The sequence below is a fragment of the Larimichthys crocea genome, chromosome XVII (genome assembly GCF_000972845.2).
Source record: "Larimichthys crocea isolate SSNF chromosome XVII, L_crocea_2.0, whole genome shotgun sequence".
NCBI lineage: Eukaryota > Metazoa > Chordata > Actinopteri > Sciaenidae > Larimichthys > Larimichthys crocea.
Window position 1 is genome coordinate 7,269,990 of NC_040027.1, and position 72,089 is coordinate 7,342,078.

General features: G+C 44.9%; 2 protein-coding genes across 7 annotated transcripts in view; one reads left to right on the top strand and one right to left on the bottom strand.

Moving 5' to 3' along the window:
• Window positions 1-22,447: 22,447 nt before the first annotated feature.
• On the top strand, window positions 22,448-57,913 carry frem1b (Fras1 related extracellular matrix 1b). 4 transcript variants are annotated; one of them, XM_027290530.1, is made up of 37 exons: window positions 22,448-23,031; window positions 24,089-24,228; window positions 26,895-27,196; window positions 27,283-27,377; window positions 27,491-27,750; window positions 27,858-28,057; window positions 28,588-28,911; window positions 29,037-29,145; window positions 29,225-29,356; window positions 32,109-32,453; window positions 32,640-32,782; window positions 32,863-33,059; window positions 33,135-33,225; window positions 33,702-33,869; window positions 34,003-34,211; window positions 35,444-35,537; window positions 35,689-35,941; window positions 36,024-36,218; window positions 38,241-38,429; window positions 38,496-38,692; window positions 38,782-39,007; window positions 39,291-39,435; window positions 40,975-41,116; window positions 41,197-41,401; window positions 42,588-42,852; window positions 45,683-46,103; window positions 47,446-47,647; window positions 47,727-47,871; window positions 48,060-48,189; window positions 48,277-48,349; window positions 48,457-48,606; window positions 48,733-49,058; window positions 49,139-49,183; window positions 49,277-49,438; window positions 49,778-49,896; window positions 57,008-57,093; window positions 57,505-57,913. In XM_027290530.1, the coding sequence occupies exons 3-37, from the start codon at window positions 26,978-26,980 to the stop codon at window positions 57,711-57,713; spliced, it is 6,471 nt and encodes a 2,156-aa protein (XP_027146331.1). In that variant the 5' UTR covers window positions 22,448-23,031; window positions 24,089-24,228; window positions 26,895-26,977; the 3' UTR covers window positions 57,714-57,913. The 4 variants fall into 4 exon arrangements, with proteins under 4 accessions (XP_027146331.1, XP_027146330.1, XP_027146334.1 ...); XM_027290529.1 differs by having other exon boundaries at window positions 24,092-24,228; XM_027290533.1 differs by having other exon boundaries at window positions 22,448-22,919.
• Window positions 57,914-61,884: 3,971 nt separating this feature from the next.
• LOC104938184 (sterile alpha motif domain-containing protein 9) overlaps window positions 61,885-72,089 on the bottom strand; it is a 10,384-nt gene continuing 179 nt past the window's right edge. The window contains exons 1-4 of one of the 3 annotated variants that reach the window (XM_019263924.2): window positions 71,955-72,089; window positions 67,702-68,410; window positions 67,263-67,551; window positions 61,885-66,674 (exon numbers count right to left, since the gene is read on the bottom strand). The exon at window positions 71,955-72,089 is cut by the window's right edge and continues 179 nt beyond it. In XM_019263924.2, the coding sequence (XP_019119469.2) occupies window positions 63,049-66,674; window positions 67,263-67,551; window positions 67,702-68,400 (4,614 nt within the window). In that variant the 5' untranslated portion in view covers window positions 68,401-68,410; window positions 71,955-72,089 and the 3' untranslated portion in view covers window positions 61,885-63,048. Of the gene's footprint in view, window positions 66,675-67,262; window positions 67,552-67,695; window positions 68,411-71,954 lie in introns of all 3 variants that reach the window. The other 2 variants (XM_010754543.3, XM_027290551.1) reach the window with 2 other exon arrangements.

Genomic DNA, 72,089 nt, shown 5'->3' on the forward strand with positions numbered 1-72,089 from the left:
AGTAACATAAAGAATCGATTTTATTTTGTCCACAAACCAACAGAGCATCACAGGAACAAACATCTGCAGCTTCTGGAGAACGTCATGACCTGCTCCTCAAACATGGTGCAAACAGGAAGTCTAAATATCTGTGAGCATGAGTAAGTGAGACCGTCAACCTAAGGCCAGCTGACCCGATGTGGTACAGTACCATGAAGCTTCTTTGTTTCCATGCCTCAGGAGTCCAAGAACTGCAGGCCAACCTTCTAACATCTCACACAGCATGAACTAACACCACCAGGACCTGCTAACCCTTAATGTGGATCACTGGACTCCATCCTTTCTTCCTCTTGGTGTCAGCTGATGTTAAATTTGGGACAAACTCCAGTATGGAAATGTTTATTTATATATTAATTGTGTAATTCTGTCATAGCTGCACCTAATGGGATTTTCCAGTAAACAGTCGACGCGTACGTTCATGACTAATCTTCTACATTAATTCAAGCAGGAAAACTCTTCTGTCAGCTCACCAGGTTTCCACCACAGTCACCCAATAAACATGAAGGATATTTATATTCAGAGGAATCACTGCAATCAAGTTTTACTGAGGTCAACTCAAAGATCTCTGAATTGTGGAAAAGCACGTGCGTCTCTGCTACGCCGCGGTCTTCCTTGATTGAATCGGCGTTATGCCGACCGCAGGACACGTTCGCCTGCAGTGAAACGTTCAGTTATCTGAGGAAAGGAATCTGCACAAGAATGTCTTCTTCACCGTCAGCTGTATCAAGTGCAAAAGACGGAGGCCGGCCACTTTCTATCTCCTGTAATGAGGAAGGCCAATAATTTGAAATGGTGGTTTTGGGATGTGTGTGTGTGAGTGTGTGTGTGTGTGTGTTGGGGGGGTTGGGTGAAAGCTGGATCTAAGATTTCCCCTTCTCCGCATAAAGCCTCCTTTGTTGTGACTGCAGATTAGAGACTGGAACTGAAGTTCACAAAATACCTGCTTTCCCCTGAGTGGGCTCCCTGAAAGCTCACTTTTATTCCTCCAACCTTTTGAAATGTTCCTCTCGAGGCAGCTTCGGCGGCCGGCCTGGGCCAGGTGGCTTTCATCTGCTGATTTTGGTGGAAGCCGGCTGCTCGCGCACCGCCACCTGAATTAGCCCGTCCATCTCGACGACAATGCTGCCGAATCTTCTTTGATATACGATCGGCTGCCTGACGTGATAGGAAATCTTCAGCTGTGATTCGTGTTTGCACACATGGTTGAATCTAGTCCACGATCCTGCACGCGGTAAATGTTACGTATGTGAAAGACAAAAGAGTTTTTATAAGATATCAGGAGGGTTTTAATTCAGGTATTATATTTACAAATAAATCTACAATACACGAGGCATTTGTAACAGTGTATACTGTCATCACATTCGTTTGCAAACTGTAGCTGCTTATTGTTATAAAAATGAGGTTTATACAGTTTCAGATGTCTTAAATCACATGACGTGTACGCCGGTTCCTCCTCCTCACAAGCTGTTTTCACTTCTCTAATATGACTTTGTTGCTGAAGCTGGCAGGCTGAGGTAAAGTTCAGGTGAATGTATAAATAGAAGAAGTCCAGAACAGAACGAGGGTCAGGGACGGGTCAGAGAAGCTACTTTTAAATTGGGGAAATGCAAACTATTAGAGGAAATAAAGAAGACTTACTGTATGATGCTATCTGTATCTATGGGGGGTGTATAAGAACCAACAGTTAGAGCTCCTCAGGGAGCCTTTTCTCTGTGACCCCTTCTGTGTGTTAAACACTCCTTCTTGTAAGAATAAATTCAACTTTGATACTTTAGTCCAGTCCTCCTTATTGAACAGTCATTTGAAAATTCTTATAACAGTTAGAAATGTTGCTCATGTGATACACCTCTGTAGTTTGTCCCACTAACTTTAGCCTTATATTATAGCTAGGGTGTTAGACAGTCTGCGGGGACGTCACAGAGACTACGTTCAGGTTTTAGACAGTCTGCGGGGACGTCACGGAGACTCTGTCCAGGTTTTAGACCTAACCTGCTGCCTCACACCTGCCGTCCTGATTCAAAGTGTTCCACGATGATCCGTCACCTGAGCATCAGTCAGATGTTGATCACACTTCATCTAAAGGAAGTCTCTCCTCTTCTGTGATAGTGATGAACTCTGACCTGAAACACTTTAAACGTCCTGATGGTTCTGATCCGTAAAGTTTGCTCTGGAAATAAAACATGCAGTAAATGAGGCCGTGAGCTTGCTCGCCTCCCGCTCGGAGGAGCCGGTCCTTCCAGAATTAGACTGCTCCCTGCTGATGAATGAAGACATTAATTGAAAATGGTCACTATAGGAGATCCCAACATGAGGCTGAGGCCGTGCCAGCCAGATAAAGTGCTGAAAGAAAAATGAGACGCTGGGAGGAAAAATCGAGGGAGGGAGGGAGGACGGGGACACAAAGGACAATGTGGGGGATTGAAGGTGATCTCTTTCCCTGGTAACTGTGTCTTTCTCTGAATATTACTGTTCAGCACAACAGCATTCATATAACCTCATATACAAGACTCCACTTGTTTTCATTAAATCTGTCGGAGAGATTCACGTCCACAGACTGGAAGCATCGACTCTGTGATTTACAGAGTTTCCTGATGGACAGTGAAGTAAACTGTAGCAGCTGTTAGCTGCTGTTAGCTCAGTTTGTTAGCTGCAGAGTTCGGACTGAGAGCTCAGATCACCGGGGAGTGTTAGTTAGTGTAATTAAGAGCATGGAGCCATCAGCTCCACCCACGCTCCATCTCTTTGTCCAGTTTTACATTAGCCAGGAGCCGATGGAGGCAAGACTGCTAAGATGGAGATGACCAGAGCCACCGTACTAGCTCTTCAGAAACCTGTGGGGGACGTCACGGAGACTACATCCAGGTTTTAGACAGTCTGCGGGGACGTCACGGAGACTACGTCCAGGTTTTAGACAGTCTCGGTTTTATTTCATGGAGACACGTCTCTGGTTACATTTTCCCGCCTAAATGAAGCGTTTGAATCCGTGAACCTGTCTCTCTCTCTCGTGGAAATCCTGTCTCACCTTCAGCAGCTTCTGGATGTGAATTGAACATGAACGTTGTTTTTGCTGTCTTCACGTAACAAGCTGGAACGTGTCTCAGCACTTGTCTTCTGTCCACAGGCCGTAATAATTCATGATGATGCTCGTGCCCTCCAACCCTCTCTTTGCCTCGTGCCGTCATGGCGCCGTCATGGCGGCCTCAGGCTGCATCTGAACACCACCCGCTCGTCCGTTTATTCCTCAGGAACCAGGCGGCTCGCTGCCCCTCCACCCTCCTGCTTTAACCACTGTTTAGCATAATTAATGTGATCGGCCCACAGCAGGCTCAGCGAGCTCCAGCCTGCTGCCACCGGGGATCACATCGCCGTGATAACCGGTTCACCGGCCGAGCGGCCGAGCTGCAGAGATGGATCCATCTGAACACGTGTTATTTAAATCCATTAATGTGCCGCTCACTGATCAGGTGACCGCTCCATGATCCAGGTCATCCCACAGCTGAACCGGCTCAGACTCGTTTCTGCGTGGTCCACTGGACCTTTACTGATGATGAGCCCGGCTAACTGTTTCCCTCTGCTTCCAGTCTTTATGCTAAGCTAGGCTAACCTTTAACTTTAAAGTAGATTTGTTTTTATATTTTCATGACCAAACTGTTAATGACGTTAACTCTCTATGATGTCATTTTCAATACTTCAGTAATAATACACAGTATATTTAGTATTGTTCAGTATATGATCCATACTACAATAATTCTATGACAACAAATCTACAGTATGAAGCTTTAACTAGTCGTTTAAAACAGATTATACCATAACATATATTAAACTATAATATTAAACATATTGTTAAATATATATTAAAATTTAAACCTACTAAAACATAATATTAAACATATTATTTTCAATATAATATTAAACATATTATTAAACATATTATTAAATATAATATTAAACATATTATTAAATATAATATTAAACATATTATTAAATATAATATTAAACATATTATTAAACATAATATTAAACATTAACAATGTTTCATTCAGGGCGAGTTACAGTGAGTCTGAATTCTTCCACAGCTGGAGGGATCTGATGTGTTATAAATATAGACGACCTCTGAGCTCGAGCCAAACCTCCTCCACCTCCTCTTCATCCTCCTCCTCCTCCTCCTCAGCACCTCCAACACATCCAAACAGCTCGACATCAGCTCTGTGGAAGTCGTGGTTTTATGTTTTTTTGTGTTATTTTAATTGGAGGACATCAGATTGTCGTCTTTGTGGAAACATATGTTGACCAACCCCCCCAGCAGATGTCCGACTCGAGGCTCCAACACGCCACTCCTGCTGCTGCTGCTCCTTCTGCTGGGTTCACGGCGCAGCACGGAGACTGCAGCAGTCTGAAGCTGAAGATCCTTTTCAGGATTTCTCTGAACACTGAGGCATGATCTTTAAATCCTCGACCTCCACAGAGCCTCCACTTCTTCTGAAAGAGGTTTAGAAAAGATGAAACGCAGCGTCTCAAGAAACAGTCACACACTTTGTGTTTTTAAAATAACTTGTCAGTAACACTGTATTCATCCTGACACACCCCAAACTCGACAGACGTTTATTGTTTAAATCACAAATTAAATTCAGATTTTTATCATCACCTGACAGGACGCTGCTGGAGAATAGTTGAAGGAGGTTTGATGGTTTCAGGGCAACCAGAGGACTTCACACAGGAGGAGTCTGAACTTTGAATTTACTGACGTTGTCCTCCGGCTGTGGTGTGACGGCCAGAAAACCTTTTTGACTCTCAGTGTAAACGTGGCAGGTTTGGACGGATCAGGGCTCTGTGAACTGAAACCATCAGTCTGATGTGTCATGGAGGCTCCGTCCACACTGATGAACGTAATAACATCAAACTACTTCCTGTTTGGTCCTGGAGAGACGTGAGCTTGAAGAGGACTGAGACACGTCTCAGGACGTTTGACCAAACATCTGTCGACACCACAGGATTCAAAAATAAGAATATGAATGATGTACATGAATAAATAACTGGAGTCATTTAGAGACTTTAAGTCTTAAACCGTCAGAGTTTGTTTAAAGAAAACAACATTTTCTTTGCGTTGGATGAAACGTTGACAGAACGTTGACAGAACGTTGTGACGTGTTGGAGCAGGACTGACGTGTGCTGGTGAAGTGTTGCCATCTGCAGCCTGCTGGCCCGCTCCTGGCATCGTGTCCGTCAGCCTTTCCCGTTCCCAGCGAGCGCAGATTAACAGACAAGCCGAGCTGTCTGGCATCCACGGACCCCCCCACCCCCGAGAGAGAATTATCTCACCCCTCTGCAGGCCCCGATACCACCGCCACTCCAACAAAACAGCTTTTCACACCCAAACACCCAGAGGAGGAAGCCATCGTCCTAATAATGCTGCAGCACAGAGGACGAGCATCTCCACCCGCTGCCAGAGAGCCGAGGACCAATCCGAGCCTCTGTTGCAGCTCTTCATCTTTATCTCTCCTCTCCTGCTGCTCACGAGCCTGTCACCTCTCCAGTGTTCAAACCCCAGCAGAGAGAAACCAACAAGGAGGTGGCTGCAGCTCAAAGCGAGACTCGGCCGAGGGTCAGTTCATTGAAGACAAAAGCTTGGCTCGGTCCGGGACGCCTGGCTCCGTCCTCGCGGCCTCCTTCCCTCAGGTCAGAGAGGCTGTGACGAGGAGGAGGTGGTCTCCATTACGGCCTGGCTCCACTTCTCCTCATCTGCCTCCGACATCAGCCAGGTTTGTTTCCCATGCCAGCCACGCTGCGATGAACAGTCAGGTGTGATCCTCCACTTACTGTGTCTGATGTCGGCTCTGGATGCAGAATCATTTAATATCCAGTCATTTTTAATTTCATTAATAAAAACTATGAGGATCATCGTAGCAGCACCATGAAGACTGATGGACTGAAGGATAAAAACAACCTTTAAATCCGTTACAAGCATTCATGTGTTCCTGTTTTATTTTGTAGTTCTTCTCTCTCTGTCATGTATTTCTACTTCCTGCCTTTGTTTTCCCGCCACGTTTTGATTCTGCTCCACTCTGATTGGTTACATCTGTCCCTCGTTGGTTTCACCTACGTCACGTCGTCCTGTCCTGTGTCTTTGTCTGATCGTGCTGTGTTCTGCCAGGTGAAGTGACTAAAGTTACTTTTCATGTTCCGAGCTTCTCGTCTGCTTTGTGTCACCTCCTTAAACTCACCTGTGACAATCAGAGTTTTGTTTTTACTTTGTTTCTGGTAGAGACAGCTGAAGACTGACAGGAATGTGGACAGAGAGACCGGGCCTCGAACCATCGGCCTCTGCGGCGAGGACTGAGCCTTCACACACGGGGCGGCTGCTCCACCAGCTGAGCTGAACACCGCCCCGGACAGTCAGAGTTGATTTATGGATTATAGATGTATTAATAATAAAGACAAGTATCATAAAATGGAAGTTCGAGGATCACATGCTGCAGAAATCATTTGAATGAAGCTGTGATAACACGAAGGTAAACCTTTGAATCATTAACCGTCGTCAGAGACAAAGATTAAAATATTCATGTGAACATATTTTCATAATCTGGTTATGTTGTGTTCATCATTCCAGTTCAGTGTTTGATCAAAGTGTGACGCCGCTCACGCTCTGCATCACAAAGCCGAGAGGAAACAGAGAATATGTGGAGTGTTAATGTTAAACAATTCGTGGCTGCAGGCCGTCGGGCTTTAAAATATTTAAATTGGATCTGGAGCGGAGCCACCGCTGCTTGTTTCAGATCCGGCCTGCAGGTCTGAGAGCGCCGACGCAGCTTCAGGTCAAATATCTTCCAAAATATAAACCGTGATGTAAATGGTCCATATCTGAGCACTTAAAGGCAGCGATGCTCGGTGAAATCCTGCCTGCAGGGCTCGCTGTGCATGTGAGAGTCATCCGTCATCGCCTGTGACTAGCACCACCTGCTCGCTGGGGACTACAATATGGAGGCCCTCCGTGATTAGCACCCCATGCTAACTGCTGTGACAGAGAGGCCCGTTCACGGGCGGAGGAGGAGGGGTGGATGCCAGGCGACAGGACTGATTAGTGTAGATTAATCGTAGTTAATATCATCGGGGACTTTCCACTGTGTCGCCACAGAACACACTCTCATTAATAAGTGCTTTTAATTACCGTCATTAGCCTGAGTTTGTCCTCTTCTAAACAGTCCAGTTTGTTTCCCGGGACCTCCGTCACGGTGACAGAAACGTCCCCGAGCAGCATGAGGGGAAAAACCTTCAGACGAGCTTCACAGAGTCAAACAAACTTTATTAAAACCTTTAAACGTTCGCACAGATCCTCATCCAGACCTCCGAGCTGCACGCCAAGTCTTTCTGATGATCCATCATCGCACCATCCGAGTCCAAACATCTACAGGAAGATTCATCTGCTCTGATTCTGCAGAGCAAAGTTTGCAGAAGATGACAAGTCCAGTTTTAATAGTTACATAGATCACCTGTCTGTACAGAACAGACAGCCGGAGACACCTGATTACAAGTCAGTGTAGCATCAGCAGGAGTTAACATCTGTTGGTTTAATCTTCGGGTCACATGTCACATTCATGCTATCCAACTTAGATCAATGAAGCACCAACACTTTTCATATGTGTTCATTTTCGATACAAAGTTCAAAGTTTCTTTGGTCCAGTAGATCTGCATCAGATCTCCTCTGCTGGTCTGACAGCCTCCGGGCCTGAGGTGATCTTTGTGTGGCTCACAGAGATCCAGAGCCCAGAGTCTTTGTTCCTTCAGCCCCCTGTTGCTCATATAAGTTGACAGCTGCTGGGTAATAAGTGTTTAAATGAGATAATTAATGAGCGCTGTCAAATGAGCACAGTCAGCTCTATTAGGGCTGAGAGCCGTCCCTCCTCTGTCCTCCTGCTAATGCTGATCCACAGCACAAACACTGAGGGCCAGGACAGTAAAAGTACCAATACTATACCAATACCAATATAAGAAGAAAGAATGTACTGTCATAACCAGAAAAGGTCATACTGGTATTAATGAATGTGTTCTCATTATAATATCCTTTATTGGTCAGTATACTGCTGTAACTAAAGAAAGGTAGAGGATCGAGAACAGAGCCTTGAGGGACGCCACACCTTAAAGCACAAACTGCTGTTTGCTGGTTATGATGTCAAGATGAAGGAAAATGTCACTGCTCACGAACTGAGATGAATTATAACAGAGGAAACATTACCTGCAGAAGTACAAAAATATGAGAATCAAAATGTAGTGAAAGTACCAGAAGTAAAAGTACTCATCATACCGAATGGCCTGTATCAGAATATTATATATTACTGGATCAATAATTATTGATGCAGCTGGTAAAAAGTATTTTAGTATGTAAAAAGGAGCATAAATTCCATAGATGGAAATACAAAGTACAAGTACCTCAAAATTGTACTTAAGCACAGTATTTTGTTTTTTCACTAATAGTTATAAAATAAACTTAACATACAGATAAGCTCTGGAAGTATCCGTTATGTCCTGAATGATGAAGTAACAGTCTTAAACCAACAGACTGGTCTTGTTTGACGTGCCGTGCCGTATGTGCTGTCATTCTTCTGTTGTCTCCGACATCTTGTGTGGTTTGTGTTCTCACAGTATCAGCGGGGCAGCAGAGATGCGACAGAGGCTCCTGAGGGGCCCCTGTGGCCCCCCTGCTGAGTGTGACTTGGACCGGGACAGCGCCTTTGGTCATGCTTCCAAATGTTTCCATTGATGGGCAAGAAACATGTTGGACGCCGCTCCCAGAAGAAGATCCTCCCAAACACGGCTGGAGCCAAAACTCAATCAGGCCGGGCTCTCGGTGAGCGGTGTGGGTTCTGCTGGCAGCTGAACGTCTCACGTTCTGAGAGCGATTCGGTCGTGGCGGTATGAGCATGAATTATTGAAGGATTAGTAATGACGACGGTGGCCAAGCATTTGTACTCGCTGCCTTCCCCTCCTGGCCGTGGACGGACGCAGCAGATGCTCTCGTCCAGCTCGTATGATTTCTGAAAATGACTGATGATCATAAAGCGGTGACATCATCTTCACAGCTGGACGGACTGGTATCGATTACTTCTATTAAACATGTTCAGACGGGAACACATCTCCAGGTTTCATGTGAACGCTCCGTCCCTGCTCGTCAGCAGCTTGTTTATTTTACTGGCTCCAGTGTTTACGTCTGAGGTCAGATAATGGTTTCAAATATTATGTCATAAAATAACACGAAATTATTCAAGAGTGGACGAGATGATCGACACAAAGCTGATTTTAAACAATGTTCAACAAAACAGATTCAATCTCATTTTAATGAATAAAACTTTAAAACATTTTTGTTTTCGTTTGAATGTTGACGTGGTGATTATTGGCAGTAAGTATTAGTAATATTTATTATAATAAAACATAAATTATGCACCAATGCTACTCAATACTCATTAGCAAATGTAATCAGAACTAAACGTAACAGAATGTCAGTATCAGTTCGAGTATTGCAGTTCTGCATGCGGCGTCTCTAACACAGGAAGACACAACCTGCAGTTCCTCTAACGTCCACCTGAGGCTGGCTCCAGAAGTGAGTCAGTCTCCATAAGTCCCCATGTCCAAATGTCCAACTTCACAGCAGAAATAAACATGTTTACAGCCTGGTACAAAAAACAGTTTTGGTCTCTGTAGCTAATTTCCCCGTTCATGACAACTGTACTGAGGGTGAATTTATATACAACTCACCTGTTCACATTATATTAAGGCTTAAAGTTATGATAGATTAGGAGCGTGGACGCTTTGACTGACAGGTGGGCGTGGTCATAATACAGCTGTGAGGTCGGTTGGTGTTTCCGTGGTCCTGGTCAGTCTGTCCCCGCCATCACAGCATCAAACACAGACGTGAGTTTCTGTTTCCAGACGTCGTCATTCAGTCACTTCATCATCAGATGTGTCTCCTGCTGTCTCTGTTTTCAGAGTCACATGTCTTCCCGTCCTCAGCTCACACGTGAACAATGTGAGTGACTGATGTGTCTGTTAATGGAGGACGTGATGTGACGGCGAGTCTTTTCAGCACAGACAGCTCCCAGTCGCTGCTCGTCTTCTCCAGCAGGTTCCACTGAATGGGAGGTGCTGGGAAGATGGCTGACCCTCGGCCTGGAGAGAGACGGGTGTGTGTGTGTGTGTGTGTGTATGTGTGTGTATGTGTGTGTGTGTGTGTGTGTGTGTGTGTGTCACAGTCACACCACCCGTCTCTCCCAGTTGGTTTCCATTTGTAAAGAATCCAAAAAAAACAAATCACCAACAACAACAATAAAAAGGATTTCAGCTGCTGGGAGTGTGTGTGTGTGTGTGTGTGTGTGTGTGTGTGTGTGTGTGTAGCCTTCTCTATTCACATTTAAAATCATACAATGAGTTGAAATAACATAAAATATTGCTGATCAGTATTAGTCAGTGCTGCTGCTGTATAATCTATTTCATCTGTCAACATGTGACTTTACATTTCAGTCATAAGTTTAACATGAAGTTAGTTAAACATCACATTCACTCTGAATTCAACTTTAATCATCAAACTGTGTTTAGCCGGTCGTCACGTGAGGAAAACTAAATGTCTGAACATTAATACAAGACCAAAAAAACAAAAACAACTTTATATTTAAATTTATTTCAAAAATTCAGTTTCAGGCTAAAAAAAAGACGTTCAAATGTTTCAAATGTTTCAAATGTTTCAAATGTTTCAAATGTTTCAAATGTTTCAAATGTTTCAAATGTTTCAAATGTTTCAAATGTTTCAGATGTTTCAGATGTTTCAGATGTTTCAAATGTTTCAAATGTTTCAAATATTTCAAATGTTTGTTTGTGTTTCCTGAAACTGAATCTGCTCCGTGTGAACAGTCAAACAAAACTTTATTCAAGAAACTTTAAAGTCACGTCTGTTTAGTTCAAACACACGTGTTCATTTGCACATACATGTCCATATGTGTGTGTGTGTGTGTGTGTGTGTGTGTGTGTGTGTGTGTGTGTGTGTGATCCTTCAGCAGCAGATCAATTAAAAATGAATAAATGAAAGGTGTTTAAGCTGAGTTACTCATTCAGCTGAGAACAGCAACCAGCTTCTTTGGCAACATCTGGAACCTCCCCAGCGAACCCTCCTGCCACTCCTCCCTCCTCCTCCTTCTCCTAGCACAACCCCCCCTCCTCCTCCTCCTCCCCTCCTCCTCCCTTCATGTATGTATAATGGATGTGTTGGTTCTCTGAGCGGCCGGCGTGTCGAGAGGCCTCAGGTGAGAACAGTCAGCAGCGTTTCCTCTGAGAGCTCGACACGTGAGGAGTTCCTGCACCTCCTTCACCTCCTTCAACTCCTTCACCTCCTTCACCTCCTGCACCTCCTTCAACTCCTTCACCTCCTTCACCTCCTTCAACTCCTTCACCTCCTTCACCTCCTTCACCTCCTGCACCTCCTTCACCTCCTGAAAACTCTTTGAACTGTTTGAGGTTGTTCTGGATGAAAAGGAGGCGTCAGGTTCAGGAGTTTAGAGGTCCTGACTGCAGACCTGCTGTACAAACACACCTGACACTCCTCACCTGTCCACTCGTCCATCGCCTCCCAAACCTTCTCTCACTTTTCTCGCTCAGCGTCTCCGTCTCCATCCTGGTTCTCGTCTTCTTACCACCAGCCGACTTCTCTCCATCTCTGAACTCCTCTATCCAGCCTTCCTTCCCTCGCCCCTTCACTCCTCCATCAAACGTTAAAGGTTTCAGCTTCAGTCCGGATCCGGATCAGAACACAGAGTTCTCTGATGATCTTCAGATGAACGGCCACACGTGGTCTGATTGAAACTCTTCTTCTGTGGTGTGTTCAGGCAGCCGTGTTAACGACCAATCAGGAGCTGTAAACAGAAGTCACAGTCATTCACCTGCGTTATGACATCATGACTTTTAATCCCTTTATATCGACTATGAAACTGTGTGTGTGTGTGTGTGTGTGTCTGTGTGTGTGGCTGATCAACCTTGTGTGTTGACATGTCAGAGCTGCTGTCATCTGAAGTTTCACCAGCAGGAGGAGCTCTCACAATGCTGCAGGGCTTCACACTAACACACACTGTAACACACACACACAGACACACACACACACACACACACACACACACACACACACAGATAAGTTTGTGGTTTGATACATTTGATAACAAAACTTCATATTTGACTGAACAAAACTCAAAATCATAAAAATGTTAAATTATTTATTTACTGACTTAATTAATTATTTTCATTTTCCAATAAAAACAGTAAAAACGACAGAAAAGATCAACATGATAATGAAAACACGAATAAAACATCTGATCAAATAAATCTGAAGTTAATTTAGTTTTTTATATTTTATGATTGTTTAAGTGTAAAAACATCAGGATGAACACAAACTGTGCTCGCGGTCATGAAGCTGATCAGCAGTCCACTAATTGATTAAATTAACGAGCACATTAACATAATCAGCTGTTTTTATATTCACTCTGTGGGCTACCCCTCCCTCCCTCTGTCTCATCCATCCGTCCATCCTCTCCGTCCATCAGTCAGGCCGTCCGCCCTGTCACTCTCCATCAGTCTCCTTGGCGACGGGATGCTGCGGTGACCCGCGGTGATGGGAGGCCGCTCTAATATGTAAAGCAGGCCGTCTGGACGCGGGCCGAGCTGTCAGCGGCCCGGCTGCCTGTAGCTGCGAGGGAGGCGGGTCAGCCCAGATCTATGCTAATCTGACATTTCAACTCATCTGCATACGAACACATCAAAGAGCTCTGCTTTAACCTCCGTCTGTGCTGAGACGAGAAGAAAACTACATCATCACTCCACCTGCTGCTTCATCTTCATCAGCATCTTCATCACCATCAGCATCTTCATCACCAGCATCTTCATCAGCATCTTCATCAGCATCTTCATCATCAGCATCATCTTCACCATCAGCATCTTCATCACCATCACCATCTTCATCATCTTCATCTTCATCATCACCATCAGCATCTTCATCTTCATCTTCATCACCATCAGCATCTTCATCTTCATCTTCATCTTCATCTTCAACACCATCAGCATCTTCATCTTCATCTTCATCACCATCTTCATCATCTTTATCTTCAGCATCATCTTCATCATCTTCATCACCATCTTCATCTTCATCTTCAGCATCATCTTCATCATCTTCATCATCTTCATCACCATCAGCATCTTCAGCATCATCTTCAGCTTCATCTTCATCATCTTTATCACCATCACCATCATCATCATCTTCATCATCTTCATCATTTTCATCTTCATCATCTTCATCTTCATCTTCATCACCATCACCATCAGCATCACCATCATCTTCATCTTCATCTTCATCTTCATCTTCATCATCATCATCTTCATCTTCATCATCATCATCATCAACATCACCATCATCATCACCATCATCTTCATCATCATCATCATCATCATCATCTTCTTCATCATCACCATCATCATCACCATCATCATCATCATCATCATCATCACCATCAGCATCTTCATCATCTTCATCATCATCATCACCATCATCATCTTGAACACGTTGACTTTATAAACTAGCACTAGAACTTAAATATTTTAGTTACAGTTACTTTTTGTGTATAAATAAATCTAATTACTGACGAAGCCTGCTCGAGTATTTTAAGTAAAAATAATTCAAAACATTTAATCAATAAAATACATTTATAGAACTGAATCATGAAAGTATGAAAGTCAATCAAGTTAAATAAAATCAATATTTATTTTAATTAAATCTAATTAATCATTAAACTCAACATCATTTACCCCTTGAAACTTGAAAAACTTGTGGCAACTGCCACAAGTACATGAAATACATGAAATACATGAAGTACATGAAGTACATGAAGTACATGAAGTACTCATAAGTTGGTCAGTATGTATTTAGAAACATGTTCCCGCTCTAACTTTACAGACTTTAAATACATGAAACATTATTTGTTCTTCTAAAGAAGTCAAATCTATTAAAGCTGAAATGTTATTATTGATATTAAAGAATAATTTACTGATCTTTGTAGTTTGGCAACTTTAAATATTTGATTTAGATGTTTAGATAATCCAGGGCGACGTCACGGACACGGCATCTGTTCTTACTGTCACAGCTAACTGAGCTAACAGCAGCTACATCCTATGATGGAGGATCAGCTGCAGATCATCACAGTCACATTAAAAAATATATGAATAATGAAAAGAATCAGACGTCACATCTGTAAAATAAAGTTTATGTTCACGCTGTGACCTGAAGAAGTGAGAGCCAGATATTAAAGGATGGACTCTTCGTTTATTCATCTGTTTTAATTTGTGACTTTTATTTTGAAGTTCCAGTTCACAATAAAGCGCGTGTGATTTGAATATGACCTGAAAACATCCTCATGATGTTTCCTTTAACCTCTGCTGTGATGTGGTGCGCTACAGTGGACACGCTGCATAATGAGCGGTCGGGCTTTAATCCTTCGTGCTCGTGTTCGACCTCGGCACGCCGCGGCTCCGATTACAAACATGATCACGGCGCCGTCGCTGAGTCTGTTTGATATTCAGAGCTGTATTCAGCTGCACAACGCCTCGGGGGCAACGACCACACGACCACACAACCACACGACCACACACCCACACACCCACACGACCACACGACCACACGACCACTCAACCACACAACCACACGACCACACAACCACACAACCACACGACCACACGACCACTCAACCACACACCCACGCAACCACACGACCACACAACCACAAGACCACACAACCACAAGACCACACGAACACACGACCACACACCTACACGACCACACGACCACACAACCACAAGACCACGCGAACACACGACCACACGACCACGCTGTTAGAGCTCAGTGTGGACTCACAGATATAATCTGTCATCAATAATCTATGATCTCAGATTAACATGATTCATGTGTTCATCACTTTAATGCTGCAGCAGGTTTTATTCACAGTAACACTTCATTAGTTTAGTCTGTGTGTGTTAAAGGTGACATCAAGCAGTACTGAACACCCTCGCCTCACTACTGTATGTCCTTCCTAAGGTGAAGGAGAAGTTACAGTGATTGCTAAAGGCTCGATCAGTCTCTGAAGAGGACCTGCAGCGTGTCTACGAGTCTGAGGATTGAACACTAATAAAAACAGAGTTATGAAGATTATAATCTGTAAACAGATGCTCAGAAATCTGACACAGTGACCGTTACATGTCTGCCGGATCAGAACAAGATGCTCTGCTAGAAATCATTAAAAAGGCTTTACTGAGAAACTGTTGTGTGTGTTGTTATTGTGAACGTTGTGTGTTTTGTTTTTGTGAACGTTGTGTGTGTTGTTTTTGGGAACGTTGTGTTTTGTTTTTGTGAACGTTGTGTGTTGTTTTTGTGAACGTTGTGTGTTGTTTTTGTGAAAGCTGTGTGTTTTGTTTTTGGGAACGTTGTGTGTTTTGTTTTTGTGAACGTTGTGTGTTGTTTTTGTGAACGTTGTGTGTGTTGTTTTTGTGAATGTTGTGTGTGTTGTTTTTGTGAACGTTGTGTGTTTTGTTTTTGTGAGTGTTGTGTGTTGTGTGTGTGTTGTTTTTGTGAACGTTGTGTGTTGTTTTTGTGAACGTTGTGTGTTGTTGAAGTCACTCTGGTGATTTCACGAGAACAGAATCACCGGGGACGGAAACGTGACGCTGTGCAGCTGCTGTGTTTTACCGGCCAAACTGTCACCATGACATGTTTTCACACCTTAAAGATCCTGTTCACACACACACACAGACACACAGACACACACACACACACACACATGCTGGCACAGTGCTGCTGTTAGCGGCTGCAGTGTCTGGGGAGGAGCGTTGGACGGACGGGTCACCCAGCTCGGTTGGCAGCTCGGCTCCGGCTTTGGCTCGACTTGCCGTCTGCGTGCACTCATGGTGTTGGCAGGTCACACTCACACCAACACACACACACACACACACACACACACACACCCCTCTTCAACCACCACCACCACCCACCCCTGAACCTCTCCTGGCTGCAGATAACACACCTACATGCTGGATGGGAGGTGAGGGGTGGAGGGGGGGTGATGGGGGAAGGGAAGCCCCAACTCCCCCAACACCTCCCACACACACACACACACACACACACACACACACACACACAGTCCTGATGTCAGCTGGCTGTGAAAGGCGGAGGCTGACCGCTCGCTGTGATTAAGCACCAACTGGGCTCTGGCCAGCGGACTGGAGCCACGCCATGCTGCCCGTCCTGCTCCTCCACCAGCCAACATCCTCCTCCTTCATCTCCTCCTCCTCCTTCATCTCCTCCTCCTCCTCCTTCATCTCCTCCTCCTCATGTCCACAGCTTTTCTCTGACGTCCACACCAAACGTTTCACATTCAAAAAGCTCCTCAGATGTTTGTCTGTGCTGAACGCTGTGAAACATTTTGTTTCTCTCTCTCCTCATTCACTGTCTGAGTCTCTCGACCACAGCTCTCTCTCTCAAACTAAATGAAACTTGTTGGTGTCTCTGTTTGCAGCTCAGACTCACACACACTCTGTCTGTGGATCACTGGTTCATCTGAATGTGTGTGTTCAGGTCAGACAGCTTGATGTCACTTCCTGTCTCCTTGGAGGTTTCTTCAGTTGTTTTGTTTAATATTAGATCTGATATTGGATAGAAGACAAACAGATGTTGCTCTGATGTGAAGCCAGCGTTCATTACTTTAGTTTAAACCAAACATTGATTCATAAACAGCTCCAACATTCATTTGCTGACGTTGAACCTGAGCTGTCACAGCCTCAGTATGAATCTGACAAACAGTCAGTGATGAGAGATTCAGTCAATACAGGATCAATCAGAAAGAATCAGATCAGATCAGAGGTGAACCACACGGACTGAGAGAAGGAAAGATGGCTTCCTGTTCAAAGCAGAGACACACACACACACACACACACACACACACACACACACACTCAGCAGGACTCTGGTTGATGATGCATGAAGTCCGGACTGCAGCCAACTCCTCTCGAGCCTCGACGGGCTAATCTAAAGCTACTGCTGCTTCACTGAGCGCGCTCCGTAGGACACACGCCATCCAGCCTGCCGCCGCTCTGCTTCGCCCAGCCCGCAGCCTCCAGTCCATCCATCCATCCATCCGTCCGTCCGTCCTGCCCGGGTTGGCCTGAGCCCACACCGCCTCCAACACTCATGATGGCAGTTTCAGCAGGATCCCGAGGGATGGATGGAGAGCACGTTAGGTCTGTCATGTCAGAAAGAGTTCGAATCACTGAGGAGGTGACAGAAGGTGAAGAGTTCACTGAGAAGACGCCAGACAGGTTACATGTCCCCGCAGACTGTCTAAAACCTGGACATAGTCTCTGTCATGTCCCCTCAGACTGTCTAAAACCTGGACGTAGTCTCCGTGACGTCCCCGCAGACTGTCTAAAACCTGGACGTAGTCTCCGTGACGTCCCCGCAGACTGTCTAAAACCTGGACCAAAACTGTTTTTTGTACCAGGCTGTAAACATGTTTATTTCTGCTGTGAAGTTGGACATTTGGACATGGGGACTTATGAAGACTTATGAAGGCTGCTACCCTTGTGTGGACGTGAGAGAGGGAGTCAGTGTTGATGTTGATGTCGTGGTGTGTTTTTGGATTGTAACATTTTATTTGTAGTTCCTCATCTTTGAAACGAGCGTTCACCTTTCAGGTGATGTTCTCCTCGTGTCCATACTCTGGCTTCCTCAGTGCAAACACATGCAGACGTGACGTGAATGTGTCTCTGAACCTGCGACTCTGATGAGGATCCGTGGTTATAACATGATGTGCTGCAGATTTAAAGAGTTTTGCAGGTGGTGTTGTATTAAAAAGAGTCAGTGGATGATGAAGATGTAGCCGCTCCATCAGGATCCCTCCAGGTCTGCAGTGATATGAGATCTGCAGTTCTTGGCCCAGAATCAGCAGGTCTCTGAGGCCTTCAGCTACAGAACGCCATCACAACCCAAAACCACTTTAATATCGTGTGTGTGTGTGGTGTGTGTGTGTGTGTTTGTGATACTGAACGCAGACAGCCCCCTGAAGGCTCCTGCTAGCTCACGGTCTCTCACTAATGGACCCAGTTCACTTAATAATCAGATCCATGGGCCGACGGGTCGTCGGTGATGTGAGAGGAAAAGGTCAGAGGTCATCGCTCAGCATGAAGAGGAGCAGAGGCCGACTGTCCTCACGGCAGTGAACGCACCGTCGATCCGCTTCCTCATTTCATGTGGAAAAAAACAACTAATTACGTGGAAATATGATAATATGATAATGTATAACGCTGGGGGAGCCGCCTGCCCGTCGCTCATTACCCAGACTCCCCGGCTCCTTCTCCCCCCCCCTCCTGGTATTTCTCCCAGGGAGTCTCGCCCTTTCACGACTGGAGAAACATTAGCGGCCAGTCCGGCTTGTTTTGCATCAAAACGATGCCTCATTTGCATAATCTGAGAACGAGCTCCTCCCTCCTCATCGCTGCCAGGGAAGGTCAGACACCACCCCCCCACAAACAGCCCCACCACCACCAAACGCTCCCCGTCTTCCAAAGGAGGTGACACCAACATCTCCTCCATCTCCTCCTCTTTCTTCGCTCTCGTCATCTTCTCGTCCATCCAGTCGTCTAATTCCTCTTCAATCCAACCTCACCTGATAAGGCTGGCTTCAGGTGTGTGTGTGTGTGTGTGATCTGTTTCCCCTTGTTGACCCCACCCGCCTCCCGACATCACTCCATCCTGTCCTGAGGGAGGAGGGCGTCAGTCATTCAGTGATTCTGACGTATTAAAGTTGACAGGTTCCCAGTGTGACTGTGAGCCTGAACTGGTCCCCAGTATGACTCTTTAATGGGACTAATGGGCCTGAGAGGAGATCGAGGTTCACTCTAATACACACACACACACTGTTAGTGTGTTCACCCATAAACCGGAGCTGCCGCTCAGCTCTGTATGACACACTAACTCACTAACACACGGCGGCGACGCGCTCTGATCGAGCCCGTTCTAGATCATGATGAAGTGATTCACAAACACTCGACATGTAAAAGAAACAATTAAAAAAAAAACTTTTCTTAAAGTTCCAGTTTGTTTTTCTTAATTTGCAGAAAATGTTTCACAGATTTGGAAACAATTAAAAAAACAGAAAACAACTGTCAAAATGTTCTAATTTTACAGAGTCTGAATGTGAAGATACACACTGATGTAAAACTATCAAGATTTACCATCAAATAGTTTGTATGTACACACAGTACATATATATTTAATTACAGACAGTTACTGTCATTTACATACATTCCATTGATTTTTTACTTTCTGTACAAAATATAGAGAAATAATTATAATTTGTCATTTATTGCATAATACTTATATTAAATTCAGTCAGTTTAGTTTTGTATACAAATATACAAAGTATAGTATACATTATATAACGAGCCATATATTTAAATTCAGAAACTTATTGTCATTTTACATAAATGTGTATGTAAGTTAAGAAAGCAGAAAAATCCTGTATAAATAATAATAATGTCATTTTTCTGTACAAAAAATGTGATATTCAGGGCTCAGCTGGTAGAGCAGACGCCCTGTGTTCAGAGGCTCAGTCCTCGAATCCGACCTGCGGCTCTTTCCTGAATTCCCCATCTCTCTCTCTCTCTAAAATATCTAAAAATAAAATAATTGTCATTTTCGGTAAATTACATTGCAGAGTACACATTATTATATAAAACTAATGACAGTTAACTTAAAATTCCAAATTAAATCAATTTAAAAACAACAGAACACTACTGTAAAAAAAAAAAAAGGTTAGTTTGAATGTAAAGGTAAAACATTCATGTAAACTAATAAGATTTATCTTATGAAGCCTGAAATATAGTTATTAGTTTTTTAGTGATTAACCAATTTTAAAAATCTTTGCTTATATTAATTTCTCTGCAGAATAACTGGTCACATGATGAGACAGGTGGAGTTCACACCTCGTGGATGTGAAGAAATCTTTTTTCTGCAGACAGGAAGTGGAGATCGTGCGTGTTAACGATGCGACAGATTTATTGCTGTTCCAGCTCGTTTACAGACCACACAGACTAATGATGGAGGAATATTCAGCTTTCACTCTGAATCTCTTAATAAAGACGTCCTCCTCCTCAGCCTCTCGCTGGGGGAGGGAGGAACGCAATCGCTGCCACCGAGCTGAACCGGTGCCACGAGGCTGGCAGGGCCCGCCGCTCTGATTCTCCTGCCAACACATCGGCGGTGGAGAGGCTCCAAAGCCGAGCCGCTTTAATCTCTCACTTCATTCGTGGCTGTAAAGAGGCTGAGCACAAACCCTCAGCTTTGACTGGAAGGTGTCGGCTGCTTACCTGATAATTACCGAACTCCAGAAAACTGCCGTTCAAAGCGCCGTGAACAGATTCTCACTTTGTCAGCCAACAGATCTGTTAGAAGGCGTCGACCGCCAACAGATAGACGGCCGACACAGATCCATGAACACGAGGACAAAATGTCCTCCACGTTCATGGCCCACAAAGTAACTCAGTCTTCTTCTTCTTGTTTCTTTTCTGCCTGCGCTCGTCAGCACAGATTGTTCCAGGATTTAATCATGGGTCAGTGAGGAAGGGAAATTAATTTCAGGCCGTGCAGGAGTCACGGCGTCAGGCTGACAGGGACCCCGGGGGGCCTGAGGAGGTGGGCACGGGGCCAAACGCCGTGGCAAAGTCTGCTGAAGTCACCACGCAAAGGGTAGCAGTCAGAAGTGATCAGAGAACGCCGGACGGTCGACTGGAAGTCAGGCGGAGCTGCAGCGACGTCTCTGGCACTGAAGCTCCAAATGGACTGAAATCATGTGACAGACAAACTTTCTTTATCTGACCTCTGACCTCTGACCTCTGAGACGTGCACGCGACTTTTGTCATTCTAAACATTTTCTCTAAAGAAACAATGACGTTGTTTTCATCCAGAATCATTTCTGCTTCAAATGTTTCTTTATTAAATTAAATTAAAAGTTCTTAGGAAGCAGAATTCATGAATAAAGCAATAAAAATAATTACATAATTGAATCAAGCCAAGTTGTATGTAAAATGAAAGTAACAAGTAACTGTATCTGTATCTGTAAAGTTAAAAGCACAAAAAACATAAATAAATGTATTAATGTATTAAAATGAGACATTATCTCAACAAACTGTTTTTTTAAGTATTATGTCATTAATGTTATGTCAATAAAAGTTCTTACTTTATTATTTATACAGTATATTTCTGCTTTGTTAAATTACAATGATCTGTAATATGCAGCTTATCCGTGGTTTTCTGTGGATAGGAAAGTAATGAGTAAAGTCCACATACTTCGAATCAGTACATAAATCCTGGTCGTGTTCTTCAGCACATTTCCTTCCTCCTGGATGGTTTTCCCAGCGATCGGACCCTCCACAGGCCGAGCTGCCGCTCTGTGCTTTTCTGACATGTGTTTAAACACTCAGACCCTGGAAACTCTGGAAACTGCTCCGCCTGCTTCGTACAGTGAGCCCAGGAAGAGCTTCATAATCAAGACGGGAAATATGCAGATATCTGAATTCACTGTTTCCACTTCATGCACAATCACACCTCAGCCAGCCTCCTTTGCTGTGTCTGTGTGCACGCATCAAAATGAGGTTGTGTTGAACGATGATAGATGGTTTTATCCCGTGAAGTGGACGACAACTGACACGTGTTCGGGGTCACAACACAGACGCTATCATACACACCGCTTCAGACGCCATGTTACTTTACGTTCTCGCTCCTGGAAGTCGGCCCTCAGCACTTCCCGGGGATCTCACGCAGGTTATGAGGTCAGTTATTGGCTGAGTCCTGACAGGAAAGACCATCTGAACAGATCCTGGATCTGAACCCAGCGTGAGGTTGTTGATCAGTGGTCTGTTATTAATATCAGAGGCAGAATCAGGACCTGCTGCTGGTTCCTCCATTAAAGAGGATTTTCCTACATCACCTGTAGAAGCTATAACACGGTGTGTGTGTGTGTGTGTGTGTGTGTTATAACAGAGGTGAACAGGTCAGCTGGAGTGACCAGTGTTTGTGTTTCAACCCGGGAATTAATGAGGACAACAGAGAACGTAATGGCAGAGGAGCAGAGAGTGAAGAGGACGCTGACGGAGGAAGCTAAGAAGAGAAAAGGAGAGAGTGAGCGAGCAAGAAGCCGCCGGACAAGAGTAAATGTGGGACTGACTTTTAGTGGTTGGTGAGAGCTTGGTGAAATAAAAGGCTGAAAGACAGACGCCGAGCTGGGCTGACTGCTGCTGGACTAGGCAGTGAGATCAGCTGCTGCTGGGGACCTGGATGATGATTGGCTGGTAGATCAGAAGTAATGTAATCAGAACAAATACTCGAGTACAGCTGGACACAGTTACCACAGATCGTGTTTTTAAAGCTCAGTCCTGTCACCTTCATGAACTCTTAAATGGTATTTTAAGTGATCACATGACACTAATCAGGAGCTTGACGTCCTCGGTGGTTCTGGTTCAGTGGGTTCAGGTTTTTGCTGGATTTTCACATTTATCTGCGTCACATAAAGACAGAGAGTTGGAGGCGGTGAGGCGGGGGGCTGTAAAAATAAAAGTCCTGGAAACCTCACAGCACATTTCCTGTCTGCTCTCTCTCTCTCTCTCTCTCTCTCTCTCTCTTGTCTTTAAGACTGAACCAGTCGAAGAAACTTGCTCGCCCTTTGTTCTCCTATCTCACAGTTTACCCCCGCTCTCTCTCTCTCTCTGTTGTTGGATGCCAGACGTCTCAGGGTGACGGCGAGCTGTGGAATAAGGGGGAGGTGAGTGTGAAGTGTGTGTGTGTGTGTGTGTGAATGTGTGTGTGTGACAGCATTCCTCTTCCTCTGAGCGTGTGCAGGAGGTGAAGAAGACGAACAGAGGAGCTCCAATAAGGTAGGTGCCAACCAACCAACTTCACTTCACGCACACTTGGTTGTTGCCTTGAGGCCTCGAGACAGAGAAGAAACACAGATTAGTGGAAAACGAGGGGATTTCCTTTTCTTTCATTCTCTCATTCTTCTGTCCTTTGGCTTGTTTCTAATCTAAAACACTCACACACTCGTAAACACACACATTCATCGTAGTGTAAGTGTGTCCCTTCAGTTTTACGGGCTGAGGATGTGATTAAAGTGGCAGGAGTTCAGTGGAAACTTTCTCTGCAGTGTTTTTGTTGCAGTGAGTTCAGCTCCTGCAGAGCGGCAGATGCTACCTGCTGCAACAACACAGAGCTGCTAAAGACCTGCATCTATGTTCACTGTATGAACAGATAAACTCACTGTATGAACAGATAAACTCACTGTATGAACAGATAATTTCACACTCCCGCCACTCATAGGCTACTACAAATCCCACTATGCACTGCAACAGCTACCACCCCTCCCTGACCTGGAGAACAGGTGGCAGCAGGGGCAGTCCTGGCTACATATATATATATGAGGTACACCTATGTGCTAACGTGGCTGTGCTGAAGGAATATAAGCAATAATAATTAACACAAACACATTTTTATTTAAAAGATTTGAACAGCCACATTGGAAATGTTCTCACTTTACTTGATGTTATTGTTGAAGAAAAGAAATATTTATTCATTTTTATGGTTAAATATTTAAATGTTTCAATAAAAGTTAATCCTACGACCTAGTCCCAGTCATCTATTGCGGCCCGCTGGGTGATTTAAGTTTGAGACACAGATAAACTAACATACTGTTTAAATCATGTAAATCTGAAGGAGCACTCGGCATGTTTGTAATGAAACTAATTGAATTTAAAGGTTTTAAATGTGGTCACAGTTACTGTACCATCTAAAGACGGCCTGAGTCCAGAAACTGTCAGCCTCAGTGTTCAAAGACCTGTGTGGGTCCGGCTGTGGTCAGATCTGTACTTAATTATCCTGTTTCATTCAGAACCGTGTCAGTTCACCTCAGAGCTGCAGTGTATGTTTCCCATTCAGCAGCAGTGAGTCACTTCCAGCCATCGCAGCAGCAGCTGGTGGATCATTTAAGAGACGTCCTGCCTCAGCCTGAGTCCTGCTGTTTGGATCCATCCAACACATTTCTGCAGAGACAGGACACCGATCCACAGGCTGTGCAGGTAAAACCAATTCCTCTGAGAGAGACGGTGTGGAAGGGAAATCTGTTGACTGAAAAACTTTTGGGATAACCTTATTCTGAAGGGCTCGACTGTAACCGAGGTAACGAGACACTGAAGCTAAAGTTCACTGTTTCTGTAAAACTGGAAGACAAAGACGTGTTAGCAGTGAGGCTTTGAGGAAAAGTCACCGTGTGGTGACTACGAATGTCTGTACAACATTTTATTGCAATGCATCAAATAGTTGGACTGTCCATAGAGGCACAGCGCTGTGTGTACATTAAAACATGCATATTGTATTTTTTCATGTTTTAAAGAAGAAGCAACTTCAACTTAATGGAGTGAAACATGTTTGGATTTGTTCATTTTCACTCACAAACTGAAGTTTAGAAGTTTAAACTGGAGCAAAACTTCAGTTAATGTGCATGTTTTTTTAATTTTTCTAGACATAACACAGTTTAAAGACATTTCTGTGGAAGCCTCGAGCCTCCGAGTTTATTGTTTCCAACAATTGAGCAATTGGTGAGCTGGTGGAGCTGTCAACTTCTATTTTGTTCAGCTGCATAAAACAAATTAAACTGAGTGTTAGTGAAGACCAGACATACTGCGATGTTTGTAGATGCTCATCGCACTAAGTCACCCAGCACCAACTATTTCACTGATTCTGGTGAAACTGGATCATATTTTATGGAGGAAATGTTTTCTGGTTTTCCCTCTGATGTCCTCCGGCTGCTCCGCCTCAACTCTCTGTGATTTACAGAGTTTATGATGGACAGTGAAGTAAACTGCTGACAGCTGTAGCCGCTGTTAGCTCAGTTCGTCAGCTTGGCGGTGAGCTCGTCGAACTGAGTGTTTGTACCAACAGGCGTTATGGACGACCAGGAAGAAGAAGAGGAGGTAACCAGGCTCAGCAGCTTCTATGGACATGATGGCAGAGGAGAAGAGAGTGAAGAGGACGCTGACGGAGGAAGCTAAGAAGAGAAAAGGAGAGAGTGAGCGAGCAAGAAGCCGCCGGACAAGAGTAAATGTGGGACTGACTTTTAGTGGTTGGTGAGAGCTTGGTGAAATAAAAGGCTGAAAGACGCCGAGCTTCTTTTAATGACGTCAGCTTCTTCTGGTTTTCTGGCTGTTGGCGCCACCTACTGACGATCCTGGAAACAAACTCATTTATAGTTTGCGTCACATTTGGATGGAAACATCCAAACTTTTCTGATATCAGAAATATGTTGGTTTGCTGAAGTTGTCCAACTGGCGGTTCCTGTTCCGTTCACAGATGTTCAAACTATTTACACATTTTTCTGTTGTGGGTTTGTTACTCAGCACCATGTACGGTGTGTTTTCAGGAGCGGCACCGCGGGGTTAACACACATCCATGAGCTGAAACCTCAAACTAACGAAGCGATGCTCATCTGGCTGGATGGGAAGTGACACGCCGGCTCCAGTTGGTGCCCTGCTTTGATCCTGAAAACACCCTCCCCCTGTCCTCCCCCGTCTCCCCCCGCTCCACCCATCTCATGCCATTTCCAGCACCTCTGCGGGGTCACGCAGATTAACCCCTTGTTTCCTGCAGTGGGCTTTAGTTTGAAGTGAAATGGAGGGTGAAAGCGTTTTCCGGCTGGGAGTGTGGAGCGGCGGGGGGGGGGGGAGAAGGCTGGCCAGCTGCATGCTGGGAGGTTTTTTTAAGGGTTTGGAGGAGTTTTGTGCAGTTGTAGATTCAGAGCTGAGCAGCTGATCACCGTGGTGATGTTGTAGAAGGTTTGGAGCTGGTCAGGACTTTGCATTGTAAGTATTCTGGACAGAGGTCAAAGGTCAGGTTTACAGCTGTTTGTTAGCTCTAAAAACTGGAGAGGTTCTTTGTTTTGGCTGGTCAGCACAGAACCACTGAGCCTTTCAGCCTGGTTTAACTCCTGCATGGTACGGCTTGGCTCAGCTCAGCCGGACTCAACATGTGTTTGGTGCTGGGTTTTCTTGATTTCCTTTTCCACTGCAGCTGGTTCCTCCTCAACAGAGGCAGGATTGTTCATTGATCATGACGTCAAACTCAACAAACTGAGAATGATGAAGGACGATGAAACAGAGGAACGTCAGGATGTGCATGACGTGTACAGTGACGATTCTCTCAGTGATTGGTCGACAGTGTTTTTAGTGTTCAGTATCAAGTATCTGCAACTGACAATGGAAAACAAGAAAGAAGGAGAGAGTTGAGTCGAGTCAAGTCGAGTCAGGCAGCTTGTTCACCAAACAACACATCACAGGACAAAGTTCTTATGAAACTGGAGAGTTTTTAGCAGCTTCTTAAAAGATCTCGACTGGCTCCGGCAGGTCACAGGGTGGGAGCCACAAATGTGGATTTTTAAACTGCCAGAAGGCATCAGGGGTCAGCAGAGGGTCAGACATTAAACAAACTTTACCTACGACATGTGGAAGTTAAGATGGGAGGAAACATGAAGGACTTTTATTAGATCTTCAAAAGGTCAGAACATTTTGCCTGATAGATGTTCAGAGCAAATAACAAAATAACTTAACGACATGGTTTGAGAACTTTCTGTGTCTGAAATCAAACGTTCAAATTCACAGATGTTACTGCATCGTCTCACCAGCTCCGGCTTGTGCCATGCATCGTTAGATGAAGGATGATGACTCCATGTGAACTCTTCTGTCCTCTGCAGGGTGTAGTGATGTGGGTGGAGGCTCCATCAGCAGAATAAAACTTTCCACCTGAGCAACAAGAAGATCTGATCGCTCATCCAAAATGGCTGCCGTCGGCGTGCTCTTGCTGCTGGCGTTGGCGGTGGTCTGCGGTGGGCGTCGCCTGGTTGAGGTGAACTCGGGCGTGCAGGTCATCAGAGGCCGATCAGCGTTCATCACAGAGAAGGAGCTGAAGATCAGCGAGGATCCCACTGCAGACTGTAAGGTGGAGGTGGTGATGAACGAACCTGTCACTCAGAGAGTGGGGAGGCTGACTCCACAGGTGAGGAGGAGTCCAAATGAACCAGCACAGGTGGTGTTACTGGTGTGACTGGTGTGACTGGTGTGACTGGTGTTTTGTTGTTGCAGGTGTTTGACTGCAGCTTCTTAGAGGACGAGGTGAAATACATCCACAACGGGAGTCCTCAGCTGGACGAGGACTCAGTGATGCTGAGAGTCTACAGGTCAGACTCAGCCTCCTGGTTTTTATGTAGCATGTTTCTGATGACAGTTTATTTAACAATGATGTGGAGACTCCATGAACCCTGAAGACTCTGTGTGCTGTATCTGTGTGCAGGTTCACGTCCTCGGACACGCTGGTGGAGACGGTACTTCTCCCTGTGCGGGTGGTGGACTCAGGTTCTGGTGTGGTGGAGCTGGGCAGCGCCCCGCTGGTGGTTCCTCAGTTCTATGCTTTATCCAACGCCATCGACAGCTCCATCCTGAACATCCGGACCACGTCAGACCTGGTCTGCACCATCAGGCTGATGACCACCGACACCAGCGTCCCTGCTCTGGGTCAGCTGGTCAGGGAGGAGGACTCCACACAGAGGAAAGGTACGAGCACATCTGGATTGTAATCCCGCTACAACATGTAAAGCTTACTGTCAGATAACGAAGAGATCTGATTGGTCTCCAACTGTCTGTCTGTTGGCGCCCTTCAGGCAGAGAGACGGCGGCGCTCTGTCCGGGGAACAAACCGTGTCTTCACGACACCAAGGAGGTCCGTTTCCTCAAAACCAGCTGCCAGGACTTCCTGAGCTCCGGTCTGAAGTACCAGCACCTCAGCCCTCCATCACCAGAGATCGACTACATCCCCATCAGGGTGGAGCTGAGGGAGCAGGCCACCAGGGCGCTGCTGGAGGTACAGGCACCATCCATAAATAAAACGATTGACAGGTTGGATGGAGGAAAACTTCTTGGAGTGAAGAAGGTGGAGTAATGCTACTCCAACAATAAACTGCAGATTCAGTCATATCCAAGTTGGATGTGGAAGTTTTCCAGGCGAGATTAGCGACTGAGACGTCTTGGAGGTTTGTTGGCAGTCAGAAGGTGACATCTCACTTGTGTTTTCTCAGCTCTGTGATGTGGAAGGATGTGGAGCAGGAGGTTCTTCAGGAGGCCTCAAAAATCCTTTAAAACCATTTTTCCTGCTTGTTAGCACATAAACTGTCTTTATCACAGAGCTGTCATTTCCAACACGTCTGATTGTCTTTTTCTGGGTTCATCACTTGCTTACTCTTCAACACCACGTAGAACAGAGAGGCTGTGGCAGTATGTGTTGATTTCTTTGGGAGATATGTTGTGTTAAAATGTGCATGTGTCCTCAAAGACGCACTTTTAAACAGAAGACAGAAAAACCTGTTTAGGTTCATCGTCTTCTTCTCTTCACAGGCGGAGTCGGTGTGGTTGCCGGTTCTGATCCACGGTGCGATGCAGAACCAGCCGCCCCAGGCCGCCTTCATGGCCTCCTTCATCCTGGAGGTGGACCAGTTCATCCTCACCCCGCTCACCACCGCCGCCCTGGACGCCAAAGACCACGAGACGCCGCAGGAGAGGCTCGTCTTCAACGTGACCGCCCCGCCTGCCGAGGGCTACATCACACACCTGGACGATCACACGAAGCCTATCACGTCCTTCACGTGGCTGGACCTCCATGAGATGAAGGTGGCCTACCAGCCTCCCAACAGCAGCCAGTCACAACGCAGGAACTATGAGGTACTGAAGGCTACGCTAACTATGACAGAGGACACAGATGTTACGTTAATCTGAAGCAGTGAGATCATTAAATATGTTATCTAATCATTATAATTCATGGAACGTGTCAATCTATCTGATCTAAGATGGAGTTCCAGGTTATAGACGGGTCCTATGTGACCAGCCCCCCCATCATGGTCCACATCTCCATCAGGGCAGCTGAAACAAACGCCCCCCGAGTCTCCTGGAACATGGGTACGTAAAGACGGCACGGGTCCGTTTATACTGTTTTAACCATGAAGAGAACGTGTGAACGCGTCCTCTCTCGTGTCAGGTTTGGACCTGTTGGAGGGTCAGTCCAGACCGATCACATGGGAGGAGCTGCAGATCGTCGACAGCGACAACATCAATGCTGTCTACCTGGTGGCCGTGGACGGACCCCTGCATGGACGCCTCAGTGTCAGAGGTCAGTGTATTACCGACAGCAGGGTCACCTCAGGACTGGCTGGTTGGTCGCAGATACTTTATTCACATGCAGCGACGGAGTCCCGGCTCGTCCTTAAACTGGACCTCTGCTTCACCTCGCTCCTTTAATCCTTGCTGGTATTCCGACACACACACCGCCCTGGGAATTCCCAGAGAACGTCGTCTGGCCTTTTCCGCCCTTTTTCCTCCATGTGTTGCCCATCCGTCAGGGACCGTGGTGTGGCTGGGGAAGCATATGTCTCGTGGCCCTGCATGTGTTTCCTAATCAGGTGTAAAATGGGGCCGCGGCCACTTTGCCAGGGGCCGTGGCAGCGCCGGGGCTGCTGCTGCCTCCCTCACGGTCCACGTCGGTCCCTTCCAGCCCAGCGCGCCCAGAGACGTCCTCTTTGTCTCAAACGGGGGGAGCGGAGGGACGGAGCAGATTGGAGGGACTTATGCCATTTCATGCCGCCGTGCACAGGGAGCAGATGCACTGTCCCCAAACAGGTTTTCATGCTACCAGCTAGGAGGAGGCAGTGGGGGAGGAGGCGAGGGGGTGAGGTGGCAGCGAGGGAGGGAGGGAGTCCTGAGGGGTTCAGGCGGGGAGTTAACCTTTCATGGCTGCTCAGGGTTTGAACCGACACATCAGCTCTGAGATGATTCCGAACACGCGACACGTTGATGACCTCGCAGCGAGCTTCCACTAACGAACTCTGCGTGTACGGATTCATTCAGCTTCAGCTTTAGGTCAGCGGTTCTCAACCCGCCAGAGCGGACTGCTTCCTGTCTGACCCGGTCTGTGAGTGACTGTGAGGGCTGCCACAGTCATCTGTGTTCAGAACCAGGACCACAGCTTCAGAACTTTATCCAAACTGGGTCAGAAGGTTTCACATTATACTGATAAATCAACATGCTTCTACAAAAACTAGAAAAACTACAAATATTAAGTATGGAAATGAATCTTTAAACATCATTAGTCTGAATGTTACTGAGCAGGATATAAAGTCATTAAGATAAATATGATCCATCTGTACTTTTGTCATATTTTGATGCTGATGTATATTTATTCTTTATTCTCTGTGTATTACCTGCAGCCTCTCTCTGTCATTAATAGTCATATTTATCCGTACAGCAGTCGGATGCTCGTTGAAACTTTTGTCCCACTGGGCCCGTTTCCTCCGCCCGTCATCCGTTCATCAGTCCGGACTCGTGTTTATCTGCCGCTCTCGTTAGGCGGGAACAAAGCTGACAAAAGTTTGGCTCCGCTGCGCTCACGTGTTCGAGGCCCCGTAAGGATCCTCGGATGGAGTCGAGTCTCTGAGGGGGGCGCCACTGACCCGCCATGCTGCGACGTCACTGCAGGCTCGGTCCAACGCCTTCAGCCAAATGGATGGCTGCCTGTCCTGCTGCACACACACACACACACACACACACACACACACACACACACACACACACACACACACAGTCCTCCCATCTTCTCCTTTATGGGCCTGTTGCCCAACGCCACCTTTGGGCCCAATTACCAAGTTGTTTCCATCAGTTGGACCAGTAGCCGCTTTCCCTCGGTAAAGTTGCTAATGAGGTTCGGGCTCGCGACCGCTCGTCTCTCAATCTGTCTGCTGACCTTGCCCTTCTGTCTCTCTGGCACGTGCAGGGAGACAGGAAGCCCCAATCCTGGCAACCGGACGGCCACCGGGAAGGACGCCATGTTTTACCCCACCGGTGTTCACAGCACCAACCCAATCCAACGCCTCGCGGTGCCTTCAGGCGCTAAGAGAAACTTGTTATTTCCAAGTGACAATGGGAGAAAAAAAGCCGGCGCATGTGTTGGAGACGGTAATTGAATCAAAGTGCGAAGCTTTGGCTGGAAACGAAGCCGTCCTCTGACAACAACACATGTCCGCCAGTCATGTGACGCGACGCTGTTAGCCTTAGCATGATGTAGAGTGTGAGGGAGGCCAGCCAGCAGAGAGCTGACAGATGGACCGGCCACATTCCATTCATGTAGGACACGCGAGCTCGTCGTGTTCGGTCCAAACCAGTTCAGACTCAGTTTGAAGCACAGATCAGCTGATCATGAAAACATGAATTTAAGGAGCTAAAAATATAAAAATATAGAAATATTTTTTAAATTGTCACATTTATTTGTCCAAATATTTCTTCTTTAAATCTGGGGACAAATTCTTCTAAATTTTCAGTTTCTTAATATTCATATTTTCTGGTTTCTTTCGTCCTCTGTGACAGTGAACTATGAATATTTGAGGACTTCACATTGAGCTTTGAACTAAATTTATTCTTTTGAGTAATTAATGAAAAACGTCCAAACTCTTCTTATATATAATATTTCATCCTCTGAGAAAAAAGCAAGACATTTGAGGATGTCAGTGATCAAACATCAAACTCATCGATGTGTTTGAGTCATTTTTTAAAGAAATGTGTCAAAATTCTCTGATTTTAGCTTCTTAAATGTTAAATGATAAATCTTTAGTCTGTTGTGACAGTAAACTAAATTTATCTGAGGACATCTCATCAACATTTTTATGTACAAATACCTAATCAATTTTCTTAATGTTCACATTCTCAGATTTAAAAGTAACATTTGAGGACATCTCCTGATTTTTCATTGTCATTATTTTTCATGATTAACTGATGATGAAAACACTAAAATGTGACGATGTTAGATTCTTGTTGAGGTTTCTTCTGTGTTTGTTCCACATGAACCTCCTCGTGGTGTTTCCCGCTCCCTCCAGGCGGGAAGGCGTTCATGTTCCGTGTGCGGGACCTGAGGGAGGGCGCCGTCGTCTACCATCACTCTGACAGCGACACCACCCGCGACCATATCGTCTTCCGCATCAGTGACGGCCGTCACAGCATCCGCCACAAGTTCCCCATCAACATCCTGCCCAAAGACGACTCTCCGCCGTTCCTCATCAACAACGTGGCGGTGGAGGTGCAGGAGGGCGGCGCCGTGAGGCTGGAGGAGTACATGCTGTTAGCCTCTGACCTGGACTCCAGTGACGACTACATCCTCTACCAGGTCGTCTCCAGCCCCCGGGCGGGGCAGCTGGTCAGGAAGACCTCCACCCATGAGACAGGTAAGGGTGGGGTACGTTTGATTTAAGATAGAATATGTCTTCATGAAGAACATATGTCACATGTTTTGGTATCTTCAGATAGTCGAGCTTAAAGTCTCGTTAATGGATCCAGAATCTTTCTCACCTTCAAATGTTTGGTGTTGCTGCAGCAGCTCCGTCCTAAACATCGATGATCTGTCCGTGCAGGAGCTCCGGTGGACAGCTTCCTGCAGAGAGATCTGATCCAGGGTCAGATCTACTACCAGCACTCAGGAGACGAGCAGTTTGAAGACTCCTTCGACATCACGCTGTCCGACAGCCACCATCCGCCCAACCTCTCCCAGACATACGTGAGTCAGATCAGATCCAAGCGCGGCACCTCGCTCTCATCCTCATCATCACACTAACCCGGCTCCTTCCTGTGGTCCAGACCGTGGTGGTCCAGGTTTTCCCGGTGAAGGACCAGCTGCCGGTGGAAGTGTCCGGCAGCGTCCGCTCTCTGACGGTGAAGGAGACGGAGGTGGTTTACGTCACCCCGGCTCACCTCCACTTCACCGACAGAGAGCATCCAGACACAGACCTGACCTACGTCATCACGCAGCCCTGCTTCAGCCCGCTGCATGCTGGGTAAGGACGGGCACGGCGCCGCAGGCTGAAACTGATCCAGGACGTGTTGAGCTCATGTTTGTGTTTGATTCTCAGGCTGATGGACGCAGGACGTCTGTTCTACACCGACAGCACCAACTCCATGAAGAAAGACCACATGGTGCCGGTGTTAAAGTCCTTCACTCAGGTCAGAACCAGAACCACAGGAACACAGACAGGCTGTGTTCAGGAAACATGAAGAGTATTTATTAAATACACGTGATTATCATCAGATAAATGATCTCACCTCAGGTCACTTCACTCTTATGCACTTCAAACATCACAAGTTACTAAAGAATGTTATTTGCTGTGAGGTTTTAATTCAAAATCTTTAAACATTTTAAATTTCTGCAGCTCGAAACATAAAAGAATAAGTTGGAATAATTCAGTTTAATAAAATGATGAAACATTTAAGTCACATTTTAAAACCTGCTCAAATGTTTCGGAAGTAAATTCTTAATAAACATAAAAAATGTCGGAGTAAAATAATAAAACAGAATTAGATTTATAGAATAAAACCTAAATAAAAGCACCTCAACAAGTAAAGACTGGACGTGGATCATTCGTAGATGTAATCTGTATTTGAGTAAAGTACTCGAGTAAACCGCCTCAATGCTCTCCCAGCATGCAGTGAACCACATGAAGGTGGCCTTCATGCCCCCCGTGGAGGACATCGGCCCGGAGCCACTGTTCGTCCAGTTTGTCTTCTCCGTCAGCGACCACCACGGCGGCACCGTGTCCGGCCTCGTCTTCAACATCACCGTCACCCCCGTGGACGACCAGGCGCCAGAGGTCAGAGGTCAAACAGAGGCTGTACAGTTCAGTCAACGTTCAGTCAACGTTCAGTCAACGTTCAGTCAACATTCAGTCAACGTCTTGAATGATTTTTTTATTTAAACGTTTAATATGTCTTTGTGGTTGTCAGGCCTTCACTAACCTGCTGCGAGTGGAGGAGGGTGGAGGCGCCTTCGTGACTGAGGAGCACCTCCTGGTTCAGGACCGTGACAGCCGGGAGGAGGTGCTGAGGGTGGAGGTTCAGAGGATGGCTCACCATGGCCGGCTGGAGCTGCAGGGCCGAGCGCTGCAGTCAGGAGACAGATTCACCCTGCAGGACCTGAGAGGACTCCGGCTCAGGTCAGACCCCGCAGGGCTGCCAGTACTCGATTACTTTACTGATGATCAAAAACAACAACACAGCAGCAGCTGATCTCACTGCCTAGTCCAGCAGCAGTCAGCCCAGAACCAGAACCAGACCCAGCAGCAGCTGATCTCACTGCCTAGTCCAGCAGCAGTCAGCCCAGCTCGGCGTCTGTCTTTCAGCCTTTTATTTCACCAAGCTCTCACCAACCACTAAAAGTCAGTCCCACATTTACTCTTGTCCGGCGGCTTCTTGCTCGCTCACTCTCTCCTTTTCTCTTCTTAGCTTCCTCCGTCAGCGTCCTCTTCACTCTCTTCTCCTCTGCCATCATGTCCATAGAAGCTGCTGAGCCTGGTTACCTCCTCTTCTTCTTCCTGGTAGTCCATAACGCCTGTTGGTACAAACACTCAGTTCGTCAGCTTGGCGGTGAGCTCAGAGCGACGGGTACCCGCTCATTCTCTCCTTTTCTCTTCTTAGCTTCCTCCGTCAGCGTCCTCTTCACTCTCTTCTCCTCTGCCATCATGTCCATAGAAGCTGCTGACTGCTGGTTACATAAAATATGTTCCAGTTTCACCAAAATCAGTGAAATAGTCCATCGTGTGAAGCGTTACATACTCTACTCTGTCTCACAGAGAATCAGATTCAGGTCTGAATGAACAGAACTTAACGTCTCTCTGGCGACACAGCGTCGTCCCACGGGTCGGATGTTGTTCTGATGGTTTGCACTAACACGGAGCCCAGACACGATCAAAGCTGTGTGAACATTACAGAGCGCTCACTCTGATTACACAGTGCAGAGCCACATGTCTGCACCTCTGTGAACTGTCATTGAGTCGGCCTGCTGTTCGGATGTGGCTGTTTTAATGTGTGATCTCTCTTTATGTCTTCACCCACAAATCTTCTGAGACTCGGACTCAGACCTAAAAACTGGTCCTGAAGGTCCCTGCCTACAGTTTCCATGTTATTGTGTCACAGTTACATTTGTTACAGATTTATTACAGATATACTTCTTACTGAAAGACAGACGCCGAGCTGGGCTGACTGCTGCTGGACTAGGCAGTGATATCAGCTGCTGCTGGGGACCTGGATGATGATTGGCTGTTTGATCAGATGTAATGTAATCAGAACAAATACTTGAGTACAGCTGGACATAGTTACACAGTGGGATTACCAGAAACAAACAGTGATTTATACGGGATGTAAATATATTTACATGTCTGTGTTGCAGGTACATCCACGATGACTCTGAGACGACGGAGGATGAAGTTTATCTGAAGGTGACGGACGGTCTGAACTCAGTCCAGGTCGTGCTGCTGATCCAGGTGAGCTGTGATCAGTCGGCATCTGTCTGTCAGTGAGAGAATAACGTTACAGGGCCGAGGTGATTTACAGACTCAGCCCGGGATGCCAGGAGCCAAACCCGGCAAGAGAACCACCTCGGTAGGCTGCTGATCTGTCTCCTGCCGCCCTCAGGTCCTACCGATGAACGATGAACCTCCCCAGCTTGGCGGGGGTCTTCGCGGGGAGCTGACCTGCCAGGAGGGGGGCCGGGTTCAGGTAACGGTGGACTACCTGTCGGCCACGGACCGGGACAGCGATGACTCCAGGCTGACCTACATGCTGGCCCGGAGTCCAGGCCGAGGGGAGCTGCAGAGAGCTGGACTGACCGTGGACAAGTTCTCCCAGCAGGACCTGCTGCAGGGACACATCTACTACGCCCACACAGGTGAGAGGCATCATGGGAAAAATCATTCGATGGTTGTCATGGGAACGCGACAGAACGAGTCCATCATGTGTTCACATTTCAGGAGGAGAGATCGGACCCGAGCCGGCGTTCGACACCGTCACCCTGATCATCTCTGATGGAGAGACCGGCGGCACGGACGGCTGTTGTCATGGAGACGCCCCGCCTCCACCCGTACCTCTCCACGGCACACTTCCTGTGTACGACCTCAACGTCACCGTTCTTCCCGTCAACAACCAAGTCCCCGCCGTCACTCTGGGTAAGACGTCAACATGAACTCAGACCCAGCAGCTGCAGTTCCTCAAACGTCCACCAGAGGCTGGTTTAAATCAGCTGATCTGCTGAACACACACACATTTGTCTCAATATGTGTGTGTGTGTGTGTGTGTGTGTGTGTTGTGCTCCTCACTGCTGACAATCCTCTTAATGCAGTGGAGCAGCTCCGACACGCTGTCACCTATCAGTCCAACACACACTTGCACTGGGTGGGGGTAACGTCACACATACACACACACACACACACACACACACACACACACACACAGGTGACAGCTCTCGCAGGAGTCTGAGCCAAGAAGAGGGATTGGAGGAGCTCTGTGGTTATCAATGGAGACCAGTGACCACTGGGACTCACACTGGGATGACTGGGAGATGGTGTGTACGTGTGTGTGTGTGTGTGTGTATGTGTGTGTGTGTGTGTGTGTGTGTGTGTGTGTGTGTACTGGTTTGCACACTGCAAAAAATCACGTGTTTTGTTCCTCCGCTCTAAAAGAATCTCTCTCACAGTAAATCAGCTTCTTTAAAGAGTCTCTTCAGATTAAAGTTCTTTAATTATTTTTATTGTATTTTATTTTGAAGGTCTCACACTGAGCATCACGGCTGACCCACCTCGTGCACACAAGCTGCTCTGACGTGAATCAATAAAGTCGATCTGTTCTTAATCAAAGATGATTTTATTACAGATTAAACTTAATTTAAACTGAGCTAAACTTTAACGAGCTGTTCTGTCCTGAAACAAACTTCCTGAAACGACTAAAAATAATTAATTTAATTCAACTAATCGACTTAAATCTCAAACCAAACTCATTTTTTACAGTGTTTGTTATCTGCAGTGATTAACTGAGTCTCATTGTTTGCACATTGTGTGTGTGTGTGTGTGTGTGTGTGTGTGTGTGTGTGTGTGTGTTTTAAGTGAAATCTGTCTATTGTCTGCTGGTATTACATGAACACACAAACAGCTGAGTGAGATTAACACTTCCCCTGTGTGTGTGTGTGTGTGTGTGTGTGTGTGTGGACAATGACAAACCCAAACAAAGCCTCGTCCCTCGCTCACAATAGACCTCGTGTAGCCGCCTCGCAGGCCGGATTAACACGGCGGGAAAACTCTCTAATCCTGCCAGCATATCTCACCGTTCATTCAATGCCGGCCTCGCTGAGCTGTCCAAGGTGTGTGTGTGTGTGTGTGTGTGTGTGAGGTGTGTGTGTATGTGAGGTGTGTGCGTGTGTGTGTGTGTGAGGTGTGTGTGTGTGAGGTGTGTGTGTGTGGGTGAGGCATGTGTGTGTGTGAGGTGTGTGTGTGTGAGGTGTGTGTGAGTGTGAGGTGTGTGTGTGTGAGGCGTGTGTGTGTGAGGCGGATGTGGTGTTTCTTGGTTTAATTAATTAGCAGTGAATAAAGAGCGTTACCGCGGCGACACGAGAACAGTCCAGATTCACCGTGTTTGTGAATTTTCAGACAAACAACGGTTTATCAGCGAGATCCAGAACTGTCCATCATTAACACACACACACACACACACACACAGATTAGGACAGTATGGACGGTCCAGGTCCAGAGGTGATCGGGTTTGTTTGTTAATTAACAGCAGAGTGAACGGATGATGGATTCATTAGCAGCTGACAGGAGGATGGACGACACTAACTGATATCTTGTTAATTACACACACAGGATTATTAATTATAATCCAGACCTGCTAAATTAAAGTTTCTCTCCGCTCTGTGTGTGTGGTTCCCACACAGAACACACGATAAAAGTTCAAGTTAAACTTTCCATAAATAATCATTTTGTTCTTCAGTTGTGGTGAGTTATTGTTATCGTAAGATACACAGGTGTGAAACCACCGTCGCCCAGGTGACAGTGAACAAACCTCTGATGATGTGACATGTGACGAACTGACAAATCAGAGAAAACTTGACAGGAAGTTTGATGAACCAACTAATCAGCTTGCAGACGTGTTGTTGTTGTGAGTTCTGACTGGTCTCTGATTGTTGCATCTCCGTCCAGGTGAGTCCATGCTGGTGGTGGACGAGGGCTCCTCCGCCTGTCTGTGTGGGGGCGTCCTGGGCGCCTCGGACCCTGACACTCCCCCTGACCAGCTGACCTTTCACCTGGAGACTCCGCCCCTGCACGGCTTCCTGGAGAACACGCTGCCGCCGCCCGGCTCCGAGAAGAGCAACGCAGGAGTCCGAGTGGGTCAGTGTGTGTGTGTGTGTGTGTGTGTGTTCAGCATACACCTGACCTCACTCTTTTTTTTCCCAGAATCCTTCAGTCTCATCCACCTGACCTCCGGTTTCATCAACTACGTCCAATCAGAGAGCAAAGGGGTGGAGCCAACAGTCGACCAGCTGACCATCAGTGTGAGTGACGGGCTGCACCGCTCCGCCCCCGTCCCCTTCTACATCATCATCAATCCGACCAATGACGAGACGCCGTCGCTAGTGCTCGCCAACTTCACCGTGCGTTCACCTCAGACTCCGCCCTCCGTCCCACAGCTCGGCGTTCTGGTGCTGGTCGTGACGTTCTTCTTGTTCTCCACCTCCTGCAGGTGAAGGAGGGCGGGATGAGGGAGCTGACTCCCTCCATACTGAACGGGTTCGACCTGGACGCCCCGCTGGACATCCTGACCTTCACGGTGATCCAGCCGCCGGTTCACGGCAGCCTGATCAACGGGATCTACGGCACCGAGATGAGCCGCTACAAAGAGATGGGAGCTGACCTCCTGCAGAGGAGCCTCCCCGTCACCTCCTTCACCCTGCAGGAGCTCCGACAGGGTGAGAGACATTCCAAATATACCATGTTCTGCATTAAAGTGGATTTCACCAGATTTGAGCTGGTGACGTTCAGCAGCAGGTCAGAGTTCACCTTCATCCGTCATGTTTGGTTCTTATATAAAGCCTCAGCCTCTCCTGCAGGTTCTCTGTATGTGTGAGCGTGGTTATATATGTTTATATAATGTTTGAACACATAGAGGAAGGTAAACACTCGCTTCATTTGTAACTAATTACAGACGCTCCTCCTCCCTGTCCTCCCCTTCACCTCCTCCTCCCTCTGCAGGCATGAAGATCGTGTACATGCACGATGACACGGAAACCCTGAAGGACACCGTGGCTCTGTGGCTGACAGATGGTGTCCACACAGTCCAGGGGACGGCTCAGGTCACCGTGCTGCCGGTCAACGACGAGAAACCACGACTGCTCAAGTACACACACACACACACACACACACACACACACACACACACAGATGTTTATTTTCAGCTCAGATCTCGAGATCGTTTCATGTAACAGTTCCCAACATTACATGGGAGTACTCACTAAGCAGAACGGCTCAGTTCAGAGTAATATAGTAATACAGTATTTTAAATCATGTGATTATATTTTGCATTAATAGTCTCAGAGCTGTCGGATCTATTTTCCATTTTAAGCAGCTGTTCTGGTGATGAAGTCACTTCAGTGTTTGCTGCAGCAGTGAAACCCTCAGCAGGAGGAGGCGAGGTCAGGGGAGTCAACATGGGACATGAGGGGGGAGGAGATGGGGGGTGTAACCTGTGTGCACATGTGGCGGGTCGCCTCCTCCTCCTCCTCCTCCTCCAGCCATAATATTTTCATTTGAGTGATTGGGAATTTGCATCCTTGACTGGCTTCCTCCTGCTGTCCCATCGCTCCCCCTTCTCCCCCCTCGTCCTCACCCCCTCTGTGTGTGTGTGTGTGCTGTCCCCGGATCAGTTTGGTGTGCGTGGGTGCGTTGGCACGGGCCGAGCTGGTTCTGTAAAGACCGCCGAGGCAGAAGTAACACGGAGACTTGGCAGATGCCGGCCGCCTTGTTTGTTGCGTTCCTGCAGGATGTTACGTGGCGGCTTCTCTCTCCTGCGTGGATTTTAGTCACGAGTGAAAAAGCAGCCAGACGGTTTCTGATGTTCACCCCCACCTCACCCAACACCACCACCACCACCCGAGACCTCCATGATCCCGCTGGAAAAAGCTCAGACTTCTTCCTGTTTGTGTCAAAGTATCTGCAGTCATGTTCAAACTGGCTCTCATGATTCTTCCAACTTTATTTCAGACAAACAAAGACGTTATCATCTCATAGATCATCGACTGTGCCGAGATATTTAATCTCACTGCACATTACGAGCACATTCTGTCTTCTTTACTTCAAACAATCGTAATATTTCTCTTCTTTGCATCATCTTTGATGTCAGAATCAGTTCCATACTCTGAGCAAAGCTTCAGTAGCTTGTCGGCCAGCACTAGACAGCCAGAAATCATCTGCATACATGAGGTGATTAAAACATTCAACCAAACATGACAAACAAATCATCCATCTACATAAAAAGAAAAGGAAATCAGATGCCGGCCTCTCCGACTCTGCTACTTACACAAATCAATATCTCGATGGATCAATGAGTGACAGTCGCTCACCTTAAACAGGAAGGACAGCAGTGATACAGGAGGTGGATTTGATGGGGAGATGGTTGGAAGGAGTTTGGAGGAATCTTCCTCAGTGAGATGTAGGTGGATGCACCTTCAGTCGGGTGGTTCTGTGACCTGGCCTCTGATGGTCGTGTTGTTAAAGAAGGGTGGAGAGGTGGATGGTGGAGGAGGCCTTCAAATCATTTCTTTGTGGCTGAGCCTGGTGAAATGTGGTCAGGCTCCTGGAGTTGTGGATTTCTGGTTTAGTCTGTTTGTGTTTGGACTCGTAGAAGCTCGAGTCATCTCATCGTCTCTCCTTGGTTCAGGAACGCTGGGTTGGAGGTGAACTCCGGTGAGCGCAGGGTGATCTCCAGCGTGGTTCTGGAGGCCGAGGACCTGGACACCCCCCCAAACCAGGTGTACTACTTCCTCAATGCTGAACCACGCTTTGGCAAACTGCAGCTGAAGGTGAGGACTCAGATCAGATGTCATACGATCTGAACTCGCTCAGTCTTGTGATGGTTCTGAACCGTGTCTTTGGTCCACAGACTGAGTCGGGTTGGATCGAGCTGTCGGCTGGTCAGAACTTCACTCAGGACGACGTGGAGATGAACCGTCTGTGGTACGTGCACACCTCCGCCACCAACGCCGCTGGGTTCAAAGGTCACGACAGCTTCCGCTTCACCCTCAGTGACCTGGACAACGAGACGCCGACCCAGAGCTTCTTCATGTCCGTCCACGCGGTGCAGAAAGGTCAGAGGTCAAACTTAAAGTCTTGTTTACAGAAATAAAATGTCTGAAGTTCAAAGAATAATTCATCTGGACAATTAAAAGACCTTTAATGATTTAATTTGTCCAACAGTTTAAGAACGTTTGTGGACACAGTTTGAATGAACTGTGTCCACTCCGTGTCCAATGATCTGTGGCCCCTCCGTAATCCCTCCGTGATCCCTCCGTAATCTCTCCGTAATCCCTCCATGTTCCCTCCGTGATCACTCCACGGTCCCTCCATGTTCCCTCTGTGGTCCCTCCGTGGACCCTCCATGGTCCCTCTGTGGGGCCACCGTAACCTCTCCGTAATCCCTCCACCGTCCCTCCGTGGTCCCTCTGTGGTCCCTCCGTAATCTCTTCGTAATCCCTCCGTGGTCCCTCCATGGTCCCTCTGTGGGGCCTCCGTGGTCCTTCTGGCCAGCCGTGGTTCATGTATTATTAAGCGCCCCGCCTCCTTCCAGCTCACCGTTCCAGGTTTGCCAGTCGGGTGAACACGGTGCGACGAGGCCTCGGCCCTTCTGGCTCCATGCCCTCTGATCCTGGAGGACCCGAGGTGAGAAACGAGCGACCTCCTCAGCCGGTGAATAATTAACGGAGGGAAGGTGGAGCAGCTGTGGAGGGGCGTTGGCTCGAGTCCTCTGGGTTCTCCACCTCCACCGCCTCCTCCTCCGACAACAACACTCCAGAAAAACCCTGAGACCGGTGGACTGGGTTTACACTTTGTTTTCTGCTCGTCGGGGCATAACTGTGATATTTAAAGAATGAAATGCTGATGTCGAGTTATTAATACACGTATGATAATATGTAAATAATCCAGAGCTTCTTAAAAGACTTTCCGCTCTATATGTGTGGTTCCCACTCTGTATTTTAAGTTTAAGACTTAGAAAAAACTGGACGTAGTCTCTGTGACGTCCCCGCAGACTGTCTAAAACCTGGACGTAGTCTCCGTCACGTCCAAAACCTGGACGTAGTTTCTGTGACGTCCCCGCAGACTGTCTAAAACCTGGACGTAGTCTTTTTGTACCAGGCTGTAAACATGTTTATTTCTGCTGTGAAGTTGGACATTTGAATATTTGAACATTTGACTTATGGAGCCAGCCTCAAGTGGACGTTAGAGGAACTGCAGTTCCCTCTGGTGTTTTGACCTTTTCCCTCTGGCTGCCTCCAGGTGACTTAGTGCTGCTGAGCAAGGCAGTGAGTCTGACGGAGGGTCAGCGGGTCGTCCTGAACACCGACATCCTGCTGGCGTCAGACTCGTCCGGCCGTCCGGAGGAGCTGGTCTACACGGTGACGGTCCCGCCTGGACACGGCCTCGTCCACGCCGTCCAGCAGCCCGGGGTCCCGCTGATGAGCTTCACACAGCTGGACGTGGCCGCACACCGAGTGTGTTACACCCACGACAACAGCCACCACGCCGAGACCGACGCCTTCAGGTCAGAACACACACAGACACTGAAAGACAACATGTATGTGTGTACCATGAGGTAAAGTTGGTGTTCTAAACACGTGGAGCAGCTGTGCTGCTTGACTTTGGCCCTCTCAGTAAGTGAAGCTATTTTGCAGCACAGCATGAATTTCTGCACACATCAGGAGAATAAATGGCAAATTATCTGCCTACATATTGTGAGGCGAGGATGTTTCTGTCAGCACCGCGCCACAAAAAAAAGAAAGGAAAAAAAAAAAAGTATCACACACAAATTTGGCCGACGACAGAAAAACTGAAAAAACTGGGCACGGAGACGAGTCAGCGTCAGGAGACGAGAGGCTTTCTCTGCTGCAGTATGTTTATCTGCTTTTCCAGCCAATTTGGCAATGACAGGGTTTTAAAGGGGGGAGGAGGAGGAGGAGGAGGAGGAGGAGGAGGGTGACCTGGAGTGTGTGCAGACCTCGGGTTTGTCACCCAGACCTCGTCTGCCCCGACCGGCTGGCTATCTGGCTCTCAGAGAGTGGTCAGATCACAGCCAAGACTCGAAAGACTGACAGACAGACAGACAGACAGACAGGCACACAGACAGACAGGCAGACAGACAGGTTCATCACCATAAACAGCTGCTGGAGCTAATTCTCTACCACAGAAGAAGAACGAGGTGACCAGGGTCATGTCTGAAGGTCACATCCTCCTCCTCTTCATCTTCATCTGATGTCTCTTCACAGGAAGTAACGATGTCACATGATTTATTACCTGAGTCTGTTTTTGTCCACAAATTCAAAAATGTGCATTAAAAACAGGTTTAATTTATAAAAAGTTCAAAATTGATCGATCGATTTATTTTTATTGTTATTTGATTTTGTTGTAGAGAAAAACTTCTTCATCCATCATCTCATCTATATTTAGTGTTTTGGATTATTTCATAAATTAACAAAATAAACAGTTTGAGTTGTGAGTGTGTATGTGATTGTATTCAATTCATTTTAATTTATAAAGCACCAAATCATAACAGAAACGATCTCATGAGCAGGTTTAGACTGTGCTTTTTATAATATTATTTAATATAACAATTATATATATTATATTATCTACACAGATAATGTTCAAAATTTCACACCAGGAGCAAGAAAGAGAGGCAGAAAGATGCACAGCAGCAATAAAATAACTATAAACTTTAATGGAGACATGACTAAAGACTGTGGACTAGCAATAAAAAAATAAATATAAAAAATAAATAATAATAATAATATGTCACAGTGTGATCGAACCTGAAGTTACAAAGTTAGTGTGAGAACAGACGGAAAAGCTTCAACATGCATGAAATTTAATTTAATTTATTTTAATTTAATTTAATTTCAGGAAGTTTGCTGCAGTGTGTTGTTGTTGCTCAGAGTTTCACAGAAAGGTCCAGACCTTAAATAAATCATTAAATATTCTGATAATCGATGAATTCATTAATTATTTCTTTTGATGTCCTCTGTGACTGAAGATCTCCGTCACCATGGAAACACTGATCAACATTTTATGAACCAAACTAATCAATTAATCGATAATGAAAATAAATCTTTGTGTACGAGGGAAGATTAAATCATCTGTGTGTGTGTGTGTGTGTGTGTGTGTGTGTGTGTGTGTTGCCGTGACAGCAGATGATGAATGGGCATTATTACGAGAATAACAACAGCGTTGGCACGGCGATGCCGGCCAGAGAGGCGGCCACAGAGGGCCGTCCCTGGGCAAATATGGCCGACATCGGAGCCAGATGTTACACCAGGACCTGCCTCTGTGTGTGTGTGTGTGTGTGTGTGTGTGTGTGTGTGTGTGTGTGTGTGTGGTGGCCAGTGTGCTGAGGCCCGGGGCAGTTTGTCAGCTGCAGGGCCGAGAGGCAGATTGTGTTGGCAGAGGGTTGAGAGGAGGACAAAATGCACACACACACACACACACACACACACACACACACACACTATAGTGACAAATGCCTGTGTGTGTGTATGTGTGTGTGACGATCTGGTGAACACACACTAACACTCAGTGATTGATGACTGAAGCTGCTGTCAGTCATGAGATTAATTACTGTAAACATTTCATAATCAAACGTGGAGACACGAAAGGTCGGAGGATGCTAGTCAAAAAACATCCTACATTTCCCACAATGCACTTTGCTGGTTCCTTTTTACACACAGGAAGCACATCAGTAACCATAACCACCTTTTTGTCTCTTTTCCAGAGTGGAATCCCACTGTGTAACTATGTCCAGCTGTACTCGAGTATTTCTTCTGATTGCATTACTTCTGATCAAAAACTAGTCGAGTTGACAACTTTGCTGACAGCCAATCATCATCCAGGTCCCCTGCAGCAGCTGATCTCACTGCCTAGTCCAGCAGCAGTCAGCCCAGAACCAGAACCAGAACCTACAGCAGCAGCTGATATCACTGCCTAGTCCAGCAGCAGTCAGCCCAGAACCAGAACCAGAACCTACAGCAGCAGCTGATCTCACTGCCTAGTCCAGCAGCAGTCAGCCCAGCTCGGCGTCTGTCTTTCAGCCTTTTATTTCACCAAGCTCTCACCAACCACTAAAAGTCAGTCCCACATTTACTCTTGTCCGGCGGCTTCTTGCTCGCTCACTCTCTCCTTTTCTCTTCTTAGCTTCCTCCGTCAGCGTCCTCTTCACTCTCTGCTCCTCTGCCATCATGTCCATAGAAGCTGCTGAGCCTGGTTACATTGTCTGATTGTCCAGCTCCGGTTCTGGCATGACACCCCTCCTCTTCAGCATTCCTGTAAACTTCTTCTTCTTCTTCTTTCTTCATCAACATCTCATTCTAGTTTTGTTTTGACAGTTTTGTCGTCACCAACGGCGACTCATCACGAAGCGGCACCCTCCACTTCACCATCCAGCATGGCGACCGCATCCCGCCCACGCTCCACCACAACACGGGCCTGCGTCTGCAGGACGGCTCCACGGAGACCATCACCACCGACCAGCTGCAGCTCACCGACCCCGACACCGCTGTCGCCAACCTGAGCTTCGCCATCACGCGGCTGCCGCTCTACGGCCGGCTGCTGCTGAGAGAAGTCCCACTGTCAGCGCCGCTGAGCTTCACCCAGACGGACGTGGATGAGCTGAACCTGTCTTACCAACACGACCTGGTCAGCCCGGCGGAGATCGACAGGTTCTACTTCCTGCCGACCGACGGGACCAACAGAGGATACCTGGAGTTTGGACAGCTGAGAGAGGAACCTGCTGTCTTCAACATTCAGGTGAGCTGAACACACCTGAGTTTAATTTCTCTTTCAGTTCGAGAAGACGGTGAGGCGAGCGTGGTGTACTGGACCTTACAGTACATAGGGTTCTTGAGTAGATGTACTCAGTTACATCGAGCTGCTGCTGCATGAGGCAGGTTTGGTCGTCTTCATGACAGCAGTAGTGTTCGTGAAGTCAACTCTCAGGTGACGACTGAAGTACACAGATAAATATTTGAAGCAGAGAGCAGCAGGTGAGCCAAGACCAACCCCCCCTCCATCACCCCACCGTCATCCACCCAAACACCCCCATCATCCCTCCATCGCATGCTACCTGGACAAACACACACAAAGGCAGCCAGGTGGCTAACACGCTGGCCAGGCCGACTGTCCTGAGCCGCTGAGAGATGATGTGTGTGTGTGTGTGTGTGTGTGTGTGTGTGTGTGTGTGTGAGTATTCAAAGACTTCATGAATATTTCACACACACACACACACACACACACACCTCAAGAAAAAACAGAAACGAGGTTATTTTTGTCTTCAAAAGACTGAAAGAGTTAAAAAGAAAACAAACTAAAGTTGATATATACTAATGTATATAATATACTATGTAATATACTAAAATACTGATTCATGTTAGTAACACATCCAGCTCATGTCTCTCTTCACCTCTGTACTCTGATGTTTTCTGACTGTGAGAAACTGTGTGAATAGTTTAATAATAATTTGAACTTTTCTTGGTTTGCTCATTGTTTTTATCACTGAGTTCATAAAATGTGAGGAGACGTCTTTAAATGTCATAAACCAGAAGAGATTCAGAGATTTAAAGATGTTAAAGTGCCTCATATTTACACCTTTAAATAACTTTTTAATATTTTTTTCCTCTCAGCGTTTAATTCAAGATAAACAACCGACAATAAAAACAGAATGAATAAAACTGAGCAGAATCAGGGACAGAGGGAAACAGAAACCTGGATCACATGACGGGAGCGACACCTAGTGTCCAGAACTCAGTACTGCACCTGCAGCTGGTGGACAAAATAACATGAACACCTGCTCCTTCACCTGAGTAATGTCAGTTTTACGTGTTCCACAACATTTCTCAGATAAATATGAATATATGTGAAAATATCTGACAACTGGAGACAAATGTCTCTGAAATACAGAGCTCCAGTCAAACCTTGAAGACACATTCAAAGTTGGTGAAATGTTCTGTCCCTTTATGTCTCAAAGTCTTGATGGACTGTTGTTTCTCTTCACTCAGCTGAGCAGTTCTTGTCACTACAGAGGTTGAATGGAGCTGTTCTCCTCTGAACCAGGTGTGAACCTTTTGTCTTGTCCTCTTCCTCTTGTGTTCAGGTGGATCGGGTGGACCGGACACCTCCCAGTCTGACCACCAGGCAGAGTCCCAGCGTTGTGGTGGATCTGGGCGGAGGGCGTTACGGCATCTTCATCACCTCCAAACACCTGCAGGCCTCCGACCCCGACAGCCCCACGGAGGAGCTGGAGTTCTCCATCACCAGACCGCCGCACTTCGGCTACCTGGAGAATGCTCTCACAGGTGAGTGTTACCTAGCAACACCTAGATATAGACTTACATGTTCAGGTGTGTTGACACTCTTATCGTCCCGTCCTGCCAGGAGCTTACATCAAAGGTCGTTTCACCCAGCGGGACGTGGATCAGCGCACCGTGGTGTTCGTCCTCCCGGCCGACATGGAGGTGACAGCCGACAGCTTCCAGTTCCTCCTCACCGACCCAGCGGGAAACACGGCGCTGCCTGAGATGTAAGTTTGAAGAAGCACCTGAGTGATCTATAGCAGTGGTTCCCAACCTGAAGCTCCAGACCCACACATGGTTCCCCATGGGGTCGTTAGAAGATCTTGTGTTTAAGGAGTTTTTAAGAAAGTAAGAATATGTCAGCAGTTTGTGGCTGTGTTCAGTGCATGATGGACTCATGGAGTGTCTCCTGCAGACTGGAGCTGTCCTGGTCTCGGGTGGAATTGTCAGCGACCTGCTACAGAACCTGCGAGACAGCGGGGACGCTTCAGATCCAGATCCAACGCAACGGGAAGAGCGCTGACCCGGCGTATGTCGCGATCCAGGTACGACGGTGATGCCTTCCTCTGCCATCCACAGACTCCAGAAGTTCATGAGTTGGTGCTCAGTGTGTTTGTTTCATGTTTGTGCAGGTGGAGGAAGGATCGGCCAAACCCGGCAGAGATTTCACCCACAGCACAGCTGGTCTGATCCAGTTTGACCCAGGTCTGACTCTACTGGACTCTGTTCAGGTCTCCTCCGCTTTAGTTAACGTGGACGCGGTCAGGAGGACAAGTATAGATGATGTTCTCCATCCTGTCTCTGTGTCTCAGGAGTCAGTGTGAAAACCTGGAACATTTACCTGATAGACGATGGTCTGGAGGAAAACCACGAGACCTTCACTGTCACCCTGAAAAACCCCAAAAACGCCGTCCTGGGACAGAGGACGTCTGCTAGCGTCGAGATCATCGACCCCAGAGGAGGTTTTTAACATTTCTGCACACCTTTATACTACCATAAACATAGAAACATTGTCTTTGTGTCTGACTCTCCTGAGCTCTGGGTCACAGATGTATGCAGATGTTTCGTGGTTCTCTGCTGTGTATCAGGAAGGTGTGATCCAGACGACCTGAGGGTGGAGGATGACGAGAAGCGACTCCCAGCTCCTCCTCGCCTTCCTGACCCTCCCAGACCGGAGAAGGAGGAGGAGGTGGAGGACCCCGTCACGGACATCGAGGCGGAGCTGCTGTGGGAGAACCAGCCTCAGCCTCCCAGGGGAGACGTCCCAAACAGACGGCCCTACTTAGACTATGGAGTACAAGATCCACAGGACCAGGCGGCCTCCAGCTACAGCCAGATCTACTACCCCAGCAGGCAGCTGCCAGGGACGGGTACTGGGGGGACTGGACACAGGGTCAGACATGGAGGCCTAAAGGTGAGTGTCTCTCTGTCCTCTTGTACTGATTAAAAGATCATTTAACAGTTTATCCTGCATGCTGATGTGCTGATGTTCAGGTCCGTCTGTCAGGAGAGAGGAGGACTGAGGAGAAGGTCTGGACGGTAAGACTCCGTCTGTTAACCACAGCTAGATAAACACTCATACCACATGCACACACACACTGTGTTAAAGTGTGCCTGGTCCTCCTCCCTCAGTTCCACAGTCTGACTCCTCTCCGGCTGGAGGAGCTGAAGCCGGGTGACGTTGGGTGGAGCCAGTCACCTCAAAGTCGCCTCCTGCAGGAAGTCCCAGTCGGAGACCCTCCTCAAATGGATCATGCAGAACCAAGACACCACCCAGAGCTACGCCAGCGCAAAGTACACACGTACACACACACACACACAGTTTAAAGATGAGAAAACAACTTTAAACAAATCAGAACCAGAGAAACGCACAGACACAAGCCGCCGACTGTCAGGCGGTTCTAACCTAAATAACATCCGAATGGATCCCTCTGATTGGATGGTCGGGTCAGGTGCCGCTCCAAGAAGGGATGACTCCGGTGGCCACGCCTCCTTCAGCCGGAGGCCAATCAGAGTATTGTTGATGTAAATTATAAGTAAAGTAAATAAAATAAACCTTCAGTCGGCGGCGCTGAGGTTCTGGACAGCTGGTTGTCGCTGGTTGTCGTGGTAACTGTCTCTTTGTCTCCTCAGACTGAGAAGTCCGTCAGCAGCTCGTGTCCTGACGGTTCGACTCATTACAGGAGACGCTGTTACATCATCAGCTCGTCTGTGGCGAGCTGGGCAAGCGCCGAGAGGACCTGCTCGCTGCTGTAAACCACACACACACACACACACACACACACACACACACACACACACACACTTCACCCCTGAACTCATATAATGATGCAAGCTGACCAATCAAATGAAAGATTACAGGTCTGACAGAACTGCAGCTATGAAATGTAATCTAACGTGGGTGATGAATGTCCATTAAAAGTCACTGTAGTGGCTAAGTCCCATTTTCAGCCGCTACTGGTGTTAATTTTGTTGATAGACGTGTGAACCAGGGAAACCGACTTTAACTGAAAATCCATTCATTGCGCACTTTGCACTTTTCCACGAGCTTCACAAACAAAAAGTGTCCTTTTAAACAAAACCACGCACATCCTCCAAGTCCACAGTCCAAAACTTTCTGCCCACAAAATCAGACGCACCTATGGCTGATGATCTGTAATAAACAGGTATGGTTGGCCTCGGCCTATACCATACCACCCCCTAGTGTTCAGGAGGGATATTTAAAAAGGAGCCACAAAATGCAAGACAAAAACAAACAAAATAAAACAAACTCCTAACATTCAGAAACATAGGCAATAATACCTCATGCAATGTTTTTGATTGCATTAGCTATCATCAACACGTGAATTTGAACTTAATCCTCAATCTGTAGCTTCACATAAGAGGCAGATTTTTGTTACAGGTCTTTCGATTACACTTGTTTTAGTCTTAAGACGAACAGACCGTACCAGACCTCTCCTATCGGGAAAGGTTTTCACTATTCTTCCAAGCAACCAGGATCCTCGTGGTGCTGTAGAATCCACGACTACAACAACATCTCCAGGCATGAAACTTCTTTTTTTCCTTTGTCCATCTTTGTCGTTCTTGTAACAGTGGCAGATACTCAGCAACCCATCTTTTCCAGAAGAGATTTGCAATATACTGAAGTTGTTTCCATCTTCTCTTTGTATATAGATCTTTCTTTTCAAAAAGTCCTGGTGGCAGAAATGGTTTACCTTTCATCAGAAGCAAGTGATCTGGGGTCAGTGCCTCGAGGTCATTTGAATCTTCAGACAGTGTTGTGATAGGTCGATCATTCAACATTGCTTCAATTTCACAGAGCACGGTTTGAAACTCTTCATCATCCAAACTTTGTCGACGTAGGACTGAGCTCAAAATCTTTCTGACCATCCGTATGATGCGCTCCCAAGCGCCCCCATGATGTGAACCAGCCGGTGGGTTAAAGCTCCACTTTATTCCCCTTTGTGACAAAGATTTTACAATGTGGTGCTGGTTTAGAGAAGCTAAGGCTTCTCTTAGCTCTGTTTCGGCTCCCACAAAGTTTGCCCCATTGTCCGAATCTTCACAAAGCGTTGATGCATGAGTTTGTGTCGAGAGAGTAAGCGACCTCCAGGTGAACAGCTCTACTTGCCATACGAGTGAAGATTACTCCATATCGCTTCACAATGCTACGTCCTCTTTTCACGTCGGCTGGGCCGAAGTAATCTACACCGACATTAGTGAATGGAGGGAGATCAGGAATGATTCTCTCGATCGGCCAGTCTGCCATTTTCTGTTGTCCAGTCTTTCCTCTGTACCGCCTGCAAAATCTGCACCTTGCGATGATCTTTCTTACTGCAGCATTGGCATCTGTGATCCAATATTTTTTCCTTACAGAAGAAAGTACATGATTTCTTCCCCTGTGGCCAAGCTGTTCGTGAAAATAACGAAGAATAAGGCTTGAGATATGTTGGTCTTTAGATAAGATGAGAGGATGTTTCTGTCCTCTGGCATTGCGGCCCTATTCAGCCGTCCTCCTACTCTTAAAAGTCGAGCTTCCAAAATTGGATCCAGTTTGGTGCTGCCCTTTGTTATTTCTGATTTCCCAGATGTTAATGCAGCAATTTCATTTGAGAATCTCTCTCCCTGGCAAAAGGAAATTATTGAAGTCTCAGCCTCCAAGAGATCATCCAGCGACAAGTTCTGATTTCCAAGCGAAGCTCTAAAGGCTCGCATTTCTTTATCAAATGATGACGATTCATCAACACGAATATTTCCAAGCTGCAACTGTTTTCTTTTCTCACTCAGTTTTAACAGCATTGCTTTCAGTTTGAGGATCCACGCCACTGCAACCTTTAGCTTCTGCCAGTCAGAAAAATAAGCTATCAGTTGGTTTGTTGCATCCAAGGTACTGACAATAGTTGTATTTACCATGAGGTTCCGTTTAACCTCTGGATCATCGGGGGTGACACTGAAATCCACAGGAAATTGCTGGCTACTTTTCTTCAGGCTCCCACAGGAACTTTGGGCTTTCTATCCATCTTTGATTGAACAGATTTTCAGCCTTCAGTCCTCTTGAAGCATCATCGGCCAGGTTTTGTGATGTGGGAACGTATCTCCACTGTGAAACATCTGAATGGTCTCTTATAGCAGATATTCTGTTAGCAACGAAGGTTTGGAACCTTGTGTCTTCATTTTTTACGTACTTCAGAACTGATGTGCTGTCAGTCCAAAATTTTGACTTTTCCAAGGGAAGCTGCAGCTCTGTTTGAAGCATTTTGTCAATTCTAACAGAAACAGCTGCAGCTGTGAGTTCCAGACGAGGTATGGTAACAGGCTTTAGTGGAGCCACTCTGGCTTTACCAAACAAGAAAGCAACATGAATGATTTTCTCAACATTCTGCATTCTGAGGTACTAACTGTACCATATCCATTCTCGCTGGAGTATGAGGGGTGCAATGAAACCCAATGGATCATAGATGGATTTGATGACAGACAACATGCTGCGTTTGGTGTGGGGCTGCTCCTTAAGGCCCTGTAGAAGTTAACTTCTACAGTTAAGTTAACACCTTTAAATTCTGCTGCACAGTCAAACACAACTCGTAATGTTCCCTTCCGTGGGTGGTGAACTCCATGGTGAGGTATATACCACACCTCACCCTCACGTGGTTCTAGCTGATGTTGTGGCACTGACTCGGCATATCCTTTGCTCATGACGTCAGTAAGAAAGTTTGTGTACTCACTATGAAAATGTGCATCCTTCTGAAGTTTCCTTTTCAGACCGTGAATACGTAGCTTGGCTGCACAGAGGTTGTTTGGTATGGTGACATTTTCTCTTTTGAAAGGTAAATTCATTTTATAATGACCTTTCTGAAGCTGAACAGAGCTTTCCATGATTCCAATAAACCCTTTCTCATCTCTTGACATCTCCTCCTGGTCTTTAGGAGTCATTTCATTAAAATCGTGGTTGTATTGGTTGATTAACAATTCTTCAATTCTGTCAACAACAGTTCTGTTAAGAATAACTGCAGGGCAGCCACTCAAACTCTGCTTGTCATTGTTTCCTTGCAGTGGACCATTAATCACCCACCCCAGTAAGGTTCTGACAGCATATTGTCCACTCCATGGCTGTTAATCACCTCCCACGGTTCCATCAATTTGGAGGCATTGGTACCAATTAATAAGTCAACATCAGCTGCTATCCGAGGAATCTGAATATCCTTGAGATAAGGCCACTTAACCAATTCCTGATAATGTTGTCTGTTGACACCGGCATCTCCTTTTGGGTAAACACATCAGGAAGCTCATAGAAGTGTTTTCCAGAAAATTCTGAGATTTCCAGGCCGTTAACAATGCAGCTTGATACTGCCTTATTATGCTCCATGGTGCACAGATTAATTTTAGCTCTTCGTCCTTCGATGTTCAACCTGTCTGCCAGTTTTTCCAGGTGCCTGTGCTTCCTGGGTCCGGAAAAGCGTACGTCTCAATCACCTTATTTCCCTTCGTGCACTTCACTTGTACAGGCAAGATAGTAAGAATGCCATTGCCAGCCCTGTACGACCACAAGTTGAAGTGGTGGTGAAACTTTCGACTCTCTTCTTTGGCAGTTCAGTATCTCCATGGATAACCCTCTCTTTTTTTTCAATATGCAAAATGTTGGGATGACTTTGGTTGCAATGTCTGCAAGTAATGCGCCTGTCGCAGTTCTTGCTTAAATGCCCTGTGCACAAGTAACTGAAACAAAGAACTTTTTCCTTTAGAAAGTTTAGCTTTTCCCTGTGCTCCTTTTTCCCCCAGTTGTGGACACTGCTCCAATGCATGACCACGAGAACAATATAGACAGGTATTGTACAGGAGAAAACTTCCTTCTGAACTTCAGTGGGAACATCCGTTTTAAATTCATCAGTGATTGACACATGAGTTGCGAAACAATTTCTTTTGAACTGTGATTTCGTTTGGGGCTTGCCTTTGGTTCCTCCTTTAACAAGCGGAGTATCCTGTATGTCGCCAAAGACTGGGTCTGAAGCTATTCTGACTTGATGCTCAATGAACTTGACGATGTCAGTGAAGCGAGCTCTTCGATCCTGGCGGTCCAAAATGTCACACGCTCTTGCTCTCCATTTTTCCTCTGAGTTTCTATGGGAGTTTCTGAATCAGTTTTCATACTTGCTGGCATGTTTAGCTCTTCCAAGTATTGTAGTTCCTCCATAGTGTTGGAACACTCGTGCAGGTAAAGTGCATATGCTTGTAGTCCTTTAACGTGCTCAGATTTCACATTTGGCCATCCAGTGATTTTTTCCATATAAGCTGCTGTTATCTTTAATCCATTTCCAAAATGCTCTTTAAGCAACTGCTTAGCGACGGCGTAACCTCTATCTGGAGTTAAATGAAGGCAGCTGCGTACCAAGATCCCGTGGCTGCCCCCTGGTGAAGTGCTCCAGATAATACAGACAGTCTCCTCTACTGTTAGTCTTTGCTCCACACAATATTCAAATATTCTTATAAATGGTTTGAACTGCAGAGGATCTCCATCAAAAATAGGAATTTCCCTGCGAGGTAGAAACTGAGAACTTTGCATTTGAACAAGGAGTGTTGTGATTTCATTTTGTCGCTGCAGCAAACTGTCGAGGTTTCCTGGTGTTTGATTACTGCCTTGAGGAGGTAAAGAGATCTGGAACATTTGCGTCTCCAGAGGACCAAAGTTGACTGGTGCACTGAATGTTCATGCTGAGGCGTATGCTGTTGCCTGGACTGCTCGTGCTGAAGCTCATATTATGCCATGAGATAAAAGATATAGGCCTGTCTTTAAGTTGAGATCCCTTTTTAAAATAAGACTCCATTCGAAACACTGTCGCTGGTCTGCAGCACTGTTAGCCTCAGCTCAAGCTCTGTCTCGCCGCTCCTCTAAAGCATGCGTGTCCTTTAACGCAGCAGCACGAGTCATTACCGCGGCCTTCTCTGCTTCTGCTCCGATGCTGCAGATGAAGCATGAGATTTACCACTTTGTGACTTGACCGTTTACTGGGTGTGTTTGATTCGACATTTGAAATGCTGTCGTGAGGCTCAACACAAATCTCCCCTTCATCATTGTCACCGGCCTCAGCAGAGCAACTTTGAGTTTTAGACAAACACTTACTCACATCAGCAATAAAATCATTCACATTTCTGCTTTACACCATGTTTCATGTTTTGTTACTTCATCTTCAGGTAATAACCCAATAAAGTCACATGTGCTTGTTCTGCTCATCACACACAACCTTATTTTATTTACACAAGTTTTATCACACATCAAGTTAACAGTTGTTTCTTTTGATTTAGACAATTTTTTCAGTTTTAGTTTTTCTTTTTGTAAATGTCTACGTTTTCCATTAATGCTTTGGCTGTAAAATGTCTAATGCGTCTGTTCTCGCTCTTTTGCATCAAGTTCAGTCTCATTCACCGACAGTTTATCTTTAATAAGTGAGCCGCAAGCAGGGGTGGGCGATATATCGAATATACTCGACATCTCACGCTTGTTCCACGTGAGATGTATGAAATGACATCGCGACCATCGAGTACTTGTCATGTAAATGTTTTAGCGAGTTAATTGAAGATGGAGACGGACGACTTGGTTCCGAAGAAAAACAACTGCGGTCACACCAGCCGTCTCTCGTTTTCACGTGGTCACGTCAGCTGCTCCGATATTTTCAAGTGCGCCCTTATTGCGACTTTATGGCAAAAACTCAAATACAAGTCAGCGCCAGCTTACTGCAGCATGTGGACACTTCCGGTTTTCAAAATAAGACGTGGGTGTTAAATGTATTAAAGGTTTATTTTATAAATATGAAGAATGGTTAAAATTTGATTTAAACAGGTCTCATAAGTCAAGTATGATCCTGCACTGCTTCAGTGCTCATATGTAATTATAAAATAATAAAATTCATAAAAAATATGACAAGTTAAAATGCTATAAAAAGAGGTGTGTCTCATACAGCAAGTGTAAATCTACTGTTCTACATTGATTCTGAGCAATTACAATGCTATCAAGGTAATAATGACATTATTATTTATTAGAAATAAACAGTACAAAACAACAACAACAAAAATATCGAGATATATATCGTGTATCGCGATATAGCTTAAAAATATCGAGATATTGGTTACAGGCCATATCGTGCAGCCCTAGCCGCAAGGTTGCGCAATTTCCTCTTCCATTTGATGACGTCAGTGGTAAATAAACACAGTTTACGTCTTCACGTGCGCGGTGCGTTGGATTTACGCCAACATGTGCGTGCACATATTTACACATATTTACAATTCATTTGTGTCAGCTGCACATACCCCAAACGTTGGCCGGCGAAGGTGGTCCGATGTCCGGATCTCTGCCGCTGATGTCCCGGTGGCTCCGGTAAACCTCCAGCAGGTCACGTGTGAACCGGAGAAACCGACTTTAACTGAAAATCCATTCATTGCGCACTTTGCACTTTCCCACGAGCTTCACAAACAAAAAGTGTCTTTTTAAACAAAACCACGCACATCCTCCAAGTCCACAGTCCAAAACTTTCTGCCCACAGAATCAGACGCACCTGTGGCTGATGATCTGCACTAAACAGGTGTGGTTGGCCTCGGCCTATGCCATACCACCCCCTAGTGTTCAGGAGGGATAACATACAAAATAAATACAGGATCAATGGCTGCTACAGTCACAGACAGACTCAGATTATTATTCAGAGTCCAACAGCGTTGAAATGATCCTACAGACACAGACTGTTTAAATCCACCAGACTCCTTTGACAAAAACAACATTTTAACATTGGTCCAATAAAAATAACTGTTCAGACACAAGACATAACATAACACAGGTAGCCAGATGTGTGTTTGACTCTGTCCATATATCTGTGTCAGGTTCAACAGCAGCCTGACCAGCGTGCGCTCCAGAAGAGACATGAGCTGGCTGTGGAGGTTTGCAGGGAGGAAGCCGTTCTGGATCGGTGAGTGTGACCCACTGAACACGTGATCCAACATGAACACATCCTTCACACTTTAGAACTTTAGAAACATATAACATCTAAATCTGAATACATTAAATATGATCAAATATATTTATTTTATATCTATTTATTACATGTAGATAAAACTCCCCCTGACGTCTGACATCTTTTTAAAGTATCTTCCTCACTGTTGAAGGAGCCTGTTACTTTACTGAAGTGTTAAACGAGGACTCGACACGCTTAACCCTCTTATGATGTTTCATGTGCTGACTCTGATAAAAGCTACTTGAGGTCTGCTAACAAGAGATCTCATTAAAGCAGACCGCCTCATGAACAGGTGATAAAGGAACTTGTGACTCTGTCAGGACCGGGTGTTGATCCTCTCTCTGGACTCTTCTTCATGTGTCTCAGGTCTGTCTGGAGGTCCGGGTCACTGGATGTGGGCCGACGGTCAGCCAGTGTCCTTCTCCAGACTGAAGGGGGCGCCGCTGGGCCGCAGTGAGTCTGACGCGGGCCCGGACTGTGTGCTGGTTGAAAACCCCAGAAGCTGGATCTCTACGAGCTGCTCCCCTGAAACCCAGCACAGGTTCATCTGTTCAGCGCCGGCTCAGACTCACTGAGAGACACTCAGAGTATTTACTGGTACCAGTCGTGATGACCCCTGTGAATCTGTTCAAGTCATATTTAATGATACGTAACGATGCTGCTCTGTACATTAGTTTTCATATTTTTGTCATAATAAAGATGCTGCACAAATTGAAGTATGGATCAGCAGCTTCACTCTGTGATGGAGTATAACACGGGTAGTTCAGTTTCTTTATTAATGAAGATTTTGTGAAATCCACACAAACATATGGAGAGTTTCTAAAAGATGTCGTCTTGTTATACATTAAACAGCTGAAACCATTAGTTCGTTAATAAGTGGGTGGACAGAAAATTAAAAAACATTTCCCGGGTTCAGAGATGCTGCTTTTCTATTGAATCATGTGTAATCATTTTCAGGTTTGGACCAACTCCAACAGTAAAATCCTTTAACATCAATGCATGAGCCACAATTATCCACTGAGACCAGAGAGAACAGAACGACAGTCACAGTGTTCAGACGCTTTGAAGCTGCTACAGTATAAATCCACCCTCAGTACAGTCGTCATGAACGGGGAAATTAGCTACAGAGACCAAAACTGTTTTTTGTACCAGGCTGTAAACATGTTTATTTCTGCTGTGAAGTTGGACATTTGGACATGGGGACTTATGGAGACTGACTCACTTCTGGAGCCAGCCTCAAGTGGACGTTAGAGGAACTGCAGGTTGTGTCTTCACTTCAGACATGAAGGTTGCTGCTTGGTTACAATAAATTATATTTTTTATTTATATACATTAATAACTTGACACCACGTTCACTAACAGTAGCTAAACTTTCTGTAAACTGTTCTTTAGACTACATATAAATGCCTCATACATATGTGCTTACACAGTAAATATGATGAACATAAAAGTCACATCTTACATAAGATGTTAAAACTCGTTAATTAATTAATTAATTAATTAATTAATTACATTCTTCATTAAATGTTGTTTTTGTTTTGTTTTTTTTACAATCATGCGCGCCATCTTGTTTCCTCCTCAGCGCCATGGTGACAGTTGCACATGCGCAGTACAGATCGAGCGTTGACATCATGAATTGTGATTGGATGATAGAAACGTCCTTCTTCAAGTTCAACCAATAGTTTGACTCCTTTCTGATTTTAATGTTTCGCGCCTGTTAACGGCTGTCACAAGCCCCGCCCTCCTCCTTCACACAGTCACGTGACTGCGGGGGCGGGAAGATTCCCGCCGGAATAATTTAAAATATTTAATAACTAACGATATATGACGCCCAAAAATAAACGCTAACACACCTGAGTGACACACACCTGAGTGACGCACACCTGAGTGACACACCTGAGTGACACAGGAAGACAGGTAAGCTAGCTAGCTACCCTCTGTTCTCAGTGAGTGTTAGCTTTACTTGTTAGCTCGTGTGTGCTAATGTTCGGCTAGTTTGAGCAGGTTCGCCACACGGCCAGGTGTGCAAGATGTAAAGGTAAAATGTAAATGTACTTTATTTATACAGCCAGTCAGTCCTTTCGGTGTACCAAAGTGCTTTACAGTAGATAATAAATAACAAGAACAATAGGTAAAAAACAAACAAAATAAAAACAATAAAATGCAACGAAATCGAATAAGAAATGATAAAAGTGTCATCACCAGATACCTGCCTTAATGAAAACATTAAAGCAGGTATCTGTATCTCTAGTGATGACGCTTCGAGACGCGCTTCAAACCCTGAACTACAAGTCCACAGAGCCTCTGCTGCGAGGCCGAGACGCATGACGTCACCTGACTGGTTCGCGGTCCAATCAGGTCAGGTCGTCGTCTCGGTTCTGACAGGTGAAGGTCTAAACTATGCTACTTGTGTGTTGTCGTAGTACAGGCATGTCCAAAGTACGGCCCGGAGGCCAATCACAGCCCACGGTCAGATGTCATGCGGCCCTCAGCTTCATGTTTATAATAATGTTATAATAATACAATATATTGTTTATATATTGTATTATTATAATATTATAATATTATATTATATTATAATAATATTATAATAATATAATATATTGTTTATATATTGTCAGATACTGTATGACTGAAGATTTGTCTTTTTTGGTTGACATGATGAAACATCTGAAGCTTTAAGGACATAACTGCTGCTGTTATATATCTGCAGATGTGACGCTAAATGTGACTTTCTGAATGATTCAGTTAAAGACAAAGAGTGAGACTGACACGACTTTGCGTTACTCATAATAAGTCATGTTTAAAATGAACGTGAGGTTCATTTTAACTTCATGCAAGTGTGACGTATTCCAAACAGTTTATTCTGTCATCTGACTCCAGATGTGAAAGAAAGGAAGAATTGGTTTTAGATTTGTTCACGCCTGATTGGCTTAGATAGATTTGGTTACATTGTCATTTAAAAATATATTTAATTGACTTTCGCCGAGCCCCGCCCCCCTAGTTACTGTTGCTAGGTCAAACGGACAGAGTGCCATGCCGGTGAGATGTACCGGTGTGTGTCAGTGTTTTTGGAGCAATACCTCCGCGATATCCTCCTGATCGAGGAAAAAGGTGTTACAACATGCAGTGGAGGGATAAATTCAAAATATTAAAATACACAACAAAGGCGACAAAACCACCATCGAGGCCTCAAGCGAAACCAGAGGAACCCCATGACCTCTACCTCACATGCAACCAGGACAGCCCTGTGGACCAGTCATGCTCTTGCACTGCTGGGTAAGTTCTTTCATATGTTATGGTATATTATTGTCTATTACAAGTATACAGCGTGTATAGGGTTGGGAACTCAGGAGTAGGCTGTCCGTTCACAAAATGCTGCATGAAAGATGAAAACAAAATGAGCTGAAGTTGCTTCTTTAAGGGCGCTATGTTCGACTTTGTTGACAACTGATGAAAAATAAGGTTAGTGAGCTCCAAGCATGGAGACCCAACACAACAACAGATAATATAGCTGGGGTTAGATAACACGGTAACTAATGTTGGCTAAAGCTGACGGGCTCAGAGGTTCTTCAATGTTTGTTTCATGTCTCATGTCTCATGTTCTTCAGTGATGTCCTTGGTGTCATGTAAGCAAAAGAAGACATTTGAAAAATAATGTACCACAATAACAATCTGACCGTGCTCCATCCTCCATAATCAGCACACCTGAGTGACAGCACAGCACTCCTCAATAACATAATAGACACATTCATATTCTCATCTGTCTCATCGATCTTTATTTGTGAATAGAACATAGTCAGTGTGTGTGTATGTAATTAAAAGCTTCCTGTCCACCATCTAATTCCTGCCTAATTAGACTGCAGGAGGGGTCACTGTAACTGAAGCTTCATTAGCCCGTCAGAGGAATGAAGCTTCTGAGTGTTGACTTTGAGAGACTGAGGCTTCATGGATTATTACAGTCGTCACGACTGATTCAGAAAACAAGTCTGGCCAGTGGTATAGTTTACAGTGTGTGTGTGTGTGTGTGTGTGCTGCAGAGACTAATCTAATCTTTATTTTTAATTTACCTGCTTAAATATTAATATCTGTTTTATTCTTGCAGTTGCGGACTTTAATGTTGGAGTGAACAACGACTCATGTCTCTTGTTGTCCACTTGTTGGAGCTACAGTCCAGTTCTGTTTTCAAATGTCAGCAGAGGGCAGCACAACACCACAGGTACTCCTGATGACTCTGGGTACAGCAGTAATGTCTGTCCCTGATATCAGAACAAATAAAAAACAGCTGGTACAAAAATGAGAAACATACAAGACCACGACTGATGATCCATACTTCTGGGAGTTACTTTGAAGAGTCAGCTGAGGGACAGCTAACAGGTTTATCTGTCTGATTTTAACAAGACATAACACTATGTAATATTCTAAGCAATGATTTCCTCCTTCAGTTGATGTCCCTGTACCAACAGTTATTATATTTCACTATTAATGTACCGATCAGAGAGTTATCATTTATTCTTAAACCACTGTAGATGTTGTTCAAAAGTTTTCAAATTTGAACGTCTTTGTTTTGTCTTTATTTTTTAATGTGATAATAATTTTAATGTGCAGGTATGTTATAGCGGGTAAGGTAAGGAGGTCAAAGGTCAGTACTGTATATTCAGAGTTCTTCAGAAATGATTTGAATCGGAGTGAGTTTGATGTACAGTTATAATGAAAACATACTACTAAAACAATTTAGAGACCATACACATGATTTTATTTTTATTTATATTTTATGACATTCATTTGGTAAGATCATGTCCTTCATAGAAAATCAGATGTCCACAGCAATTATTGATTTTTGCTCATTTTCCACTCAAAGGCAACAGATTGTTTAATAAAGTTTATAATAAAATGTAGAGTAAAAAAACAAAACATGTATATTAAACATAATGGTAGCTCAGTAGTTCTCAGTTGGTATTTGGGAGATCCAGGGCTCCTCGATCTGTCTTTGAGAAAATAAGAAATAATTTACCATCAGTCTTAAATATTGTTTTATGCTGTTTGTTCTTGCAGATAGAGACAGTTTGAAACTGCAGCAGGCAACAACAAAAACAAAATAAGTGTGTACAAAATGTTTATAAAAGATAAAATGACAAAGAAATATACAAATAAAATCATATGTACATACAGTTCTAGCTGTGGGATTAGAACTGAACCCTGCATTCTGTCTGATTATCAGTTACAGTTCATGTCTCAGTGCTTGTGTTGCACTTGTTTGTACATTGAACTACCCTATAATTAACTATGCTTATTTACATTAGCAGATAAATCAAAGAGGACACAGTTTGGTGAATGTGCCACATCTGCATGAAACAATAAAAACCCTATGAAAGTGAAAAACAAATGTTTATAAAAGATTAAATGACATCAAGAATAAGAATATAAAGAAATATAAAGAATATAAAAACAAATACACAATAACATCTAGAGCTACAGGATTGGTGTTTACCTGTGCAATCTGTCTTGTTTATCATTTCCTCATGTTTATGTGTTTTCCGTTATTGGCTGCCACACTTATTCAGTTCATGTATCAGTGCTTGTTTGTATAATTAACTAGCCTTAAGTACTGCATTGGTACTTGCAGATAAATAAATAGCACACCGTTTAGTGAATGTGCCACAGACAACAAGACACCCTCAGAAAGAAGACAGAATGTTTAGAAAAGATGAAATAAAATGAATATAAACACACACACAGCCAGAGCTACAGGATTGGCATTTACCTTTGCAAGCTGTCTTGCTTGTCTCGGGTTGTGTTTTTATAAGGTGGGTTCGAAATCCATTGAAATTAATCACTGGCTGCCACACTTCTCTTTCTTACTGTACAGTTCATGTGTCAGTGTTTGTCTTGCACTTACAATCCAATATCCTAGTTGTCATACTGGATATCATAAGCAAGGGGTCCATTAATAGCAAAACCAAGGTAGAAAGAAACCCTTTCTGTGCTGTAACCACTTCTTATACCAGCTAAGAAAGCTGGACGAACAGGGATTTTCAGGTTTCCATAATTTGCAAACACTTCTCCTTGCTCAATGGTTCCACTGACTCGACGAAGGCGGTTGATGATGGGTTTGTCTTTAAATATATCTCCATTTCGCCAAAGTTGCGCCAAGGTGTCACGGCGCATCTTCTTAAAATTCTCATCTAGTTGAGGTTTAGAAACAAGTCTCCTGAGTCCGTCTTCTTTTCCCAAGTAGAGGTGGGCAACAGTGTTCCTATTTGGAAACCGCTGAGTCAGGCGCTTGTAAGACGAGTTTCGAATTGCTTTCACATACGTCACAATCTCTGTGTTTACCTCCGTTGGACTCGGCCAGAATAACAGCAGAGCCAGGTAGTAAGGATCTGGGAACAGATATCTAAGTCCTACATCCTGCAGAGTTTTCAAAAGTAGAGCGGAAAGGTCGCTGTGAGGCTTCACGTGTTTCGATGTTGGTGTCAAAAGGTAAAGAACTATGTTTGACAAAATGTAGTTGATTGTCTCCTTTGTCATTTGTTGTTTGTTGATAAATTGTTGTTGCCGTTGCAAGAATGCATAGCACTCAGTGATCCTCTCAATCTCTTCGGGAGGTTTGTCCAAATGCTGAAGAATCCCTGTGAATGTATCTGCTTGGTTCTTCTCAAGAAACAATCTTTTTTCTTCAACATCGATTTTTAGATTGAGATTAGGATTGTTTTGTTTTTCTTTTCTCATTTCCTCTCGTGTAGTGCAAAAAAGACTTACGTACTTTTTAAAATGACAACAGATGGTCCAACGATTCTTTGAATCAAATTCAGAATTGTTTGCTTTTATATACGTGAAGTAATCGCCAAGAATTTCAAACGTTTCTTTTGCTTCAGTTTTCAAAGTGAGGAGAAACTGTTCATGTTCTTTGATGATCTCCTCGTATCTGTTGTTGGTCTCATTGTCCTCCTTGTACACGCTGGTGATTGGGATTGTTTTTTGCAGAAAACTCTGCAAATACTTCTTCTTCATTGGATTACTTTCTTCAAAGAATGGCAGTCTGCCCAGTATCTCAAACAGCAGGAAAACTATTTCCAGCACACCCACATAGCCATAAACATTATATGACATTCTGGGATAGTCATCTGACTCATCATCAGCAGCTTCCTCCTCATGTTCATCCAATGTCCTTGCCAACTCCTGAGCCTTTTTAAATGCTGTGATAGCATTAGCTGCTATTTTAATGTTGGTGTTTAGGTCTTCTGCATTGTGCAATGTCTCCTGCTTTTCTCTCTGGTTGTTAGATTTTAAATTGCTTTTGTGGATTTGCCCAATTGTGTCAAACGTGTATGGGTTTTCTTTAATTTTCTTGGCCTTTTCAGCCCATTTCAGAGCCTCTGGGTGGTCTCCCTCTTTGATGTACAAATATCTCGCCAATGCCTGAGGAATAGATGCACTGGTCACAAACCTGGATGATGCTTTCACAAAGATTTCTTGGACAGTTTGCCTCCCCTGCTGGCTGTGGACTTTGTTTATGAGAGGAGAAAATGGTTCTCTCTCTTCTCCATCTTTCTTGCGCTGTCTTTCAATCAACATTCTTTGAATTGAGAGCATGAATCTGTGTTTGACAACTCCAACGCTGAAGAACAGATCACACTGAAGGACCTCCATAGTGATATCACTTACTTTTAAATTGCAGCTTCTTGCCAACTCTGCCAGACATGCAGAAGCGATGGAGTGATGAAGGATTCGGATTCCTTTGTATCCTCCCAGCTCCTCAACTGTGTCAATGATGAGGAAGTTTGAATATGGCTTCATTCTTTCCATTACACTGTCCTCTTTCCAGCAAATCATTTTCATCCCCAAAAAATCTTCACAGAGAGAGAGAGAGATTTCAGATTCTGCCACATGGGTGTTAAGTAAAGCTAGAAAGGTAAACAGTCTAGCCTCCTTTGAGCTGGAATCTACATTCTTCAGTGTGTTGTGAGCAATATCATTGATGTATTTGTCATCAAAATTACTCTTCATGATCATGAAACTGTAAAAGTTTTCAGGTTTTTCATGAGTTTCTTTGAGCTCTTTGAGTTTCTTTTCAAACTCCTTCTGTTCTTCTGGTGTCAGTGAAGCAGTAATGTATAGACTCTGCATTGGATCTTTGTGCTTTCTGTATTGCTCTATGGGGTTATGGGAACGAACACAGTGAATGATGATGACTTTGCAGTTTGGAGCGTCATCCACATCTAAGCTGTCCTCCACTGCAGCTTTATGTATGCAGTTCACAAGATCATAAGGATTATCTGTTTCTTTTGAATCATCAACTAACAGCAGAACTGGAGATGGTTTCTCATTTCCAAGTTTCATGAGCCTACTGACTTGGATGGCAACTTCTGTCTTTGGCAGTGTGTTGTCTTTCAGCACAGCACATCTGAACTCTTGACGGAGATCCCACACCACATGCATTGCTAATGTGGTACCACCACAGCCTGGATGGTGAAACAGATTGAGCAGATCACACATGTTTTTTGAATCTTTCAGCTGCCTTATCATCTTCTTCACATTTTTGTACTTGTCCCGCTTGACAAATGGTTTCGCCTTGTCTTTGTCACAGAAGTAGAAGTTCCACCATTTGACTTTGCCTCCTCTGTAGAATTCCTCCTCAACTTTGATTCTGAAGTCACTAAACTCTGAACTGTTTTCATCATAGATGTTTTCACACTGATTCAGACACAAAATATCCAAAGCAGTCATGAAATCTCCATCCTTCTGTTTCAGGACAACAGCGCTGGAACCAGAAGAGGGAAGCAGCCTTTCAGATGACTGACTGACTGGTCCCAGTGCCATTATCGTACCATTAATCTCACTTAGCGTTAGTTCATGTATGGACAGAGAGCCAATGTCAAAGTCACACTTTTCTTGTATCAGCTGTCTCCATTTGAAATATATGCTCTGAGATTCACAAATAGTGATTATGTTTTCCTCTCCAGTGTGTTTTATGAAAGACTTATAGGTGTCAAAGACTGGGTCTTTCTCAGTGTCCACAGGTGAAAGTAGCAGGAATATGATGAGACTTCTTCCATGGAGAAGAACTTCAGGGTTACAAATTAATGACACCAACTGCTCTACATCTCTGCAAGATTTCCTCAGCCAGTTCCTATAGTCTAACTCCTTGTTCGAGTCACTATCAAGGTCATGTCTGCCATTGCAGAAGACCCAGCTGGTCTGTTTACAGAGATTAAGTTTCTTTATCACTGATTCAGTCTGTCCTTGATATTGTGATGGGTTATGCAAATTGGCCACCCTTGAATCTTTGTAAGAATTACACAGCCCACCTGAATTGTTAGAGTTGGGGTCAAAATCTAACACACAGAACAGTTTCAGCTTGCTCAAAAACTGGAGATACTGCAGTTGTTCTGGACTGCTCTTGTTTACAACAACAACAAATCTGTCATAGTTGTCCAGTGAGTTCCCACCACAAGTCAACAAATTCTTTAGTTTGTCACCCTGGTTAGCTTCTTTCTTCAAAACTTCTTTTGGAAGACGCAGCTCTAGTTGACCTTGATGAACAGTGAAATAAATGCATCATTTAGTAAAAGCAAAACAGAAAACACACAAAGCACCACAAAAGATAAAGATGTGTGTTATTCTCTATTTATCTTATTGTCAGCAAAGCCTATTAAAAAACAACAACTAATAATGTCTTTTAGTCCTTTCTGACTTTGTGTCTGTCTCTCAGCTTCAAGTCCATCGGTTCCTACTTTATACTTCATATGGTTCATACTACTGTTAATTTCCCAAAGCAGCTGCTCACTGTAGTTTGGCAGCCAGGACAGTGTGTTTGAGACTGAGTCAGAATATTGGAGCTCACTAGCACAGAGCAAGAAGACACTGTTATCTATAAAACACAGATAATTCTTTTGTCGGATAAGTCAAATGTTTTTGTGGTTTTGGTCTTTGGGGCTTGTTGACAGTAGTAAGTAGTAACTGAGTTAATGGGATTCGGTACGTGTCTGCACGATACGACTGAAAATTCTCTTTTATTCATTACTGACTAATGCAGGCCATCAAAGAAATACTAAAACAAAATGCTTATGAAACTAATTATTGCAACTTCCATTTGAATCTGTTTACATTGGTTGTCTTACCCATGCTCTTTTCCAGCTGACGGACGAGATCACGTTGATTGATTTCCTTGAGAATGTCTTTTGTGACTCGTAGGGCGTCCCTGCTTCCATAGTGGTCAGTCATTAACTTAGCAGTGTCCATGGTGTCCTTGCCCTCCAGTCTACTCAGAGAAATAGGTCCATACTTGGATTCGGTGTATGCTTTTAAGTTGAAATGAAAACGTTTTAAATCTTCTTTTGAGAGATCCTCTAGAGTTTTCTGGATCTCCACAGTGATCCTGCTTTCGTCTGGTGGGACTGTGCGCAGTCTCTGCAGGAAGAAACAGAAGTAAATATAAATAAATCCTGAAGGTTCATTATGCCTTTACATATTAATAGTTATATTATTCATTATAATTAATATTTCTAATATTTATATGGTCTATTATAATCTGTAAAATAAGAGGAGTTTTATCACCACAGTTTCTTTTCTCCTGGCCCCCAGGTTCTGTGTCTTAGCCGGTTGTATTTCCTCCTTTCCTCCTTTATCAAATGGCTGCAGAACTTTTTCAGATTCATTTTCCACCTTTTTTTCTGTTTTTGATTCCGGCTGTATGGTTGCTGTCATCAGGCTCTGTTCACATTGAGTTGGTTTTGGATCTTCTTTCTGGTCGGTGCCGGTGTGAAGGATGGGTTGCAGTGTCGGCTCTGGTTTCTTGTTCAACTGACGGAGTTCTGCCAGAATCTTAACAGCAGGTCCACTTTTTATATCCAGATCCAGAAAATCCTGCTTCCTGAACCAAACAAGGCAATCTCCAGAAACATCTTCCTCCTGGAGCCTTTCTGCATATCTGCTGTACACGTTCACATGCTGCAGTAACCACTGGGCCACTTGCTCCTTTGTCCAGTTTTCCACATATGCAGGGAATTCTGATTCAAGCACTGATCCTTCTTTCAGACTTTTGAGAGCTGATGTGATTTTGACAGCAGGACCGTGTTTTATTCCTAAGTCCAATATGTCTCTCTTTTCAAAGGCAACTAGATAATCTCCCAACACTTCCTCTTCACTAAATTTGTCGGCACAAGTCTGATGAACTTTGACCTCTGTCACCAGCCACCTGTGGACGTCTTCCTTAGTCCATTTTTCAAATGGTGGTGGTTTTGTTGTTGAACGTTTCATTTTGAATCACCTAAAAAGAAAGTTAAGATAATTAAAGATTAAATAATTGAAAATTTGAGAAGATATATTGTCTTAAGAAAGACAACTTCAATGTTAAAAGAAATGTCAGAGATATCACACTGTTGGCCTTTTTATAAGAGGTGGAAATATAGTTTAACGCAATTGCATAAAAGAAAAGTCAAGCTGGACATTTTAAACACAATCAAAACAAAAGCTGTAATTCAGATGCAGTTCATAGAAAAGTATCTCAACAAACAGTAATTATACCAGAACACAACAAACGTTCATGCCCACCTGAAGCATAACCACCCGACCCAGTTTTCCCAGCTGGGGAAAAAACTGCACCTCGAGATGCAGAGCCTTTGTCCTGACAGTCAACACTCACTGAGGCGTTTGGTCTACAAAGTAAATATAAATGGAACAGCGCAAAATGGTGTGCACTCACAGAAGGTGTAGTTCGCTATATCGTAAAAGAAATGCTGCCCTTTAATACAGTTGAAAAGCCAGACAGTATGAATTGGCTGCGAGAAAATACATCACAAATGGCAATTCCTGAACTTTACAACAGAGTGAAATATGACACATTAAAGGAATATGATATAAACATGATATATTATCATGTTCATGCATGCAATCATTTGTGGGACAGTAATCGTCCAGCAAAATGTGTTATCGTCCCAGGCCTAGAAATGCCCATTTAATGTCAATGAGAAGCACTGCAAATAACAGATTGTGTTTCATAAGCAGGGTTCTCCAAATGTCATTACTCACAGCTGTGGCTATTTATGGCACCCATACCACTAATTAATCTCACGTACCTATAAAAACTGAGCAATTTTATCGATCCTAAGATATATATCGATATTTTGTTTCCACAGAAAGTATCGATTTTTCAGCCGTGCGTATCGATACATTAAGTCCCGTTCAAATCCCGTGTACCGCCCGGCACTGCTCGCTGCCCATTTTCCCCGTTGGCTTTGCAGGAAGAGTGATCAGCCGCTAGTGTCGCTGCAGAGCATTTCTAGCAAGTTACCCGTCTAGATACTGTCTGTACACAGAGAACTACAACTTCCTCTTCCTGTTTACTAGGGATGGGCATGAATAATCGATGATCGATAATTAATTGTTAAGAATTGTGTCGATAACGTGAATTTTTTTTATAGATCAAACTTTGATATTAAATGAAGGTTGCGCTGTGTAGTGTGAGTCTTGAAGTAATGCAATGAGTTTCACTGTGTGGCAGCAATGAAACATTTTACCAACCGGGGGCGATATTTGACTAAGAAAACGGTATACTCAGCTACCTGCGAGTTTCTGTAGATATCAAAATGAATCATGAAGAGGTCACGGCGAAGTGTGGCGTGGGACCATTTTGAATTAAAAAATAACAAAGTTCACTGCAAAGCCGTGTATAAGTACAACACGTCCACGACTCCAATGATGTACCACTTGAACAACGTGCCTCCGTCAGTGCATCCTGCTCTCAGCCGACCATCAGCTCAGTGTTCACACGGAGGAGCTGCAATGCACAATAAGCGGAGAAAATTACCCAAGGGATTTGTTCATTGATTGAGATGGATAGCCTGCCCTTAAGTATTGTTGAGGGCAAAGGTTTTCGAGACCTGATTAATTTAATTGAAGCAGCATATCATATTCCATCACGACTTTCCATCACCAGACTGGTAAGAACTGAAGCACCATCACCTGCCACTACATCAGTGATGGCTGGCGAATGAACTCAGTGGTCCAGCTCACAGAAATCCTGCCAGGCCGGCATACAGCTGACCTCCTTGTTGAGAAAATGAATGAAGCTGTAGAGCAGTGGGGACTTGAAGGCAGTTATTGCGTCCATGCGTCTTTGACAACGCGGCCAATATCATTGCTGCCAACAGTCCCACCAGAGTGCTCTGGATATCCGTTGCCTGCTTTGCACACACCCTCCAGTTGGCCATAAATGACGGATTTGCATTGTATCTGCATCGGGTAATATCAGGCTTTGTTAAGTAATTAAATGTTAGGTAATCTCTCCCTTACTTTCCCCCGTCTTTCTCGAAGTATAATTATGTTTTTGTTTTGTTTTGTTAGTTATTGTTTAATATGATTGTTTAAAAACTTTTTTTTTTCAGTTTCAGTTTTTTCTGTTTCAGTTGTGTTTAAGAGTTGTTCCAGGCTCTGCTGCTTTAGAGCACCGCATATCTTTAAGTTTAACCATTGAACGTCAGGTTTAACTGCCATAAGAGTTGGACTGTTCTTCTTGTAATAAAGATTTCATTGAGAAACAACATTGTATTTGTATTTTTATTGCATTTTTAATATAAAAAATATAATGATTAATTGATAATTGATCGTTAATTTTCCCAATGATCTATCAAAGAAATTTATTCGAATGCCCATCCCTACTGTTTACACAGTCAGAGTGAGGAGATTCAAGAGAATGGCAGCGAACAGAAATCTAGCACCTTCATGCTTAAAGCAGAAGTGATCCCACCACTTCGGGTTTATCCTCTGGGGATGGACCAAAAGTCTAAAGTTTTACATATCTGTGAATATCTCTGAAACGGTTTATGATGGAGAGTGTTTTTTCTATGCCACTGCGTAAAAGACCAATCGAAAAAATAGATGTTCGGCAGACTGAAAGCACAGTCAGCGAATGGACAAATGTTACTAGGCAGACTAGTTTCTTTTTCAAGTGGAGGGTATCTATGACGTCTTCTAGCCAATCAAAGGACTCTGTGGTCTTGTGGGGGAGGGACAACAGAGAGAGAGCTGTGTCTGTAGAGCAGAGTGCAGGGAGCTCACAGAGCAGAGTGACAGAATAACTTCATAAATACTATTTCTATTGAAGGACAGGTTCCCCTCAACTCTCTGGAGGCTCTTTGCTTTGCTCAGTGGCATGCCTGAGGAAAATGAGCCCAAGGACCTTTTTTATTTTATTGTTCTTCATGTATTTGGTTGAAAAACTGCACATGTATGTCAGGCAAAGGTTTTAAAAGTAATATATTAATTCAAAAACTCTTCACTAGTAATATTTGAGGTGTGATATGACAAAAATCAGACTCATTTTGTCCAGCATTTGCAAGCTGAGTATCGTATCATGAGATTAGTGTATCACTACAGCCCTAGTACCTATAAACCACCATCGTGGTGATCTATCAATCATCATGATTGAATGTTAATGTTTGTCTACACTGTTACTTTCACCACTGCTGTCAGACAGCCCTCTCCGACGGAAAAAATAAAAATCCTTGTAGAATCTCCCAATAAAACAGACCAAGCTCTGTGTGTGATTATGTTGTTTTTGCAGTCTGTGCTTGTCAGCCACCACTGCCTGACAAACAGGGTGTGGTTTGAACTGCATATTACACCCTAAATGTCGCCTGCTGATTAATGGAGCCATTTCCTGCCAAGGTATTTGTCAGTGAAGTAATAATCAAGAAGGCACCGCTGAGACAACTGACACATAGTTCTAATTCAGAATTTGAGATTCAGAACTCATTGTTCAGCTTAAATACAAAATCCTCTATTAAAGCTTGAACAACCAAATCATTTCTCACCTTGAGATGTCCTTTTTTTTGGGTTGCTGACCATCTCTCCTGGAGCATGAGAGGTTTGATGATATACTGAACAGAAATATAAGTCCACAGTCGTCTATTTACGTAAGGTTTTGCTGTCATGAATCCTGCACTACA

Bases quoted from the DNA above. Each gene is read 5' to 3' on its own strand.
- frem1b (XM_027290530.1), top strand. From the start codon at position 26,978: ATGGCTGCCGTCGGCGTGCTCTTGCTGCTGGCGTTGGCGGTGGTCTGC. The intron at 32,454-32,639 runs GTAAGGGTGGGG...CTGTCCGTGCAG, and splicing joins GACCTCCACCCATGAGACAG to GAGCTCCGGTGGACAGCTTC. The intron at 49,184-49,276 runs GTAAGACTCCGT...CTCCTCCCTCAG, and splicing joins CTGAGGAGAAGGTCTGGACG to TTCCACAGTCTGACTCCTCT.